This window comes from Adiantum capillus-veneris, chromosome 22 (assembly GCF_014529385.1).
Source record: "Adiantum capillus-veneris isolate H3 chromosome 22, ASM1452938v2, whole genome shotgun sequence".
Taxonomy (NCBI): domain Eukaryota; kingdom Viridiplantae; phylum Streptophyta; class Polypodiopsida; order Polypodiales; family Pteridaceae; genus Adiantum; species Adiantum capillus-veneris.
In genome coordinates this window covers 45,758,967-45,831,055 of record NC_140952.1, presented here as the reverse complement: position 1 = coordinate 45,831,055, position 72,089 = coordinate 45,758,967, and the positions used below count along the sequence as shown (strand labels likewise).

The 72,089-nt window shown below is 41.7% G+C and overlaps 1 protein-coding gene and 1 pseudogene across 1 annotated transcript; both read left to right on the top strand.

The window, feature by feature from the left end:
* The first annotated feature begins 42,113 nt into the window (after positions 1–42,113).
* Positions 42,114–42,362, top strand: LOC147429262 (uncharacterized). Its single transcript, XM_086494900.1, has one exon. The coding sequence runs from the start codon at positions 42,114–42,116 to the stop codon at positions 42,360–42,362; it is 249 nt and encodes an 82-aa protein (XP_086351026.1).
* A 10,397-nt stretch (positions 42,363–52,759) lies between these two features.
* On the top strand, positions 52,760–56,141 carry LOC147429261 (leucine--tRNA ligase, cytoplasmic pseudogene; annotated as a pseudogene).
* Positions 56,142–72,089: the final 15,948 nt, after the last annotated feature.

Sequence of the window (72,089 nt, the reverse complement as noted above, 5' to 3'; positions counted from 1 at the left end):
TTACCCTCACCTCCTCTGAACCTTGCTTCCCTTGCTTTGTTCAAGCTCGAGAGAGAAAGAGACTCCGTCGTCGAGAAAGGCGACGAGCCCGTGTGAGAGCTTCCCTTCCTCCTTCTTCTTTCTGTCTCTCTTTCTCCTTCTCCTTCTCCTTCTTCTTTTTCTTTTTCTTTTTCTTCCTTTCTTTTCTTCTCTTCTTTCTTCTTCTTGCTTACTTCAACAGGTTTCTCGTCTTGGTCGCTTCGGAAAAAACTTCAAGCTCCTTATTCCTCTTGCTTTCCTTACCCTCGTTATCTCTCTTGCTTAGCTCGATTGGAGATAGAGAGAGAGTAATAACTTCGCTTCTCGAGTATATGATGGAGAGGGAGAGACTTCGTTCTTACTTAAGCCGAGAGAGAGAAAGAGCTCGTCCTGTTTGAATTGGAGATCGAAAGAGAGCGAGAGAAACCTTGCCTTGCTTACCCTCACCTCCTCTGAATCTTGCTTCCCTTGCTTTGTTCAAACTCGAGAGAGAAAGAGACTCCTTCAAGAAAGGCGACAAACCCGTGTGAGAGCTCCCCTTCCTCCTCGTTCTTTCTTTCTCTCTTTCTCCTTCTCCTTCTTCTTTTTCTTCCTTTCTTTTCTTTTCTTCTTTCTTCTTCTTCTCCACGGCGCTTTCTTTTTCTTTCTTTCTTTCTTCTTCCTCTCCACAGCACCTCCTTTTCGCTCCTCTTCTTTTTCTCTCTCTTCCCAAAAAACCCGAATTGATCCCTCCTTTTGAAGAAGGCGCGTCGTTGCCCCTCTCTTTTTTTCTCCCTTTTCTTTTTCACACAATTTCTTGATTTGCTTTAATGGGTGGCCATTGGCCATGCCCTTTCAACCTTGGGCGATCATTTAATTCAAGAGCACCACATTTGGGCATACATGCCGACCGTGCAATGTAGTAGGCATCAAATTTGGCGTACATATCGATTAAAGCATCGCCAACTTCCAAGAACCACATCTTTCTTCAGCTACCCTCGACTGACAATATCGTCATGAATTTTATTGTCCATAACAGTATCTCGAATAATGCAAAAATTACCCAGCTCAGGTGTGCCGACAACTGACACCGGACTCTGCCTGCCAAGCCGTAAATCCCATTAGACTTCTTAAACTGCGTAAAATGCATAGAAACCTTGCCGAGGCTGTGAAATTCCCAGATGGCACTCCGCCCAAGCCGATCAGACTAGTACGAAATCGGCCCCCGGTAAATCTTTGACGGCCAATATCTTGGCGACCGGGACTCCAATCACTGATCTGGAAAGACCGACGCGCTCCACGAAGTGAGCACTTCAGGTCCGTGCATTCATTTCAATTCTGTCACCTCAGGTGCAGTTGCCCAATCCGATACGGATCTGCAATCGACTTGATCTTTAAACTGCCATAACTTCTTCACCGTGGCTCCAATTGACGAGCCGTAAAGATAGGCCGGTAGAGCACTTTAAGCACTACAATTCTAGATCATAAACTCCCATCTGTGCTCACTTCAAGCATAATCAATTTTGGCATCATTAAGGTATCTGTTGGCCCTTTTAAGCCGCATCTGGCATACATTAATCATTAAACTTGGCCTGTTAACAAGCCCTCATCACTAACCATTAATCAAGTAGGCTTTCAATAAGCTTGATCTGCATCTTCTTGGTATATTTCTTAGCATGGGAACGGAGCTGCACGACACCGTATGAGGAAAGATATGATGTTATGGTTTTTCCATCTCAGAGAAGAACTCATAAGCCAGTCATAGATTCTCAAGGATTGCAAAAATTAATGTCAACATCGGTGAGAAGTACACTATTGGTAGCTGAGCTGTTAAAAGTGAGACCTCATATGTGGAAAGATGTCGGTAGATGTCTTGAGAAAATGGGAATCAAAAATCCTGTTGAGACAATAGGTCAAGAAATGTAGGATTTGAGACAACCCAAAAAGGATGCAAAGCTAGTTCCTATAAACAAAGTTGGTGATTATTACGAAAGTGAAGAGAGGAACAACACATTGCCCATAGAGTACCAAGGATAGTGGAGCGGGGGTTACCATTGCCACCAAAGTGATTTGGGAGAAGTGCAAAAAACCTACCTTGAGATGAACACGGATGAAATTACAGTTAGCTGATGGCTATATTGCAAAGCCTATTGGAGTTTTGGAATAGGTGGTGACAACTTCTTGTAGAATTGAGTATGAGCATACATTTGTACTAGTAGATTTTGGTACTGCGAATAACTATGACGTTATTCTAAGAAGACCATTCATGCAACAGTTAAAAGTGGTTCAAGACTGGGGCTATGACTATGTCTTCCTACGCCACATGAAAACCACCACTGGCACCAATTTAAGAGACCATAGCTACAAAGATGTACAAAAGAAATCGGTAGAAGAATTTGATTTTGCTACAGTTGCAAAATCTAAAGTACCCACATGGTTTAACTCTAAAGCTTATGTATGAATGTGTGGAGCTTCCAGTCTTGTAAAAGACAAACGCAAGCGGGATAGACTATTCAAAGATCTCAACTATGTTCCTGAACCTTTCCCAAAAAAAAGAATGGAACCCCTAGAGTGGACTCCAATTTTGGCCACCTTAGATATTTGTGTCAGTGAGATCACTTCTACAAAATTTTGTGACAAGGATGGTTTGGAATTGATTCCATTATGCATGATAAATGGGATTGAAGAACGAGACAATCATGAAGGAAAAATGGATGATGATGTGACACAAGAGTTAGATACTCTTAAACAAAAGACAAAGAAATTGAATAAGCTAGGTATGGAACCATTTGTGATTCATCCTATATCACCAAGTGGGACCATAAAGCTTGCCACATTGAATGGACAAGAAATTGGACTAGTGGTTGTAGATTTAAAAAATATCACTTGCCATTAACTCAAAAAATGCTTACAAGGGCACATGCAGCTAATAACATGAACAACAAGCATGACAAATTCATTCAATAGGCACAACAAGAAGCCAAAGAACGAGCTACAAAGAGGAAAAAAATGATGGAGGACTTCAAAGAGAAAGAAGCTATTTGGATTTACCAATTAACGAGCATTGAGGAGGACGAAGATGGTTTAGATCCTTACATCTCAACAAAGCTAGCAGCCAACATGTTACCTACCATGTGTTAGTACATTTTGGTGCACATTTGAATACACTTAGTTGGAATCTCTATCAAAAAATACTAGAGTTGGTCCTACAACCATTGGAATGAAAGTTTACATGATTCAATAGGACTGTCCGTACTGCCCCAGGTTACGTGGAGATCATGCTACACATTAGAGGATTACCATGTCCCCATAACTTCTTCATAATACCTCTAAACTCCCCTAATAATCAGCTAATATTGGGAACACCATGGCAATGCAAATACAAGGTGTATATACATTGGTCAGAAAACCAGGTGTATTTTACAACATAACATTGTGTATGACATATCACAATTGCTTCCATGGAAGATACCAAGTATCTCTTTGAGGATGGTGACAAAGAAAAGAAGGAGTCAGAGGATATCTTTAATGCAATAGAAGCACAACAAAACATCACAATTTTCATGCCAAAAATGACACCTATAGAATCTATTGACAATCATAATGGTGCATCTGCAATTGATTCAATTCCAAGTCAGTACAAGTCATGGAGACAAAGCTACCTCTTCCAAATTCCATGTTAGTAATTGAAGACTAAGGGACATTAAAACCGCCCACTCAAGTCAACCATCCCAAACAAATTTGGGTACCAAAGAAAAGATAGGACAAGGTCACATCAAGACAGCACCAAACACCCTCGAGGCACCACATATGGGTACTGAAGGATAAACTAAGAATTGATGGAAACTTCATTTGGGTGCCAAAAGCACTACCGCAAAGTTTTTTTGAGCAAGCACAAAGTCAACCACGGTATTCACCCAAAGCTACAAAGGAAAGACGAGCATGATCCACCACCAGTCATCTATACTCCAAAGGTCAAGAAAACACACTAGTCAAATACAAACATGTATGGGTACCTAAGCAACTAGTTCTTGCTCAAAAGTCAACATATAGGTTGTGGATTCCAAAACAAAAAAGTCATATTCATCCCATGGCGACCACAATCCACATATACTTCAAAGACACCACAACACTTGCCAAACTTAGAACTTGCTATAATGGTGTGGCGTCCTAAATCTCCCACACAAATTCAAGCCAAGAAGAAATTTCAACTTTCATCAATTCAATAAAATGCTGCAGACTTACAACACTTGTTACAAGGTACGTGCTCATTAATGTAGGACCAAATCAACCTCATCGTCAAATGCCCTTAAGCAATTAGCTTAAGACCCACCTCTCACACAACATTAATTTTTCACACATTGACTGAGTATGCATACATAGGGCCACATTACAAAGCCTTCCATAAGGCACTGCTTTGACGCCCATGCACAACACAACTCTGATGGCTCACTATTGTTTAGGAGAACTCCAACTAGGAGGGGAGGAGGCATTCTCAATGCACACCCTATTGATCAAATGAGAAAAGGGCATTGTTTTATCGATTTTGGTGTTTTAATTTGAGGTTTTTTTTTCCTTTGATAAATTTTGTTGATTTTATGCCCTGAGAAGATGAGGTATATCAAGTGTAAGGGACAAATGTCATATATGAGTTCTAAGGTGTGGGTACCTATGTACATATTTTAAAGAAATTCACTTATTTTTTGCAATTTTTCTCTATTTTCTATTGTTTTTTTTAATTTTCTATTTTAAAAAAACCAAAAAAGATAGAAAAATTGCAAGAAAATCATGATAAAAGTACGAAGAGTCTATGATGTGACTAGTCAAGTCACTTGTTTCCTTGCATTGACATTTTAGTCTTAGGACCGTCTCTTTGTGAGATGTGACAAATGCTGTAAAACCCCCTCAAACAATGGATCCAATGGACAACAATAGAGGGGCAAGTGGGAAACTCTATTCAATTGATCTTTTGACCTCAAATGCACCCACAATTGTCTCATTAAAAAGGAGCTCTAATTGGATACTAGCACAAAGGGTGCAAAACAGCCAGCGCATCCACGGCCCAAGGCCTCGTGACTTCATGAAATCTTCAATGAACGACCATGTGATCCTGCAGAGGCATTATCTTGATTCAACTACAGTAGGATACCCTCTTGCTTAGTGAAAGAAAAATGTTTAATGTTGACCATTGCTGCCAAAATGTTATCATAAATTGACCTTCCCTTTATAAATCCATGTTGGTGAGGTGTGAGAACTTTGTCTAGGAGGGGCTAGAGCCTGAGGGCTATAGCTTTGGCATTAATTTTATACGCAACTAACATCATCATTATGGGGCATCAATGCTTCAGATGGGAGCAGCAACCTTGTTTGGGGATAGGCATAATGAGGCCTCTTTTAATGCTCAAGTCCAAGACTCCATCAACCAAGGCTTGGTTAGCCATTTGCATGATTGGGGACTTAAGATCGTCCCAAAATTCTCTGAAGGATTTAGTAGTCAATTTGTCCCAACCAAGGGACCTCTCTTTGCTTAATCTTGTAGCACGAGAGAGCATTCATCCTCAATGAATGCCTTCTCCAAAAGGTTGGCTTCAGAGAGGGATATTGTTCTTTTGACGCTCCCAAGAAGAGTAGATCTAGCATGGTCCACCTCAGGGGAGCGGTCCTTGGGCTAGCCTATAATCTGTCACAGGTGGTTAATCATTAATTGAGCCATTTCTTTTAGATCCTTAAAATCATTTATCCCCATTTGAGCGAGTGGACCGGGCCTCGATTTTTTTTTACTTTGAGGGCCCTAAAGAAGTGTGCATGGTTGGCCTCTTTTGAATGGGGATATGTTTCTTTGGATAGGATTCTAGGCTTCCTTACCTCCTCTAGTTGGTTGTCATTTAAGTCCATTTTAGCTTCTACCATCTTTTGTGCTCAACCTCAAAGGCAAACCCTTTTCGTTTTTTGGTGGGTAGAAGCTCCACATTGTAAGCGAGCTACTTAAGATGCCCCTCTTGGTATTTCTTCCTTTTAGGGCCCGTAGTTTTAATTGCTTTTTACATAATATTGGTGAAAATATCCCAGGCCCTAGGGTTTCTCGAATCCACATCTTTCCAATGCTTGCTCAAAGCTATGAGGGTTAAGCTTTTGAAGAGCAGATCCTTCAAGAGGTGAGCCCATGATGAAAGTAACTTCTTAGACCCTTGGGGCAATGATCTTCTCCTTTGGTTTTTTTATATTTATGGTTAATGGTAGGCGGTCCGTTAGATATTGTGAGACGGCCACCTTTAGCTCAAGCCATGCGGGCAATCAATTGACTTGATAAGAGCATCAAAAGCGGTCCAATCAAGAAGCCATACCAACATATTGAAGGCTGGTGTACACAAACCTAGGCATGTTGCCTACCTACCACATGCCCATTAACACCCATTTCTCATAGAGGCTTAGCCATTTGGATCTTTCAGATCCAACTAACATGTTTGATGCACCAGTTCTGTTTCTTCTCTTCTTCACCATATTGAAGTCTCCCACTAGAAGGTATTACCCTTCAACATGGATGCCCTTAAGATGCTCCCAAAGATTTGCTCTTTGCTTCGTCATGCAAGACCCATATATGTTGATGCTGGTGATATGCTGATATGCCCACTTTATCTTAACTCCTAGAGCTCTCTTGGAGGGATGATTGAACACCACTTCTGGCTCTAGATATCTATCCACAATCAAAAGGATGCCACTATACCCATTAGAACCTTCTTCGTAGAGGATGAGCTTGGCCCCCACATCTTGTCGTCTTTTTCTAGCAGCATCCAGGTGATTTCTTGGATAGCGCAATAGTTAATATCCTTGTATTTTATTACTTCCTCCAAGATTAGTGAGATCTTTTTCTAGGTTTTAAGTCCCTTCACATTCCATGAATGGAGTACGAGCTCTTCCATTACTGAGAGAGGGGTACAAACTACTCTACCTCTAGAAACTTTTCCTTCATGTCCTCTTTCCTATTGCTCTCCTCCATCAGATCAATATGAGTCCCCTCAATAACCTTGAGGTTTTCAGGGCTAGCATCTCGAAGAACGTCAAAGTTATTATCATAAAGGAAGGGGGTTTTGGGAATATATGACGGGGCTTCTTTCAATTGCCCTGTCGCCCACACCTAGGATTTAAAATGCTTGCATGAAATGTTGGATACTTGGTGCCATACTTCTTCTTTCTTTGTAGATGTGGAGACAAAATAATCTTCTGAACCATAGGAGATGACAATTTTTTTTGGGTAGTGGACATGAAATGATAACTGGGTGAAATTAGGCTTCCCATCTTCTTGTGCCTTCTCGATACCATTCTATGGTGTCTCCTCTTCAATATCCATATGTCTCATTGCATGCATGACTTTTTCACCAGCTACTAGGCCTGGAGTAGAGCAGTTGGACAAGATATAGTAAAATACCCAAAGTAGTTACACTTGAAACATGCCCCAAAGAAGGTGCCAAAGTTCAGTGGAATGACCTTAAGACCAACCCCTCCGTTCACTAAGAGATTCTTGGGGGTGGGATTTTTAATATCCCACCAGTTACACACCTTATTGGCAATAGTGTCTATTGCTTTGTTAGATGGTTCAAATAGAGGGGTACCTAGGCTACTGCTAGATCTTGTAAATTAGTTCTCAGCCACATTGGGAGGTCGACAAATTCCACCCATGATGGACACATGTCTTGGAATGCATCAAGGGATTCAAAGCACATGGATCCCAAGGGAGCACACATAATGACGATCGGTTTAGAAACAACGGGCTTTTGGCTAAGACTTTGGCCACGGTCGCCTTGTTGCTGAATTGCATAGAGAAGAAGCCTTTTGCCATGTATTGAGTGTTAGAGACACATTCTCCCTGATTCACGACACTGGGGCTATGGAGCCAATTGGTAAGTGCAACTCCGACAAGCACCCTACCCATGAAACCAAAGACCAACATGGATTTAGCAAGCTTGACAAGCTGTATCTTAATCAGAGCATGAGGAACTGCAATGGTGAGTGCATACTCCACTTCCACACTTTGCAGGAGCCTTTTTTAAAGGCTCGATAGGCCCTATCCCCCTTAATAGCATCTTGAGACCTCGTGGGTGACTCAACTTCTTACAACTTCCTTTTGTTCACGGGTAGCACGCTCATAATCTCAGCCAATTATTTCTCAATTTGAGCCTTGCACCCTTTTAACTCCTTTTTATTCAGCCTCAAGAAGCCGTTATGGCCACCCCATGTTACTTTTGGGTTACCACATCCCCCACCCTGGTCGCCCCTTGATACTCGCTCTTCTTCCGTTTTATTCAAATTTATGTAGATTCCTTCACACACATATCTCCCAATGGTCCATTGTTCTTTGTCTGCACAATAGCGAGAAAAATAACCAAGTTTAGTTTTGAACCTCAGCGCATCACGAAATGACAGTCTCAAACTGATGTGCTAACCATCCCAACTCGAATGATTTCATGCCTACAGTCGGCATTGCACCTTTTATAAAAAAACCTCTTGTCCTGGCATGCGCTCCTCAGCCCAACCCCACACTACATTCAATCGTGTTTCCTTGTGCTCAGTCTTGCCTTGTACTCAGTCGTCCCGGTGACCTCGTTGCATGCAGGCGCTCGTTCAATGAACGCTCTTTTTTTTTTACAGCTCCGCAATCACATCTGTTGAAGATTCTCATTGTACTTTCTTTTTTAAAATGTGTAAGACCTGCTTGTGGGCCTTTATCATTCCCATTGCGTGAGGGGACTACATCACTGCTTTTGCATATGAAGGCTTGTGTGCTTTATATACGGACTCTAGAGTTGTGGCCGACATGACATGGACTTAAAGCTTAGCACCACAAAGGGGATGCATAAGCTTAATGCTTTTTTTTTAAAATCCTTTGAGTAAAGCTTCTAACTATCAAGCAATGGATCACGATCCGTTATGGACTTCCCCTCAAGAGGCACCTGTCAACATTAGGGATTTCACTGACGTGATCATGATCGCGTGATCACGTTAATAACGCAAGTAATTACGCATAAAAAATAAGTGATCATGTTAATTATTAACGTGATCTTGATGGTGACCTACAAAAGCCAATAGAACCGGTAGGCCCACCTGGATTTTTCATTTTCCCGGCGCGGCCCTCCGGGCTATAGGGTTTTCCCGACGGGCAGCTCGGGTAAATGAAAAAGCCAGGTGGACCCGACTGTATATAGTAAACCTCTTCTTACTTTGGCATTTTAACTAGGAAAATCCCTGGGGAGTGTATCCCAGCGCCGGGTATAGTCATCTCCTTGTGAATTGACCTAAGGTTACACAGGTCCTTTTTTTGGGTCGAACGTAATTTTTAATCCGGTAACTACTTCTAAAAATATTTAAATCCTTCACCAAACATAAAGGTACGAAACCAAAACAATTGTGAATTTGGAGAGTCGTGCTCATTGTGACGAAGTCATTGGTCCATAAAAGGGCCAAAGTTGGTTTTAGAAGATGAGCATATTTAAATAACAAGTTGATAGTCAAGGTTTGGATGCCTTGTGCTAGTGTATTGGGTATATAAAGATCCTTGAAGTCTTGCATTTTTCACCATCATAGATTTGAATTGATATACATATGTCACTTCACAATTTGAGAGCTATAATCCTTAATTGGGTGAAATTAGCTTATTGGATGCATAAGGGGGTTACAATCCTTGATTGGATACAAGTAGTCCTCAATTGTGTAATTGTATTGAAGTTTTCATTGTGTTGTTTTATGAATTGGTTTATATAGAGAGTGCATTATGTATTATGAAATATTTTTAGTGCATGAGAAAGTCAATCATCGAAATTATTGCTTTCATGTGTGTTTTGCAAATAATTATCATCATTTCAATGTAAATGTTGATGATTCTTTGTAGCATGTGAAAATAGTTGTGTCTTATTGTTTTGAAATCGCAGAGGATGTATAACGAATCATTATATTTATAATTGCATTGAGAATCTCATATTATTCATGTATCCACCATAATTCCATGTAGAGAGTGCATTGCAATGTGCATGTTTGCTTAGAACATATGTGGTATATATGTGGAATTGACTAGATTGCATTGCAAATCTCATATTGTGTAGATTTGATTGATTTCTAAGTGATTGTTTTTTTAATATATATCGAAAAGAAAAAAATTATTTTTAAAATTGAACATCGAGTTCTTATGTCTTCAATATTAAATTGAAAGCAATGGAGCAAAATATCAGCACAAGTGATACGAAGTAGGCAAAGAATAAAAAAGCCCCTAGCAAACATGGGTTTTGAATCTCCAATCAAAAAAATTATATCCCAAATTTGGCATGACAGATAGACTTAGTATTGGAGTATAACTTGGCCTAAACAAGTTGAAGGTTTAGCTAAACAATTTCTACAGAAGCCTTACAAAGTTGTCATTGGTTCTTAAGCTTTAAAAGACAATCATTCAATTCTATAGATTATAGAAGTTGTTTTTGAAATGAGAAATACTGAAATTTGACAGATTTACTTAAGCGAATGATGGATGGAAGTAAAGTGATCATATTTACGGAAACAAAAAGAGGTTGTGATCAAGTTACGAATGGATGAATTTGCAGCTTTATCTATACATGATGATAAGAGTCAAGGTGAACGAGTTTGGCTTCTTTCTGAATTTAGATCTGGCAATAACTCTATAATGACAACAACAACAAATGTTGCAACTCGGGGTTTGGATGTGAAGGACATAAAGCACAAGAAACAAAAACGACAACAAAGATCGCACCAACACTGAAAATGAGGTCATGTCAGGGACAAAATGAATTTGGAGGGGGGGAGTGTTGACCCATGGGTCAACAGCACGACATAACTCAATTTCCATCCCAAAGTCTTATTTTTTAATAGTTATGAAATGATGAGGATTATGGTTAAAAACATCATTTATAAATAAGTAGTTATTCTACTTGTAGAAGCCAAGGTGCAATGGCACTTCCAGATTGTAAATACAAATACATTTGACCCCTTGAACTCCATTTTGATTTAACCTGTGGTAGCCTTAGTATATAAGTTACCTAGGTCATTATGTAAAGAGAACTTAATCGTAATCAAAGTTTTAAGTTATCATTGACAGTGTGTGAGAGAGAAAGAGAGAGTGTGTGAGCTTCATCTTGACGTTACTTCCTGCTCGCTCATCGCATTGGAGATTCAATTGCACCATCATGTTTGGGTTGGAGAGAGCTACATGACAATCCCAAGCATTCGTCGCAAACCAGAGCACGTGTGCTAACGCATCTACGAGCTATTTGTGGTTGTAAGTGTATCAAATGATGTCTGTTTTCTACGTGCAAGTAGTCATTATAATCATGGCGACACTAGGTAGCTCCTGCAACAAAGAAGTCGATGACCTCTCTCTCTCTCTCTCTCTCTCTCTCTCTCTCTCTCTCTCTCTCTCTCTCTCTCTCTCTCTGTGTGTGTGTGTGTGTGTGTGAACAAAAAACACCCAGCGGGCCCAATTAGGGCCCTCTATATATTATGATGCAGCCCATCAGGCTTTAGGGTTTTCCCAGCGGGCCCGCAAGGAAAATGAAAAAGCGCGACGGGCCCGTAGGGAAAACGCAAAAGCCCGGCGGGCTTTTTGTGGGTTTTCAGGTTGGTCTGTGGCTTGTTTGTGATTATGTAAATATATCAACAAGACCTTGTGATCGCACAAAGTTTTTGTGGTAATTACGTAAATATGAAATCCCCGGGACTCAACAAACGACTATGTTCCATCAGCGTGTGCACACACTCACACACTTTCAACATGATGTTTCACAAACCTTTGAGATGATGCTTAATATCGATCACGATCTATAAAACGAGGGCTATCAACTCAAGGCTGTTTGATCGATTGATCGCGATCCGTAATGAAAAGGAACAGTCTTCATGAAGAGTTTGACCGTGAGTTGTAGGCGAGATAGAAAAAAAGGCTTGCACTTATGTTTAAAAACATATTAAAGTGACTTACACTAAGAAGGTTTAAAAGGTTAAATATAGTTCTTGTGAAGGTGCAACACGTTCCTTTATTTCCTTTAAGAAGAGTTTAAGAGTAGTTCGAAACCCTCCATAGGATGGCCCTGTGAGTCGTGACTTGTGAGTCATTGAGTGATGATTCGTGAGTCTCGAGGTCGGTGTTCCAAAAAAATAATTTGCACAAACAAACACATGTCACTAATCCCTTTGCAAAAATTCGAGGAGGTTTAATGTGTTCCCCCCAAAAAATTTGGCTTGCACAAAAAAAAAAGGCTATAAAGATGACTTCTCTTTTTGGATGCTAAAAATAGGATTAATTTTTTGTTGAAACAAAAACATTTGATTGGTAGATAAAGTAGTGGGCACCCATTGTTGTTGAAGTTTGTCAAGAAAATGATGACACATCCTGGTTCACTTATTGGGACTCGCAGAGAAAAGAAAGTCTTTATGAGTTTGTGGACAAGTGCTAAATATATATATTAGGTCTAGGTGCTACATGAAAGGAAATTTGTCAAATAGATCTGTTTTTGGCCTGCCCAAAAAGCAATTACAAAGGCTCTCTGGCCAAAACGAGAAAAAAATTTGTGGGTTTCTTTTAGGGAAACTTATAAAACCCATGTCTTGCGATGATGAATTGGTGGAGCTCGCGCTGTTGGTTCATCAACCAAGAAGATAGGGTAGGTAGAATAGTTGTGGAGGGAATTAAGGAATTACAAAGACATATTTAAACTTTTTGGGGAAAATGCATAATTTTGGGACAATTCTTTGCAGTTATCACTTGACTTCTTGTTGTGCTATGTCAACACTTGATGAAAACAATGAAATTTTTGAAGGATTCTATAGTGTTTCATGAGAATGATAAAAAAGCTTGAGTTTGAGAAACTACATTACAAGAGCTTGCGTGAATAGAAGAAGAACACCATAACAAGATTATATAGTTTGAGAGAATCCATTACAACACTTTGCGTGGCTAAATTACAAGAAGAAACACTAGCTTGACATACACTTGCAAATGTGGTCGTGAGTTGAAAGGCAACCTTGACTTGGACACCGTAATAATCCCACTTCCTTAATCCGTCATGTCATGCTTGAGTTGAGCCACACATTGGCTCAAACTTGAGCTTGAACCCCTTTGCACTTCACATGGCTTGAACTTTGAGATTGAGCGCCTTTGCACTTCACATTGCTCAAATTTTGAAATCAAGTGCCTTTTCACTTCACATGGCAACTTGAACTCGAGATTGAATGTCTCTGCACTTCACCTGGAGGCTGGTAGCTCAAACTTAAGATTGAACTCCTTTGCACTTCAAGATTCATCTCATTTGCACTGCTGCTCAAAAAATGAAAAGACATGTCGAGAAAAAGACAAAAAACCACTTCAAACCTTGAAGGTATCAAACAATCAAGTTCAAAATTTAAACTTGATGGTGATTTTGAAACAGACACCGAGCTCTAAGTGCTGCTCTCATTTTTAACCAAAGGAACACTAACGATGGAGATGTAGAGAGGCTCACCATGGCTAGTCCTCAGTTTGGGCAGCGACTCTTGTCTCACCTCCATGACGTTTCTGCTTCTTGGGTTGTTGCACCTCTTCAACAACACAAAAATTCATGCTCATGCTGAGACTTGTGGCCTTGGCGCTGCAAATTCATAGCAGATTCTTTATGTGCATCTCTTCAAGCTAAGAAGATCCACATCTCCTACCACCGTCAATCCTTGTTGCACCTGCCATCTGCATGTTTTCTCACTAGCTAGATTACATTGTGTGCACCACTTGCCAATATCGATACTATGGAGCAGTGCCTCGCCAGTACTGTTGCATCATGAGGTGTAGTAGTTGGTACACCTAGTTCAGTTGTACATTAGACATACTAGTGTGGGAAAAACACAGTGGCAAACACCACACTCATGCACCAATTTACTAGATACACGAGCACTCATACTATGATTATTGGCTGTTGCACTTGCACGTGATCCTGCTACATGTACTTTGGATGTATTTCCTCCTCGAGCACCTGCATCAGATTCTAGGTCTTTGATGCTTGCAGTGAAGAGCATCTGCATGAGGATAAGAACCACATCTGATTCAATGCTCATGATAAACTAATCATCATCATCATCTAGTACTACTTTAGTAGCACTAGTAGTAGTACTACGCATGGAGCTTCAACAACATCACTAGTAGCAATACCTTATATAAGCTTCTAGTTGAGCTATGTACTCAGTATCAAGATGCTTACTACAGTTGGCTGGTGGACTCCATCATCTGGAGCTCTCTACATTGCTAAGTGATCCATCTCACTCTATCATCTATACACTCAATGCTATCCATCATTGTACTCGCAAATGGTGTTGCCAAGGGCCCAGCCAGTACAGCCCCTCATTGCTTTGCCTCAGCACCCAGTACCCTCAAATTTAGAGCTCCGACATCTGATCACCAAATCTATCTCAGTATAATAATTATAAACACACCTAGAAAATATGTAGACAAGGAGAAAGAGGGAGCTTGGACTACAGTTACCAACAGGGATTTAATATTTATGTAATTATGACAAATTTTGTCTGATCACAAGGTCTTATTGACACATTTATTGTTAAAGAATATGATGTTAAAGAATATGCCCATTGTGCTATGGGCGGCTGGACACTGACTATACTATGTTGTAAATATACTTTGGATAATAGTTCAGAAGAGAACAAGAGAAGAGCAGCTCGTTGAATGGCTGCTGCAGGGTAACGATTGTGTGTGTGTGTGTCTCGATATGTGTTGGTGTGTGTGTGTAGTCTTCTTTCCTACCTTCTCCATCACCTGCGCACTCTACAAAGTGGTATCAGAGCTCAATTTGAGGAGCTACAGTCAATACACAGGTTTCCGCAGCTCTGGAAAACAGCAAAAAAGAGAGGTTTTTTTGTCATAACTCCCTCACCCGAACTCGGAATACAGTGATCCAGGAGTCTATCTTTATGTTTTTGGGCATTCCGGACGCATTGGCATACTCAGATTTGCCAAAATCTGCAATTTTCTGCAGCAAACAGCCAGCTCACACAAGCATAGGAGATGTCCAGTTTTGCACTCGGCAGTAGATTTACAGGTTACAGGTGAAGAATTCAGCATTTACACAGGTTTTGGAGAGCGACATAGAGCTTTTGCATCATGATATTGTGTTATCTAAGATTATGTTTGGTTGTTGTGGGTCCGTTATGGACAGCCGCCTATGTAAGAAAGGTTCTGGGAAGAAGTTGAGGCGGTTATATTGTCACATTGAGTACTTTGTGGTTATGTATGGATATGCGGTCAATGTATTTTGGAAAACTGCAGCCTTTGTGAGGGTCGAGTGAGGTTTTTTGAAGCCTTGCCTTGGGAGCTTTGGTACCTTGGCAAGGTGGATTAGGTACTGGAGCGAACCCCCGACTAGCCCCGCGAAAGACCTCATATGTCGTTTACGACTATGGAAAGAAGGTGTATGTATGGATATGTGGTAAAGGACAGCGTATGGATTGCATTTGCATACAGGTCCATGTGGACATTGTTTAGAGTATTTATGCATAGTACTGAGTCAGTCTGTGGCAAAGTGAGTCAGTGGATTTTCCCTTGGCAGTGAGAGATTTTCTGTCAGTGTTTATGAGCACTTTGGTTGAGATTGTCACTTGAGATATTGTCCAAATACAAACGAAACTCTGCCGAAATTTTATCAAAATCCTTTGAAAGAAATTGAGAGAGTGAAGATGGCAGAAAGTTCAACTCAAGTCACACAGATTGTTGGAGAGAAGCTGACCAGAGAGAACTACAGCATATGGTCTTACAGGATGGAGAACTTTATCATGGGCAAAGGTTTATGGGATTATATTACAGGTGAACAAGAGTGTCCCGAGGTTGGTTTGGAACCAAATAGAGAGAATGTTGAAGCACATAAAACATGGCAAGCAGGAGTAGAAGCTTACAAGAAGTGGATCGAGAATTCAAGGAAAGTGATGCATTGGATTTCACTATGCATTAGTGACTTCTTTATACCACATGTGAAGAAGACTCAATCTCCAAAGGAAGCATGGGAGATATTAGCAAGAATGAACAGCTCCAATACAGAACCACGAAAAGTTCACTTGAAGCAAAGATTACATTGTGTATGGCGAGGAAATAGATCCATATCAGATTATGTGACAGAGATAAAGCAAATACAGGAAGATCTTGCGAGCATTAATGTTGAAGTTCCAGATGATGACTTAGTTTCAGTGACATTGAATGGTTTGGGACCGGAATACAAGTCATTGGATACATCTATATCTGTTCAAGGACACATGCCTGATTTTGAAGAGTTAGTAAACCTTTGTTTGCAAGAAGAGGTGAAGTTAGGCAAGTCAGGTCCTTCTACATCAAATAACAATTCCAGAGATCAGGTTTTTTATGCTAGAGGTCGTGGAAACAATAGAGGTGGAAGAGGAAACTATGGTCGTGGAAACAATGTTGGAAGAGGTCAATGGCAAAACCAACAAAGTCAAAGTTACAACGATTATAGCCAAAGAGGCAGGGGGAGAGCCCAAACTCGTGGACGTGGAGGTGGACGATTTTTACATCCTCAAAGAGATGGATATTGTAACAAATGTGGCATTTATGGTCACTTTGAAAGAGAATGTTACACAAGGCTAAATCGAAATCGTGATCGTGGTGGAAGAGGCCGAGGTTATGGCAGACATGGAGGAAACTTTGTTGGATACAATCCTCATGATCAAAATATATATGACAATAGGTCGAGTGGACATTTATTTCCTATGGAGCATGTTGTTGGAAGCATGGTGGAGCCACATCATACAGATGATTGGTATTTAAATAGTGGTGCCACAAATCATATGACATATCATGGTGAATGGTTTGACAGAAAAGAGAAGTTAGAAGAGGATGAGTTTGTCGCTACACGTGATGATACTATGCATCGGATTACACATGTTGGTTCAGTTCCATTGCTAGAAAAAGACGGGACATACAACACATTGGGAGATGTTCTATATGTGCCTTCAATCACAAAGAATTTAGCATCAGTTGGACAGATGACATATCAAGGGTTACAAGTCCGTTTTAATCGTTATGGCTACTTCATAGAGGAGTTTCACAACGGCAGACCAGGCAAGATATTGGCACGTGGAAGAAAGAAAGGTCGCTTGTTCTCATTGGAAGCTGGAGATCCATGTTTACACAGTGGTATGTATGCAAACAAATCATTCACTCAAGATGATTGGGCAAATTTATGGCATAAGAGAATTGGTCATGTCAATTTTAGAAGACTAAAGCATATGCAATCAAATCAAATTGTACGTGGATTACCAAAGTTTGGCAGATTGAATTTTGATCATGTTTGTGAAGCTTGTTAATTTGGAAAGCAATCTCTTTTACCATTTCCAAAGAGGGGGAGAATTAGCCAAAGTCCTTTGGAAATTGTTCATTCAGATATTTGGGGACCTTGTGATCATGCTACGCCAAATGGTTGTCGATATTTTATCACATTTACGGATGATTATAGCAGAATGACATGGGTTTACTTTCTAAAGGCAAAGTCAGAGGCATTTGAGGTGTTTTTGGAGTTCAAAGTTATGGTTGAGAAAGAGAATGGTTGTCAAATTAAATGCCTACGTACAGATGGAGGGGGAGAGTACATGTCACACAGTTTTGATGATTACTTACGTGAACAAGGCATAAGAAGACAAATTACTTGCAGATACACACCACAACAAAATGGAGTTGCTGAGAGAAAGAATAGAGTCATAGCAGAGATTGCAAGAGCCATGATGAATGAGATGAATATGCCATTAACATATTGGGCTGAAGCAGTTCATACAGCAGTACACATTATGAATCGAACACCAACAGCTGCCATTCATGAAATTTCACCTTATGAGAGACTTTATGGGATCAAGCCAACAGTTTCCTACATGAAAGTTTTTGGATGTGTTTGCTATGTTCATGTGCCAAATGAAGCAAGAAAGAAGATGGAGCCAAAGGCAGTGAAGTGTATATTCTTGGGCTACCCAGTTGAAAAGAAAGGTTACAAGTGCTATGATCCTACGACAAGAAAATTTTATGTCAGTAGAGATGTCAGATTTTGTGAGCATGAACCATGGTATAAACCAAAGCGAGTGATGATAGAAGATGAGTATGAAGAGCAAGAGAATGTGCATCATGTTGTTGATAAGCCAGGACCATCAACAAGAACTATTTCAGGACCACATATGGCAGAGGAGAGTACAAGAAGTGTCAACCCATGGAGCGATCGTTTGCGAGATAAGAAGAAAGACGAGAAAGGCAAGAAGAAAGCGGTTGAAGAGAGTTCTGGAGATGAAAGCCTCGATGAAGAGCATGGTTTACCACATTTGAGGACACCTGGCAGTAAGCATATTGAGAAATATGTACCCCCATATGCAAGAGTTGAAGAGAAGAGTGCACCACAGTTGAGAAGATCAGAGAGGGTGCGTTATCCAGTTGATAGATTGACATACAACGGTTACATGCGTACACATTATGCATACATGGTTTCACGTGTGCAATATAAAGAGCCTACATGTTTTCAAGAGGCAATTGGAAAATCAGAATGGGAGTCAGCTATGGATGATGAGATGGATGCTCTTGTGAAGAATGACACTTGGGATTTGGTTCGCTTGCCAAGTGGAAAGAAAGCAATTGGTTCAAAATGGGTATACAAAGTCAAGTGCAAGTCAGATGGTAGTGTGGAAAGATACAAAGCGAGGCTTGTTGCTAAAGGTTATGCACAAACAAAAGGTCTTGATTATGATGAGACATTTAGTCCAGTTGCAAAGATGACAACAGTCAGATTGGTGATAGCAATGGCAAGTATGTTCGGTTGGAAGTTACAGCAAATGGATGTGGATAATGCATTCTTGAATGGTGACTTAGAAGAAGAAGTTTATATGATACAGCCAAAGGGTTATCAACATCCAGAGTTTCCATATTATGTGTGTAAGTTGAAGAAAGCATTGTATGGTTTGAAGCAAGCATCTAGAGCTTGGTGTGAAAAGATAACCAGATTCTTGAAGAAGATTGGATTTAAACACTCTACTGCTGATCACTCATTATTTTTGAAGCATGTTGATGGAGAGATCGTCGTTATTGTTATCTATGTTGATGACTTGATTCTCACTGGAAGTCATGCTGAGCAAATTTTGCATGTCAAGAAGAGTTTGTTGAGAGAATTCAACATGAAGGACCTTGGTGAGTTGAGATATTTCTTGAGAATTGAAATTGTCAATACTTTATCAGGAATTTGGATGATACAAAGACAATATGCGTTGGATATGCTTGAGAAGTATGGAATGACAGCGTGCAAACCGGTTGATACACCTCTTGATCAAAATGTGAAGTTTTTTGATGATGGACATTACATTGAGGATGTCACTATGTATCGCAAGATGGTTGGAAGCCTTATTTACTTGACAATAACAAGGCCAGATTTGAGTTATGCAGTGGGTGTTGTGAGTCAATTCATGCAAAATCCATGTAAAATTCATCTTGATGCAGTGAGACGGATTATGAGATATGTGAAAGCCACTGTCAGTTATGGAATGTTTTATGAAAAGAATGGGAAGCTTTGTCTTTATGGTTACACAGATGCAGATTGGGCAGGAGATTTTATGGATCGAAGATCTACAAGTGGTTATGCATTTTCCATTGGCAATGGTATGATAAGTTGGAGTAGCAAGAAGCAATCAACTGTAGCATTATCAAGTACAGAAGAGAAAAAGTTTTGGCAAATGAGATTGATTTGGTGTATGTGAAGACAAATGATCAAGTTGCAGATATATTCACAAAAGCTCTTGGAAAGGAGAAGTTTTGCTACTTTCGTGAAGCATTGGGAATCCATCATATGCAAGCTCACTCTGAGCTTGAGGGGGAGTGTTAAAGAATATGATGTTAAAGAATATGCCCATTGTGCTATGGGCGGCTGGACACTGACTATACTATGTTGTAAATATACTTTGGATAATAGTTCAGAAGAGAACAAGAGAAGAGCAGCTCGTTGAATGGCTGCTGCAGGGTAACGATTGTGTGTGTGTGTCTCGATGTGTGTTGGTGTGTGTGTGTAGTCTTCTTTCCTACCTTCTCCATCACCTGCGCACTCTACATTTACATGATTACACTAAACATAATCACACAGAATCCGGTTAAGGGCGACCTATAGACCCACTAAATTTCCACCTGGCTTTTCAGTTTCCCCGGCGGGCCCGCGAGGATTTTTCATTTTCCCTGCGGGCCCGTTGAGAATACTAAAAATCCTGGCGGGCTCGCAGAATTATATATGCGGTCCTGATCGGGCCCGCTGGGTGTTATTTCTTGCTTTCATCTTCTGAGAGAGAGAGAGAGAGAGAGAGAGAGAGAGAGAGAGAGAGAGAGAGAGAGAGAGAGAGAGAGCTCATCGACCACCTTTGCAGGTACGTCGAGAGGAGAGAGGAGAGAGGGGGTCATATGGGAGCGTGCTCTGCGTCGCAGTGTGTGGCAGCAGCAGAGTGCCTGACCACACGATCCGGGTATGTGTTGTGTGTGTGTATGTGTTGTGTGGTAGCGTGCCTTTTGTCGTATTGCACGGCAGTAATTAGGTACCTTACCACACAATGGGAGTGTGTGTGTAAGCTGTTCTACAGAACAGTGCTTATCACGGGGGCATCACCTCGGTGACACGGGGAAGATGGTGTCCTTGTGGTAAGTATTGGCTTACTGTTTGGGTACTACGTCGGTAACGCGGCAAATCTAGTATCCTTATGGTAAGTCAACTTCCCTTCCCCTTACCCAAAAAAAATATGGACATCGATCGGTAACGCGGCTATATGATGTTCGTATGCAAATCTAGTATCCTTATGGTAAGTCAACTTCCCTTCCCCTTACCCAAAAAACATATGGGCATCGGTCGGTAACGCGGCTATATGATGTTTGTATGCAAGCCATTGTTTCTCCTTAGATTCAGGCGGCACTCGATCGGTAACGCCGCTAATAGAGTGTCGTTTGTTAGAAGCATCTGTTTTTGCATAAATGTGGCGTTCAAGTCGTTAACCCGGCCGTACGAACGTCATATAATTTGTATGTGCAATATGTGCAGTTAATTTTTTAAGTATTAAGAATATGAAATACTTGGTCGGTAACGCGGCTATGAAGAGTATTTCATATACAAAATGTACAAATTGTTTGCTTTTGTTGTTTTTAACTGTCCATTTGAAATTATATACAAGCTAATCATATTCAAAAGAATACTTTATTCATCAATCATCGCTATTTTAAATGCTCTATTTATATAAAATAAATGTAAAAAAGTATTTGCACACAAATTGCATGTTAAATATTCTTTTTTTATCTTTTTAAAGGACTCTCAAGCATTATCGCTATTTTTAATGCTTCATTTACATAAATTTTCCGTAAAAAACTTAAATGCACACAATTTGCATGTTAAATATTCTTTTGTATCTTTTTAAAGAGCATCAATTATCATCGCTTTTTTGATTGCTACATTTACATAAATTCTATGTAAAAAAGTGTGTGAACACAATTTGCTAGTCCAATTTGTATACTTACAATGTTTTAAATGTTTTTGAAGTTTTTAAGTCGGTGTGTGCTTTGTTTGAATTAGTATGTGCACACAGAGAAAAATATAAGTTAAAAATTCAATATATGTTGAAATGTGCCAGACTGTTAACATGTATTGTTTGATCTGAATCAAGTTCTTATAAGCCACTTGTTTGATCTGCATTTTACACGTGTAACAGATTTCAATTTTAAGTGAAGATTGTTTTTAATTTTTATCAATATTTCCTTGCACATTTCTTAAAGTCTTCAAGTGGTGGTTAAAGGTTTGCCTGAAATAGTGTGAGAGTGTTAGTGTCATTCGCAACCATGAATTTGTATTTGATATGCTGTTTTTTATTGTCCAGTGCAAATATGACGCCAGATCAAAAGAAAAATATTATGCGTGTCATTCATAAATAATGTATTTTGTCAATCTCATCATGTGCAGATGATCGCATACAACAAATTAGTGAAAATGATGTCTATATCAAAGACCTCACTAGCGCTATATAGGAGAACACAGAGCGCAGGTTGCGACTTGAAGGCCACTACGAGTTGTTGATTCCAGCAGGGATTCGAGAATTTGACCCCCACCACAAGGTTAGGGCAGTGTTGGGCAATATGAAAGTATGTTGCAGAGACTTAAAGGAAGATATCCCACCTGCCTGTGACATGTCAAAATTAGAGCTCTAGGATAAATTGTGGGAAGAACAGAAGGTAAAGATGAAGCGTGTGAAAGCGCAGGACCAAGCAGCCTTACCCAAGATCGAGATTGAAGATGGCCCAAGATGTGCAAGCAGCTTTGTCCTCCTCACCACATTGCTCGCCGATGAGCTTCCTCCCCTCTGTGCACAACAATTTTTCGTTTTTAACTGCACCTCGTTCCCTTTTTTAATAGCTCTGCACATCATTATTTTTAGTAAAAGAAACCTTAGAGTTATTTTTAACACAATGTTGGGCCCTGCTCACATGTCGGCCAAAGCAGTGTAGAGCTTAACCTTTAAGATGCAAACATAGGTAAATGCATTGTGGAAAGGCCTTCCCTTCGTCTCCAGCTTCCATGTTGCAACTATATTAATCAATGTGTTCCAAGGGTGTCACATCAATGGTGCAAGCACAAAAGTCATGTCAATTTCACCATCAATGGGGGTGTCCTCACTGTGAGGAAATCCAAAACGATCCAGTTTCTCTATCTTCACTTTGAGCTCTATTTCCCTCTTTACATCCACATTGTGGCTCTCTAGTAAACTCTGCAGTTCACTATCAGCATCATGTCTCATAGCAACCACAATTGGGCTAACCCTAGCATTACTTGGTTTCAAACCATCGTAGCTTTGAGCTCCTGTTTTGCATTGACGAAATGTTGTTTAGCATCGTGCAATTGTTTTGTGAGATGATCATCAGCAACCTTAATGTGCTGCAAATCCTCAAGGCCAAAATATGACAGGCTTTCTACCCCTTGATGAGTGTTGTGGTGAGAGAGGGGTGTCACCTTGATAGCTTTGGCAATATTCATGGCTACTCCACCCAAGTAGTCCTCCTTCATTTTTGTAGACCTCTCCTTGGTGTTTTGACATGAACAAATTACTCATCCTCTACTTTTCGACATGGGACTCGTAGTATCCTTTTTCTCGAAAGTCTTGCAAATTCTAGAAAATAATATGTATCTCACATTTCATGCATATAGGAGGTGGCCAACCACAGAGAAACAATCGACACCTTATAGAGATTATTTAAGAAACCCCACTAGAAAAGAACTCTTGAGTAATTTGTGCACAAGATTGAGCCATAACTGCTCAACTCACACACACACACACACACACACACACACACACACACACACACACACACACACACACACACACACACACACACACACACACACACACATGCACGCACACACGCACGCATGCATGGTGTAATGTGAGATGTAGTTGGCATCATTCGGTGGCAGAGAGAGAGAGAGAGAGAGAGAGAGAGAGAGAGAGAGAGAGAGAGAGAGAGAGAGAGAGAGAGAGAGAGAGTAAGTTAGTCATTCTTCCCCTTCTCTGCATGCATGTTCTTTGGTATTGGAAATCCTTGGAATTCAGACAGCTTCACCCTTTTGCAGGCCGAAGAAAAAGCAGCAGAATCTTTTGTCCTCGACTTCATTCTTCGTGGAGTGGCAAGAGAGTCGATGTCAGAGGTGGTTGTCTGCTGTGCCAAGATATTCTCTACCTGGGTAGCCTGTTGAGCTACAACTGAGGGATAGCTTCCAGCTCGCAATCACCTCCCCCCCTCTCTCTTGCATGTGGCCCCTGCGCCCTGCTTCCCTCCATGCATCATGACTCCACCACTACTTCGAAGTAATGTCTTAGCGTAAGTTTTCAAGCTCATGTAAACTTCATGATGGAGGCGCACACACTTGAAGGACATCACTCTCCTTATGATTACAAGATATGCTTGTTGGCACATGCTAACTAGCACAAAAAGCATGACACGTTAACGTGCTTCCACCCACCAACCAAGCACACTTTTTGAGAGCTCTAAAGATCAAAACAAGAAGGGACTCGATAACATCAATTGGGGATAATCCTAGACCAAAATGATATTTCCATTTTGTTAAAGAGATAGAGAAGGAGAGAGCTTCAGCTCTTGCAAGCACGCCGTGTGCGCGTGCGCGTGCACACACACACACACACACACACACACACACACATAGAGAGAGAGAGAGAGAGAGAGAGAGAGAGAGAGAGAGAGAGAGAGAGAGAGAGAGAGAGAGAGAGAGAGAGAGAGAAGCAAACCTTCTACTTCTTCTTCTTCACTAACTCAATATAAGAAGTCTACAAAGCATAAAGGGGAAAATACAACATAAAGGAAAACTAGTACAATGGTTTAGTGTGAAACGTTAGTGAGAGTTGGAATAAGTGTGCCATCACTCCGGTATGTAAGAGACGATGAACTATCACATGCTCTTCTCCATCCAACCATGCCATGTATAGTCCCTTGGCCTACTAAATAAAGGGCCCTTGTATCACATGTGCATCTTGGCCCTTCGCCTAGACCTCGGCTTTGCCCAATTCTACCTTAGGCTTGACATTAATCCCCAATGTTTTTCTTAGTGGCATCCCTCATGGATCTAGCTATCCATTTGACCGATACATGGGTCAGTAAGAGGTTCAATGAAACCAAGAAAAACATCTTGATTTTTCACATTGTTGTCCCTTCGCAATTGTTTGTGTAGCTGGCTTATATCTCAAATAGTGTGTAGAATCTTTTTGTAACTTGCTTGAGTATTCTAAATGCGTTACCACAATCAAGAGTAGTCTAAATGAATGACTAGGGTTTAGAATTTTGAAGGTGTTGGAACATGTAAAAATACCTCTTCTCAACTTTCCATAAAATCTCATCAGCAAAAATTAAGTTCTTGACTTGTTTCATTTCTCATCAGTAGGTAACTCCACCATAGTTGGTGATCAAGGTTGAAAACTTGACATAATCATGCATGGACTAAACATAGTCGCCACATGCTTTGCATCGTCATAAGCAACTCCAAATTAGAGAGGCCATCTTTCCAATTGGATTGCTTCTCACAAGCGTACGCTCTAGCATATCCTCTAGCACTATATTAGTACTTTCAAGCTGCCCATCCATCTTTGGATGAGTGGTAGTACTGATATTGAGTTATTTCTCCCCAATCATTTACAAATAGTCCTCCAAAAATGGCTTATAAACTTGGGTCACAACTACTCCCAATATAGTTGAGTAATATATATGATCAATACGGATTATAAACAACCAACTTGGTTAACTTTAGAGATTGAATAGTGGACTGAATAAACTTGAAAAAGTTTAGTCAACCTATCTACAAGCACCCAAACCAAGCCATGACCTCTTATGGGGATTGGTAGACCCACAATAAATCTCATAGAGATACTATACCTATAGTGTGAAATGCTTCATAAGCTATCAATTTCATGAATTTGCATGCCGCTCTAAATCTTACTTTGCTAAACACTAGGGCCCATAACATTTAGTGTGTATGCATCTAGCAAAAACTGATCAAAACCTACATTTTCATGACTATAGTTACCAATGCTTATGGAAAATTTTATGGTCATAGAACACATGGAACAAGAGGGTAAAGAGCTCTATGAAAGAAACTAAATGACTCACACTGAAATCACTTGAAATCCTTGCTAAAACATTTTGACCATAATAGAATGTGAAAAATAAATCACAGCTAGATACAAACAATGAAACATTTTCCTTAACAACACATTGCCTTTCTATATGCATGGGAAACCATCTGTTAATGTTGGTTTACAATACTTGTAACCATAAGAAGTCTTACTCAGTATCCAACAATTTTTGGCCACTAAAATTATTTCTGATACGACGTGCTCAAAATGGTCTAATAAACGGATTTGATCAGCACCTAGGGACTCTATCATGACACATAATTAGAGAAATAGGTGGCAGTCTTTGGTCTCCACATGTGGAATATGTCTCATATAATTATGTCTAGAAATATGACACCCATCAAGTACAAGTTGTACTTGTGTGTGGAGGTAAATGTAAACACTCAATAACATGAGTGAGAGCGACCCTTATAAACCTTGCTCCACACTGGCTAAACTGAACTCCATGAGTTCCTAGACCATGTTGCATGCCTTGTGACTAACAACATGTGCCAAACATCACCTTACCATGTATGCCTATAACTGCAAGGTGCAAAAATGTACCTAGACACTACTTTCTTTAAAATGCTTTGCTCTTACATGAACTTGTCATGTGCCTGAATGGATGAAATCAGTCCAATATATTCATCCCACTTAGAGACTCAATCAAAGCATAATAAAAAATGAAACAAAACCAAATCATATGCTTGCTAGGAAGTGGAAAATATCTTACACTTACCCACAGGCTAAGTGCACCTTTCAAACTTGAAAGATACATTACCCAAAGTTCAACCTCAAAAGGTCTAGTATTTCTTTGACCTGAGATTAGTGAAAATAAACCACTATTTAATTGATAACCCTGAGTGTTTCCTTAGCAATACAAACCCCTTTGTTAGATTTTGCAAATTCAAATCCCTTGGGTAATTTTGCATAGAAACTACTTAAACTATTACTTAAATGTGACTAGAATAGTCTATTGTGTCATTAATAGTGACTTTCATTAAATGTGACTAGCATAGTCTACCGTGTCATTAATAGTGATTGTTGAGAAACTTGGTAAGGTGAAATTATCTACAATCCCTTGGAAGATTGAGGACTTCTATTGTCATAAAATCTAATATCTAATCAACCCAAATGATTTTCTCATATTAAACTGATAATTTAATGTGGGAGAATAAACAGGAACAAGGGTTGAGATATAGACATGTGCTTATAGATCTACCTCAACACGGGGCCAATGGTGAAGGGGCCCAAATGAGAGATGGTCTATCAAAGAGCAAGGTTAACCAATGGATCATAAGACCTTAGGGTTAGCTTCATTGAAGACCTCCAATAGTTAGTGTAAAAGTCCTTTGACCTTAGGTAAGCTAGGGTTGAGCTTGCGGTGGGAACCCGGCCTAAGCTTAAGGTGCTTGAGGTGCCTGATGACTGAGATGCTTGAGATGCTTGAGGTTCTTGATGATTGAGATGCTTGAGGTGCTTGTCATGCTTGAGATGCTAGGGCTGTACTTGAGGTGAGAACCCTACCCAAGCTTGAAGTGCTTAAGGTCCAATCTTGTGGTGGGAAATGGGCCTAATCTTGAGGGGCTTGAGGTGTCAAAAAGTCAACAAGGAGGGGGCGAGCCCTACATGAGGGGGGATGAGAGAGCACGCGTGCACACACACACACACACACACACACACACACACACACACACACACACACACACACACACACACACACACACACACACACACACACACAAGGCATGCCTAGTACAAAGAAAGCATAAGGGACACTTGTCAAGTTCCTCCTCATGTTGCCCTCATGGTGTGCCTGAAGCCTATTGATTAGCCACCCAAGGGGTCCAATGATAATTTAGGAGATTTAATTAATTTATTTAGCATTTATCAAGTCCTCTCTCTCACAGGGTAAAGGGGGAAACTTGTCCCAAGGCTACCCTTGTTGCTTGTAATGCCTCCTGCTTGTGATTGGGCCTGGATGGGTCCAATGAGCTTCACGCAGGAGCTACAAGGAGGGGGGGTTGACCAAAGAAAGCTAAGGGGTTGCTTGAGGGGCATACTCTCCCACGTACACTCTCATTGTGCATTGTGCAAAGTGCAAGAACTCCCTCTCCTTCTCCAAGCAAGTAGAGGTTGAGAGCCTACACCAACACTCTTGGCTATGGAGTGCAAATCTAACCAAGAGCCATGCTTCAATGATTAAGCTTGCCATCTTCTCCATCTCCATTACTATGCTAATATGTATGCTAGAAAGAAGAGTGATGATAAGTGAGGAACTAATTCTTTCTCCTATGAAATGTTTCTTCTTCCTATTCCCTACCCTCATTCCTTGCTAGCTCTCTCCACCTTCGAAGGTGTTTGAGGTCTTGGGACTGAGGCTTGGGATAGTTAATGCTTTCCTCAAAGTTTATGTTATGCTCATGATGCATGAAGCTTTCCATCTTCATTGAATCACTAGGTCACAAGGAACACAGAGATTGTCTGTAACAAGTTTCTCTTAATGGGAGAAATCATAATACAAATGCCTATTGAAGGGGGAACCGGATCCACATAAATCTGGTCGTCAACTGTTGTCATGTTCTCTAAATTCTCTCTCTTGCAAAAGTATTGTTCATGCCAAGTTAACTAATTGCTATGTTTATGTTGCTATCTTCAATTATGTTCACCCGCTATGCTAACAAAGTAATTTCTCAAAAGTACTCTCATTAATTTCCACTACCCTCAAGTTAATAGGCCAATTCCATTACATTGGTATCAGAGCATTTGGTTTCTCTTTGCTTGCTTAAGAAGAGAGGTCCTTAAGTAGCCTATAATGGTTTTATATTAGGGCAAGTGGAACTGGGATCTATTATTGGTTTTGTTGAGCCCACTATGTGGGATATGGTGCACACCTCAGGAAATTTGGACTTAATAATGGAGTCTTTTTAGACTTGCCTACGGCTTTACCATTATTGAGCCATAAGAATTCCTAAAGGAGCTAGCGCTTGGCAAATCTGCTATGTTAGACCTACTCCAATACTCTCTATAATTAACCATTTCGAGCCGTGGGTGTAGATACTTAAGAGCCAATTTTCAAAGGCTAAGAGGAGTGGCAACTAAGGTTTTGAATTGCCAAAGCATACACCAAGTACATACATAAATTTTGTTAACATGGCTGACAATAATCAAGAGAGTAGAATGAACATTGATAGCTTTGATTTTGCACATGAAGGTGCTAATGATGATGCCTCCATGTTTATGAATTATCTCGTAACTAGGTTGCAGCAAGCTATGGGCAACCCTGCTTTGCAAGCAGAGGTTACCCAACAACTTCGCGCTTATGGAATTTCCCTTCCTCTCCAAGAGGATAAAGAGCTTAGGAGGCCTCTTGAAGAGACCCCCAAAAGAAGACTCTCTCCCGTACGAGAGGAGGAATCCAAAGAACAAGAAAGCAATGAAACTTTAAGTTCCTCTAAAGATGTGGCTCCATGAAGATGGTGGTCTATTCAATTGCCCACTCCGAAAAGATCAACACACAGTCCTTCTCCTGGTCATTCCGAAAGGGAAGAGAGTAAACAAAGGAAGAAAAGGGATAGAAAGAGGTCACCCTCTTCTCCTTCTTCTTCACCTTCCTCTTCTTCGGATGAAAGCTATGTCTATTCTCCTAGAGAATACAAGAGGGGAGGACATCACAAGTCATACCCTGCATGGTGAAGGTCAAAAAAGCTAAAGAAGTTCAAGGAGGGAGGCAAGAGTATCTCTTTTCTCACCTATGATGGCACCTTTGGTGCTACCGACAAAGTGTTGGCCTTCATCCAACAATTTGATGCGGCCTTTGGAGACGAGGGCTTCATAAAGTCCTCCAAGCTACACCACGTATCTATGCACTTCCAAAAATCAGCTCGTCAATGGTGGGCTAGCCTTCGTGGCGACAACAAAACCCCAAAGACATGGAAAAATCTACGAGTTTCCAGCATGAAGCAATTCCTTGCAAGCGATGCAAAGGACAGCTAGAGTTTAGGTTAGTATGTTAGTAAGAGTTAGAATTAGAGTTGCTGTTAGTATGGGTTTATACAATAGATAAGACAAGGGAGGATTTACAAATAGTGAAATTGGTGAGATGAGAAAGTAGCCCAATTTGAAAGATTCTTCGTGGTGTTGTTGAATTGCCACCTCCATTTTCCCATGTCATGATTGATTCCATTAGATGGAGTGGGTATTCCGTTAAATTTTCCTTTGTTTACCACTTTGTGTGGATGAAATTCATAAGAAATTAGAGAGTTGGTGCTAGGGTATTAGAGATAGAGTAAGGAAAAATAGGTGGATTATGCTTGGAAAATAATGAAATATATAGATATACATAGAAGCCATAGCCAAATCTGTGAAGCTTCTTCTTCATGCTACTGAAAATGGTGTGTGTGTGTGTGTGTGTGTGTGTGTGTGTGTGTAATAAAAGGAGAATGTGTAAAATGCATATGAAAAATAGAGAAAAAAAAATTGAGCTATTTGTTTCATGGATAAAAGCATTTTAGAGCCCTAGAGAGGCCCGAACAAGCCCTTGGGATCTCCTCAAGAGACCCTCCCCGTGTCTGCACAACTCTAGCAAAAACAACTCGAGGTATCTATGATCCTCATATCACAAGACTCTAGCCACCAATATAAATCCCTCTCTGAATAGACAATAAAAGCGGCTTCATATCTCATAGTATACTATACAATGACAAAATGTGATGTAACTCTATCTCTTGCTCTATACGATACAACTGGCAAATCTTGGCCTCTATTGGTACTCTCTTAAAATCTATCGTCTCAATCTGCAATGTTGCATTCTTCACAAACAACTCCTCATTAGAACTTAGCTGCTTGACGGTAGCCAGTGTGTGCGGACATTAGAGACAATTACAGTCTCCACAACATCCTCCTCCACTAAAGACTGGTCATGAATTTGCTGAACAAGAAGACGTTGAGCAACAACATTCCACATTTACTACTTTGCTTCTATACTAAAACCTTCAATCCTACTCTTGAAATCTCTCACAATCCCGGAGGAGATTTTCTTTTTCTCTTCATTGTCGATGGCATGATTTCCTTCCTCCGCTTTCATCTGTTTGTGCTCTCATTGTTTACTCTTTCTTTTGGTGTCATATTTTCTCGATAACTGAAAGAGCCAGATCTTGGGAATTGTAATTCATTGCCTGTAATGGCTCCCTTCTTCTTTCTTTTGAGGACTATAAACGTGCATAATACATTAGCTAGTCAAAATCACTTAAATGAATAGCAGTCAACAATTGATGTTGTAATTCCAAACATGTAATGATTAAAATCACTTAAATGAATAGATGTCAACAATTGACGTTATAATTCCAAACATGCAATGATGTGACCAACTAAACGAGTGGGCTATCCACAATATCTGCTTACCATCATATTACAACGCACCTCCATTTCCAACATTGGAGCTTGGCAATAATTTTGTATGATGGTTCTCCATATCTGTAGGTCTTTGCCGGAGCGAGGGAGAGAGCTCAACTTTGACAACTCAACTCTGAGGCAGGATGCCCAGTGCAAGTAATGAAAGAGAGAGAGAGAGAGAGAGAGAGAGAGAGAGAGAGAGAGAGAGAGAGAGAGGGACGGAGGGAGGGAGTCTTCGATGCTCTGAGAGAGTGAGAGGGAGTCTGCATTGCGCACACAATCTTTTGAATGCGTGTCCATAACATTTTTATTACTATCAACATTTGTTGACTTCTAATTGTTGATGCTTGCGAGGTTTAAATGATTCATAACTTGTATACACGCTCTCTAGGATCAAATTTTGACACAAAATACATTTAAATTTTTTCCCTATCATTGGAGCATATTTAGTAGTGATTTAATTTATGCATGTGACTTTAATTGCACCATGAACTACGAAGTAATCATGGCACACTAGTTGGATTTGAATAGGTTTTAGATAAAGGGATTCACAATGCTAAAAAATACCTAGGTTTAGTGTAATCCCACTTACAAATTTTAAGTTTTACCTCTAAATTTTAAAGTTGGTGAAAAATCTACAAAATTAGGTGTAACCTAGTGTAAAGCCCTTCATATTTAGTCAATTTACCTCTACAATTTATCATATGTACTATGTAGGTTTTCTAAGTTTTTGGAAAAAAGTTGTTTTATTAGATAGTGGATACCCATTGAATTAAAAGGTATTCCTAATGGCTTCAAAAAATTAAAAGGTCAAAAACTCAAAGATTCAAAATAAATTTTAAAAAACCTAGGTTTAGTGTATTCCACCTACAAATGGTGGGATTATACTAAACCTACATAGCAAAGTCCTACTAATATGATTTCACAACCTCAAATAGCGCAAGGGAATTCTACCTACATATGCGAAATGATAAAAGAAAGCTATTGGAGAAGAAATGCACTCAACCACTTCTTTTATATGGAGATGAAAAGTCTTTCCGTTTCAATGGGCTTTTCATTTCCTATGACTTTTTCATTTTCATGGGGCTTTTCGTTTTCTATACTTACCCTTCACTTAGAGATACATCCTACTAGGGACATGCAGCGCTTGATTGTGTTCCACGTACCACATGGTTTTAGTTCCACAAAAGGGAAGGGGGACATGCAACAATTTACAATTACACTATAAGAATTATAAAAATTCAATCTACCCTCTTTTTTCTACAGCGCGCCTGTTGTAGCCGGCACATCCACCTATTGCACCCATTTTTCACCAAATTACACGACCCACCCTCGCCTGTTTAGTCTCAAGCTCACAAAGTTTCGCCATAACCTTTGGTGTTTGGCATCAAACATGTTTGACAAATCATTTGTGAAAAATTGCCTTGCAAATTACCCGTAGTTGTTTCGAGCCTTTGTTTCTTCACGAATTTTTTCCATAACCTCTGGTGTTTGACCACTTTGTGTGTTTGGTGTAGAAAAGGTTTGGCATGGAATTTAAACCTATGCTTTTCTTCCCTACAAAGCTCTTCAGCTTCAAGTCTCCCATTGTTGTTTTTTTCCTGCAAAGCCCTTCAACTTCATGTAGAAGCTCCCTTTGCTTTTTATTTCCTGTAAAGCCCTTCAGCTTGATGTCCCTTGCAATTCATGTGAAATGGCACAAACAACTTGACTCTGCACTTGGATACTAGCTGTGAGGAGGGATGTCCTTCTTACAATTCTTCTCCTTTCCAACCAGAACAACAAATTTGTTCAATGGTACAACATTACCTACAACAATCAAATTGCACGCAATAGTATCCATGGCTTTGAAAGCCATGGATATCCCGCACCCTTCATTCCATCTCCTCCAAGAGGCCTTGGCGACATGGACCTTAACCAATCCCAGTTTGAGGAAACTGTGTTTGACTCTCAATTCTCCTAGCATGATTGTTATGATCACCTTCAAATAATACACATTGACGCCACTCTCACTTCTAACGAATCAATGATGGAATCGCATGCGGAGTCAGCTACCCATCAGCTAACATGTCAACCTTTGAACTAAAGGGCTAAGAATATGGGCAACAAGAGAAGATGTGAGGCTTCATCTAATGGTGGCATGCAAGTGAAGAGTGCAGCTGGGAGGTTTGATTGGGACCCTAGAAGCACTTTGATCTTGCTTCAGGCGAAGCACTCTCATGATGAATCAAGGTTTCATGGAGGTGCTGGAGGCAAGGCCAAAACATTGGAAGAGGAATGGGTTGACATAGCTTTGTCAATGGCAGGTAAGGGTGCCTTCGTGGAGTGGCGGGTGGCAAATGACAAGTGGAAATGCTTATCATAAATTCACAAGGAGATAACGGATTAGGAGAGAAACATACCGTCAGGAAAGAGTAGCTACTGGCAAATGAGACCTCGTTAGACAAAGGAGGAGAGCAAGTTCGGCCATCTCAACCTCAAGCGAGACATCTTTGACACAATGGAGCATCACTTTGGGATAGACCTTGTCATAAACCCACCTCCTTCACTGATTGACACCACAAATGGTATGCCTATGCACTGATGACCTCTCTTATTGCTTGATTTTGAATTTGTTGAAGCTAGTTGATAAAGTGCAAACTTGTAGCATCCAATTTTTGCCAATATCCAAGGGGCTCTCCAACACTACTATCAGCTTCCGTAGCATCGAAAATAAGGGAAAAGAGAAAAAATAATGAGCAAACTCCTCATAACTTCTACTTGCAAAAGAAGATGTGCAAGCGAACACACATGTACGATGTGGGCTTGAAGGAGGCAACCAAGGACATTGAGGCGACATTAGGGGCTGCAGAAGACTCAAGGAATCACCGCCACTAAGAGGTATTGAGACTTAACAAGGAAGCCGTTGAATGCAACAAGGACATGGTGAGGATAGAGAGCCATAAAGTCGAAATGGGATTCCATTTTGCTGTTGGGATAAGAAGCTTGTCAAAGTCCCTTAAGGAGATTGCGGACGGTCTTAGCAAGCAATAGAATTGCATTGATTGGGACGATTTGATGCATCAGCCCATATGCTTTTTATTTCAGCTTTGATTGTGTATAGCCCATATGTGCCTTTATGCAAAGGCAAATGCTATGTTGTAAAGGCATTTCCAGATGAACAGGTATTACTTTTCTTTGGTGGGCAGATATAGAATATCTATTTGCATTTTTAATCATATATCTGTAAGAGATCCTTTGTTGACAGGCATATCAGAGTACCAATTTAGTAGTTAGTCGAAAGTGCTTCATCGGATATAGTTAGTCGGATCATAGTTAGTCGGATGTTGTTTAAATCAGATATTTAACAGTTATGATATATCAAGACTGAGGTTGTTATTACCAGTCTGTTTTGTATGATGGTTATAAGTCGGTTCTGGGAGTTGTGATGGCGCAGTTGTATTCAGAGATGTTGTAGCTCTTCTTGATCAATGAAGCACTCTTGTTATCTTAATTCTGAGTTATCAATTCCTTCTATCTCTTACCTTCAGTATGATGTTAGTACTTCTGTGTATTATTTCCGAGTTATGAGATGCTGAAAGAATTGTGATGCACTATGCATTTCCTGTGTTGATGAACCACAACACATTTGGCGATCCTGCGGGTTCAGTTCTCGTAGTTGAGGACGTATGCAGTTATCAGGTATTATTCTTCGGTTCATGAATCTCATTCTGGTGATAATGCATGTCCGAGCGAAGTAGAAGACACTCTCGTATATATTACACACGGGCTCAAGCCAGAGCAGGCAATATAGATCCATTCCACTATGAGGATGTGATTGTAGATGAAGAAATTGATCTACCACCTCAAGAACGGCTAGTAAATTCTGGGGAGGAGGGTTCTGGAGCAGCAGAGGACAGGGCAGTGAGGCAACTTGTGGGGGCACTACTCTTGACAGGAGGACCTGTACGAAGTAGAAGGCGACTCCAATTTGACCCATTGAGAGGATCTAGTAGGCAAAGACCTGTAAGAATCCCAAATCCCATCCCCATGGCTCAACCACCTCCTAATCCGCAGATCAAATCCGCCAAATTCAGAGGGAAGCCCAAAGAGGATGCAGATTGTCATGTAGCAAAATTTGAAACCCGCTGGCAAGCAAGTGGATACCAGGTGATGTTTCCAGATCCTATAAAATTGCAGCAATTTGCAGCTACCTTGGAAGGCAAGGCCATGAGCTGGTTCAGCCAATATGGTACGGCTCACTTTCCTACTTATGCTGCACTTAGTTTGGCTTTTCTACAAAGATTCCGGAAGGAGAAAACTCCCACAGATATTTTAAGCAAGTTACGACGCATCAAACAGGGGACAATGTTGGTAGAAGATTTGGCTTAGAGATTTAGAATATTTGTTGAGAGATTGCAAGGAAATGAAAGGCCAACTAATGAAATGTGGGCTGGCTACTTTCTCAAAGGATTGAGGAGTGGTATTAAAAATGCAGTGGCCAGCATTGACATTGGAGGAGGTTTTGATAATTTGGTACAGGCTGCTTCTAGAGTTGAGAAGAGGCTGGGAATGACAAAGTCTAGTAAGAGAGGAGACAAGGAATCTGAAACAGGTTCAGAGTCAGAGACATCTTCTTCTAAAGAATCGGATACTGGTAGCTCATCTGATGAGGAGGAAACGAAGAAAAAGAAGAGTCCTAAGAAGAAGAAGAAGGACAAAACAGGGGGTGAAGTTGATATAGTACAGCAATTAAAGAATATTGTCTATTCCGTCATAGCACCTAAAGAGAAAAGGTACTGTGAGATTTGTGAAAGAGATGGACATACCACTGCTCAATTCTGGTACAACCCTAAGCAAAGGGGTAAAACAGGTACAGGTGTTGGGCGGGGTACTGCTTGAGCAGAGGCAAATCAGGTGGCTCAACTCAGAGGAAGACCTCCAGGACAGGGATTTCAGACGGGACCTGGAAGAAACCAGGATAATAACCAAAGAAGGCCCCAAGGGGTTATGCCTTGTGTATATTGTGGTGACCCTACACATTGGGTTGGCCTTCGTTGTGCCTTATGGGTAAAACATCGTGAGGAGAGAGGTGTTCCTGTTGTTCCATTCAATCAGGAGAACCAGCAAGCAGGTCCTCCACAACCACCTCCAAATCAACCATAGGCACAAGCAAATGTGATCATTATGGACATTCTGATTTATCAGGATACCCCTAATGAAATAGCAACAGTGCTTCTGACTAAAGAGTATGACAATGTGGAGAATGATTGTCGATATCCAGATAATATGGAAGATGAAATTGATGTGCTGGCTGTGACAAGATCCAAGGCTAAAGGTCCTATTGATTGGGAACAGCAAAAAGGGGTTAGAGATCAGGTGCAGAAACAGGTTCAGAAGGAGCAGCAAGGTCAACACTTGGAGGATCATGCAGAATCTTCTGATGCACCAGTACAACATAAAAAGCAAGTTGAGGTACCTGAACCAGATTGGTTTGAGGTATTAATTAACTCTCCTTTACACTTGTCTTTAGACCAAATGCTTTCTATAGTTCCATCATTTAAAGAGAGATTGCTACATAAGTTACTAGGAAAGCACTATGAAAGTTCCATGCAGCAGAAAGAGGAGCCTGGGGTGAATAGCATTCATCCTTCTGATGTGGATTTCATGGTTCCAGTTATCAAGGTGACTTTACAGGACAGGATATTTGAGGAAGTATTGCTGGATGGAGGACCTGGTGTCAATATCTTACCTGAGTCAGTTTATCTCACAATGGGCTTAGGGAGATTGGAACCAACACCTTTCCAAGTTAAAATGGCTGATCTCAGCCAATTGGAATTTTAAGGAACTCTTCTATTCAGATTGCAGGGATGCAATTTCAAGTTAATTTTGTTGTTCTCAGAATGAAGGAACGTGATGCTTCCTATGAGATGTTGTTGGGAAGACTTTGGTTTAGGTTAGCCAAGGTGAAACAGGATTGGGGTGAGAATCAGATGGTGCTTACCAAAGGGAAACAGATAATTAGCATACCTATGTTGGGAAGAAAGCACATTCCTGGAAAAGAAAGACCCTTGTTTTCTCAATCAATCAGTCTTGCTGAGGAAGTAGAGGATGAGGAGGAGGAAGCCTTTTTGCGGGCTAATCCGAATGTCATACCTGTTTTTGAAGTTGATATTGAGGGAATTTTGCAGAAGGTATTGATCCATTACTGCATCAACATCACATTAATCTGAGAGAAGATTCCATTCGGATTGTCCAGCAGAGATATAAGATGAATCCCAACTTTGCACAGCAGGTTAAGCAGGAAATTGATAACTTACTGGTAGTTGGTTTCATCAAGCCTATTCATGAAGTCACTTGGTTATCTCCAATCATTGTGGTACCAAAGAAGAATGGGAAGATTAGGGTTTGTGTGGATTACAGGAAGTTAAATGCTGCAACTATTACAAATCCTTTCCCAATGCCCTTTTGTGATGCTATCTTAGATGCAGTAGCAGGGAAAGAGATGTATAGTTTCCTTGATGGTTTCTCATGGTATAATCAGATTAGGTTGCAGAGGAGGACCAACATAAAACAACCTTTATTACAGATTGGGGAGCCTTTGCATCTACTGTTATGAACTTTGGCCTTAAAAATGGACCACCATCCTTTAATTTTACAGCTTATAAGACATTTGAACCTTATTTGCAAGATTTCATGAGAGTGTTTGTAGATGACTTTTCAGTTTTTGGTCAAAGGGATTTACACCTTGAGCATCTGAAATTATGTTTTGAAAGATGTAGGATGTTCAGATTGTCCCTTAATCCCTACAAAAGTGTGATGGCTGTCAGGAGTCGTGTGCTATTGGGTCATGTGGTCTCTCAGGAAGGTATGTCAATAGATGTGAAGAAGATTGAGGTAATACAATCAGCACAAGCATCTGGCAATATCAAGGAATTGAGCAGGTTTGTGGGACAAGTTAAGTGGCACAACAGGTACATCAGATATCTGGCTAATGTATGTATGCCTCTTACCCATTTAACCAAGAAGCATGTAGAGTTTGTTTGGTCTGAGCCACAGGAAAAATCATTTCAGATTCTCAAGAAAATGCTCTCAGTTGCTCCCATATTACAACCTCCAGATTGGGTATTGCCATTTCATGTGTTTGTTGATGCCTCGGATATAGCTATTGGAGCTGTTTTAATGCAGGAGAAGACCCAAGGGTGGTTTAGACCTGTGTACTATGCTAATAGGGTGCTTACATCTGCTGAGAAAAACTATGCAGTGACTGAGAGGGAGGCATTAGGGATGGTTTATGTTTTAAACAAATTCATACATTACCTCTTGTGCAATAGGGTCATATTCCATGCGGATCATCAAGCATTGCTTTATCTTATTAAAAAGCCTTTACTTACAGGTAGATTGGCAAGGTGGATGCTATTGTTGCAAGAATTTGACTTCCTTATTGTTCATACACCTGGCAAGGAACATGCAATAGCTGATTACCTAAGTCGGATTGAGACAGGGGAACAACCGACAAGGATTTCGGATCAGTTTCCAGCTGCAGATTTATTTGAAGTACAAAGTTCCATTTCTGATTCATGGTATGAACAAATGCTGGTGTTCCTGACTGATGGTGTTATGCCAACAGGGTTTCCAAAGGAGGAAATTTGCCCTAACAAGCAGACCCTTTTTAGTGATTGCTGGAGCATTATACAGAAAAGGGATTAACCGGGTCATTAGAAGGTGTGTACCAGATTTTGAACAATCAGCTGTGTTGCAAGAAGCCCATTATGGAGCAGCAAGAGGACATTTCTCAGGGGACATTACAGGAAAAAAGATACTCCAAGCTGGTTTGTGGTGGCCAACTGTGTTGAAGGATGCTCATTCCTATGCAAAAAGTTGTGTGGTGTGTCAACAATTTGGTCAACCTGATTCTAGAGATAGAATGACAGATCATCCTATACTGCCATTAGAGCCATTTCAAAAATGGGGTATGGATTTTGTAGGACCAGTCAAGCCTACAACAAGTAAGGGATGCAAGTACATTCTAGTAGCTACTGACTACTGTACAAAGTGGGTGGAAGCTATGGCATTGAAAGATAACAAAGCTCAGAGTGTGGCAAAGTTCTTGTATCACAACATTATGACTAGGTTTGGATGTCCAGTAGAGTTGGTCAGTGATAGAGGAACACATTTTTTGAATGAGGTTATTTCTGAGTTAACAAAAACCCACATGATAATGCATAAGAAATCTACAGCTTACCATCCCCAAGCTAATGGATAGGCTGAGAGTACCAATAAGACTCTTATAAAGATTCTGAAAAATATTGTACAAGATAATAAGAGGGATTGGGATGTAAAGCTGGATTCTGCTCTGTGGTCATTCAGAACAGATTTCAAGGTGACAACAGGTATGACCCCATTCTGATTGGTGTATGGCTTGGAAGCTGTAGTACCAATGGAGTTTGTGGTACCTAGTCTGAGGATTACTGTTGAAAAGATGACTCCAAAGCTCTCAGTTCAGCATAGAAGCTAGTATTTAATGCAGCTGGAAGAAGACAGGTTGATCAGCTCCTATATATCAGAAGTCATTCAGAGAAGAAGGAAAGTTTGGGTCAGTATGAATGTCAAGTTTAAGGTTTTCCAGGTAGGTGACTGGGTAATGCTTTACAACTCAACGTTAGGTCCACATCCTGGGAAGCTCAATTTAAGGTACAAGGGGCCATATCAGATTATAACAGACCTAGGTCAAGGAACTTTTATTGTAGTAGATGTTTTTGGCACAAGGGTAGAGAAACTTGTTAATGGTTTCAGGTTAAAAAAATTTCAAGGCAAGCCACCCCATTTGGATTGGCTCAAACCTATTATACCAGAGGTTGCATTCTGTGGAATGGTGGAGTTAATGATAAACCAAGTCACTGATGATTTATCATCAGAGTGCATAGGCTTTGCATTCAGGTCAAGGATCGGATTGTATTACATCGGAGTTTGTTGGCTTGGAGTTTACTGGGTCGGAGTTCGCGTGATCCGATTACTTAAACAATATTTAAATTTCAAATTTTGCGTCGAAAAGGGTGCAAAGTTCCTTCCACTTAACTACATCATACGAGTAAGGGACGACATCATTTCCTCACACACTTTTAGAGGCCTTGGCACTTGTGCGATTCACGTAAGTAGCAAGCGCATGCATACTCCACAACTTGCTAAGCTTTCTCCTACTTCTGCTTCAGCTATGCCTAAGCCTAAACCTGTTTCTGTCATGAGACCATCGCCAGAAGATGAGCAAGGAGAAGTTGGTAAGCTGCGCCCTCACAGAAAAGGAGTAGTGCTCAGAGTTGATGTATCTGACCCAGAAGATGAGGTCGACGTGCTACCTGAGGAAGAATCAGCACCAATGTCATCAAGCAAGATGTTGCAAAGCTTAATGGAGCCTTTCACTGATTTCAGGGTGGAAATTGACTGTCAGGCAGAACGGAATGAGAAGTGGTTGAAGGCAACAGGTTTATATGAATTTGATACTCTACCCTGGGGCCAGTGGAAAGGGAACATTTATGCAAAAACGCAAATGGAGCTGTTACAAAAATCCAAAGGTGCCATTTCTGAGAAGGTACATCTTAGTCCAGGTGTGGTACCTCAGGTATTTCAGCTTCCCTTTACCTCTGTTACTGCAGTACCAAAATGTTCATATGAAGATCTGAAAAAAGAATTTGGACCAAGAGAAGGAGGCAGGCATTACTTTATGTTGAAGAATGTAGAGTATTGGAGGAGATAACAACTGAAATGGTTTTTGGAAAGAGTTTGTTTTCTAGCTAAATATGACTACATGTCTAAGGAAAATTGGGCACCACTATATTTTGCTAAAAATGGGGGGAAGGTCAGTTGTGCACATTGGGTGTATGATAGGATTCATGCAGAAGTCTTTACCTCGGATATAAGAAAGACCCAGCTGAGTAGCAGGTTAGCAGCATTTCTGTCTGCTTTGTTTGCTTTTGCTCAGAAAGCTGATGTAGGGGAGGTCCACACTTTCTCTCATTACTCCTATCAATGTGGTCAGTCCTGGGCCGGAACAGGGGAGAATATCTGACAAAGCAGAGTTTAGTAAAAGCGTGGATAAAAAGCTGAGGACCATACAGGATTTTATTGAAGTAGGATACATTGAGGATGAGGCCAAGATGGCATTGGCTAGTCATGAGCAAAAACTGCTTATGGGCAATTTGCTCAAGAGTTTGGATGTTGAGACACAAACTCCTAGTAGGGTTATAGGCAAAACTTTTAACATGCCCAAAAAGAGGAAGCTAGATAGTGCTTTGCATGAGGTGGCCAAATCATTAGATTTCTCTCCAGCTGGTCCTAGTACTTCTGATAAATCTGATTTGCTTATTACTGATGTACCAACAGCTTTGAAGATGTTGCAGGAATTACAGGGATTTGTAAGGTATCAGTAGCACAATATGGAGGAACAGTTACAAAATATAGCTGAATCTGGTCTATCTAAAGCAATGCTGCAACAACAGTTGGAGTTGGTGGAATCCTTGAAGCAGGAATTGGTAGAGCAGAAGGAGAAACATCAACAAGAGATGCAGGATCAGCTGCAACTACATCAACAAGAGATAGCAAAGGTTAAGCTCTCCTTGGGAATGTTTCAAGAATGGACTAAGGAATTGGAAGGCAAAGTCAATTCTGAGCTGGATCAGGTGTCTAGTAGAAATACAGAGTTACAGGTGGAGAATGAAATGTTACAACAAAGGTTGAAACCTTTGGAAGCTTTGGAAAAGCAAGTATTAGCTCAAGAAGATATCAATGTTTTTGGAGTGCTCATGGATGAAGGGGATCTCAATCTGGTAAGGCAACAGTTGGTTGAGGGGATGCAGGATGTTTGGAAAGCAATGAGAGAAAGGCTGACATCAGTTATCAAGTATCCCTATGAGGCTGTGAGATCAGGCTTCATTAGTTCTCATGAAGCTGCCTTATTAGAGACAGTTGAATCTCTGAAGAAAGAAAGAGATGTTTATCAGGAGCAGCTTCAGGAGTTCAAGGATAAACAGTTGCAGGTGGATGAAGAATTCATGGTACAAGGTGGTTTTGCACTTAAAAAACTAGTGCATGTTTCTGTTCAAACACTGCAAGCTGCTGAGGAAATTCAGAAGTCAAGTGGAGAAGCTTTTCCAATGGAGGTTGAATATCAGAAGGAGATTACAGATGCTGCAAATATTGAAGTTCCAGAACTCAGTGCAGCAAAGAATGAGGAGACTGTGGTGACTACAATACAAGAAGCTGCTACTGAAACAGTTCTCAAAGATATGTTTGAAGTTTAGGATGGTCAGGAATTCTTTTGTCTATCTCTTGCTGATCAAGGGATATGTGGATTCGAGTCAGATTTCAGAGAAATCCACCACCGGGCTGTGGCATGTGTTGACAGGCATATCAGAGTACCAATTTAGTAGTTAGTCGGAAGTGCTTCATCGGATATAGTTAGTCGGATGTTGTTTAAATCGGATATTTAACAGTTATGATATATCAAGACTGAGGTTGTTATTACCAGTCTGTTTTGTATGATGGTTATAAGTCGGTTCTGGGAGTTGTCATGGCGCAGTTGTATTCAGAGATGTTGTAGCTCTTCTTGATCAATGAAGCACTCTTGTTATCTTAATTCTGAGTTATCAATTCCTTCTATCTCTTACCTTCAGTATGATGTTAGTACTTCTGTGTATTATTTCCGAGTTATGAGATGCTAAAAGAATTGTGATGCACTATGCATTTCCTGTGTTGATGAACCACAACATCCTTCATCACTATGTCATGCATTGGTTACAAACTGATTGGATCTGCCAAATGCCATTTTATTTTTGTTAGCAACACCAATTTTGAGTACAATTCCCAATAGAAAATGGAATATTGTATTACCTTGAGTAGGCTAGGCATTTCTGTATACACATACGACAATCTACTAGAGCACCTTGTACCATTGGTATAACCTACGAGCCACCCACAAAAGGATGCATTCAAATCTAGAGGGTGATGGGTGATACACACACACACATATGCAGGTAAAAGAAGGAAATTAACCTCTTTGGTGCATAATTTTAGCAATAATATTGATCTTCTACACAGAATAGAACTCTACAGAGGTACCTACACTCTTTCAATGCTACTTCTGGATAGTATTAGACTCTTCTGTAATATACAATACAATACACCCGATGTTGGGGTGTAGGCCAGGTGGCCGTGGTAAACCACCCTTGTACACTTAAGTTCACCTATTCAATATAGGGAGAGAAAGAGGAAGTGTTGACGTCACTCTTTCTTCTCCACTAACCCACACAGGCTGCCTGTGTATCTCCCCCTTCCCCATTTCTCTTCTTCCCTTCTCTTGCACACACTCCGTACACGCATACGTGCACTCATCAATTGGTATCAGAGCTACGACAACGAACCGTACGCGCGACCGCTCTCTGAAAATCGACTCGGAAGTGACAGAGCTCGCTGGCTATGGCGGAGCTCGGAGCTCAAGCTTGAGCTTGGCAGTGTGCAGCAGATCCGAAATTGCGAGCTTGGCTTGGAGAAGCAAGGAAATCGAAGGCTTTGAAGCCGAGCAAAGGACAGCAAGGAGTGAGAGCTTTGGGAAGCCTTGTAGCTTCTGCAGGCAAATCAGAGCCATAAATGGTATCCAGGCACCCCGATCCCGAGCCCCGACTACCCCATGTGTGTAGCTCTCCTTGTTGAGAGGAATCTTTGGATGCTTGGAAAGATCTGCATAGCAGGAAATCGACATCAGAGGTAGTCTGTTGAGAATTGTGCAGATCTTGGAGAGCAATCGGGTGCAGCTTAGGAAAGCATAGCAGGAATCGGCAGCTTCAAATCGAAGCATAATCGGGCCAGCTCGTCGATTTGGCAGGGCTCACACACAGGGCAACACCGAGAGGCCAAAGCACTGACAAGCTTGACATTGCGCCAATTAGGCAGCGGGCATTCTCAGCACTGGGCATAACTGGGCAGCAGTAGGTGGAATCGAGCCGTGAGCCGGGCAGCCGGGCTATGAGCCGTGAGCCGTGAGCCGGGCATTCTCAGCACTGGGCAGAACCGGGCAGCATGGCCATGAGCAGACTCTTATACACACACACACTTAATGCATTCAGGCAGCGTTGGTAGAGTGCAGCGAGCTGGCTTGAAGCAAGCAAACACACACACACACACACACACACAAACGAAGTCTGCATTTCTCTGCAACAGGCAGTCTGCTTGTTTGTTTGACACACTATAGTGTGTGCAAACACTTGTTCCCACAAGTAGTGGCGAGCCACAAATCAAAGAACATTCACATGCTGCATGTGAATGTGTGTGGTAGTGTATACACACACACACTCTCAGGAGTTGGAGTTGCAGCGAGTCCATTTGCCTAGGAATCTAGCACAAAGCTGAATTGGTGAGCATTTAGCTTGCAGAATTGAGGAAAAGTAGGGGTTTGGTAAGTCGATCATTACAGATCTTGCTCTTGACGAGCGACGTGCACCGACATCGGCGTACAGCCATTCTCCGACTTCGTCATCGACTTCTTCGACATCGTCACCCAACTTCGACGTCTGCACACCGAATCCGACAAGCTTGAGAGCGATCTTGACAGATCAAGTGAGATCAGCGATCGATACCGATCCGCCTCGGTATTGATTGCTCGAGCATTGGCGTTTTACGGCTATTTGGCTAGCCACTTCCGCCCGGCGGCGGAAGGCGACATCGACATCGACACCGCTCAAGCGCAACGGCTCGACACTCCTCATTGCGACGGATTTCCGACATCCGACCCACACCGGGCGCTTCCCCACACGAGCGAGTTCCCGCGATCGACGACCGTGCTTGCGACATGCGCGGGTGAGGTACCTCTATCATAGAGGAGTGACACCCAGCATCGGCACCGAGCGCATCGATCGCCCTGTACGACACAGTTTACGGATAGGACACCTTTGGCGGCTATTCGACTAGCATATTTCTGCCCGGCGGCAGAAATCGGCACATAGCGACGCCGACACGCAGGTTACAGGTTACAGAGGGGGTTTTTCAGCCCATTCACTCCCAGATTCTCCAGGTTACCAGACGCTGCGCTTTCATAGGCGATTTCGCAGTCATTTCGACAGCAGATTCTCTGTGGACACATGCGTTGACAGATGCATTTTGTCATGAGCACACCTAGTGCTACTGAGCTCTTTTGAGAGCAAATATCCTCGCAGGGATCACTTTCACTGCATGCAGCAGTTCTTGGCGCCTGTTTGAGCACGATTTTACTCATGTATGTTGAGTTGCGGACACTGCCCACTGTACTACGTGTGGAGCCATTTTTTGGCTATTTTGAAAGTTTTTCCCGGCCGTTTCTGAGACTCGGACCGGAAGAGCCCTTTCTGAGACTGTGGCTAGTCCATTTGTGTCTGCATTAGCCTTTGGAGGGTCGATAGCGTGAGGTTTTCTTTGAGCTGGGGTGTGCTCGAATGTTGAGACACTTTCGGTGATACAGGTAGCTGGAGTTCCCCTTTACGGTACCCTCGCCATAGGATATGTATCTGGACGGTTATTTATGCTTTTGACGCCGAGTTAGCACTCACATAGCAGTGGTTTTGTGCAGCAGATGCCCAGTTAATGCAGTTGGCACATTTATATGCATTTTGAGTTGAGTTTTGACTCCTCATACAAAGGAAACTCTGTCGGATTTACTTCCCGCAAGTTGTGACTTCCATTGTTGGCATTTTCGAGTCTATTTCGGTTGAGATTTTACTCCCGATACAAAGGTTACTCTGCCCAAATTTCTACAGCTTCTCGCCATAGTTTGGCACCTCTCAAACCCTCTTATCAGCGATGGCTTCTTCTTCAGAAAAGGAGGAGTATTTCATTCGGAAGTTCGATGGCAGCAACTTCACCATGTGGAAAGAGCGCATGAAAGATGTTTTGATAAACAAAGGCCTCTCAGAACCGTTGAAAGAGCGCACAGAGGATGATGATTATACACAAGCTCAATGGGAGCTTTTGGATGCAAAAGCCATGGCTACGATACGTCTACATCTAGCCGAGTCAGTCTTCTTCACTATCATAGGGAAGAAAACAACCAAGGAACTTTGGGATTGCTTATGTTCAGCATGGGAAAGCAAAAGTGCATCCAACAAAGTTTTTCTCATGAAAAAGCTTATGAAGCTCAACATGAAAGAAGGTAGCACAGTTTCCAGTCATTTAAATGAGTTCAACTCCTTGTTCAGTCAGCTGACATCTCAGGGCTTTAAGGAGTTTGACGATGAACTCAAGTCTATCTTCTTAGCACAGTTTCCAGTCATTTAAATGAGTTCAACTCCTTGTTCAGTCAGCTGACATCTCAGGGCTTTAAGGAGTTTGACGATGAACTCAAGTCTATCTTCTTATTATGCTCTCGACCCAGTTCATGGGATATCTTTTGCACAGCCATTAGCAATTCGGCTCCGAATGGCAAGTTAGAATTCAATGCTGTCACAGATGCGTTGCTCACTGAAGAGATTCGTCGTAAATCTCTCGATAATGCTAGTCATGGAGATGCATATATGGCTGGCAGTTCAACAAAGCCAAGAGGCCGTGACAGGCACAAATTCAAAAGCAAAAGTAGAGAGTGGAATCCTCGTAGTCCTAGCAGCACAGAAACCAAAGTAGAGACCGCACTACCAAAAATGTCGAGTGTTACTATTGCCACAAGAAGGGTCATTACAAAAAGGATTGTCGCAGTTTCCTACGAGATCAGAAAAACATGCAAAAGGATAATTCTGGCAAAGGCAAAAGTACAGTAAAGATTGAGGAGCTCAATATTGTTGAGTCTCCCATGCCTACCACTGCAGTAGAGGATGCTCCTCCTCCAGTGATGCTCATTATGCCCACAGAGATTCATGCTGAGGTGACAGCAGATGCCTCCGATGTTCTCATTTTCACTTCCGATCTCACTCCAGATGCTTTGGTTGCACAGGATGAGGGTTATGCACAGAATTGGATCCTTGATTCTGGTGCAAGTTTTCATGTCACACCGCATAGAGAGTGGTTTTCCTCTTATGCATCCATGCATGGAATAGTCAAGCTTGGTGATTCCTATGAGCTTGACATTATTGGCATTGGTGATGTAAAACTTCAGATGCATAATGGCACTACTTTTGTGCTACAGAATGTCATACATGTGCCCAAGCTTACGAAAAGCTTGCTTTCTATAGGGCAATTGGATGACATTGGCTACACTACAATTTTTGGTAATCGTTCTTGGATGATCCGCAAGAACAACCTTATCATGATGAAAGGCAATAAAAACGGATCCCTGTACTCTTTGTTTGTTTCGAGTGTCGACGAACACTCTATCTATGTTGCCGAGCTGCCGTCTCCTGAGTTGTGGCATAGCCGGCTAGGGCATATTAGCCAAAAGGGCATGAAAACAATTCAGCGTTTTGGCTACTTACCTGTGTTAGATTACACAGACTTTCCATTGTGTGAGCATTGTCTGTATGGAAAACAGACTAGATTGACATCTTCGCCATTGAATAAGAAATTAGGCGAACCTCTAGACTTGGTGCACAGTGATTTGTGTGGTCCAATGCCACATAAAACTCTAGGGGGGGCGCACTACTTTCCCACATTCATAGATGATTCTACCAGAAAGGTGTGGGTGTATCTCCTTAAGCGTAAGGAAGAACTCTTTTCGACATTCCAAAAATTCCTCGCCATGGTTGAGAACCAATCAAGAACAAAGCTCAAAGCTTTTCGCACGGACAATGGTGGAGAATACGTCTCCACAGAGTTCAAGGATTTTTGCAATAGAAGAGGCATTCGGCGGCAGTTTACTGCTCCATACACACCTGCACAAAATGGGATAGCTGAAAGAATGAATCGTACAATTCAAGAGCGAGTTGTCTCTATGATGTCTATGGCGAAGCTTACTCCAGAATTTTGGGGGGAAGCTGTTCTCATAGCAGTGCACATCATCAACAGGTCACCTAGTTCTCCTTTGAATTTCAAAATTCCAGAGGAATTGTGGAATGGCAAAAGGCCCATCTATGAGCATCTACGTGTATTTGGATGTGAGGCATATGCACATGTGCCCAAAGAACTTCGTCGGAAGTTAGATCCCAGATTACACAAATGCATCTTTATTGGCTATGGTGCAAACGGAGAGATGGGATATCGTCTTTGGCAACCAGAATCAAACAAAGTCATTCATAGCTCACATGTGATTTTCAATGAATCAAAAATGCACAAGAAGCCCATCAAAGATGTTGAGTACAGACGTGTTCGTTTTGAGGATGTAGCCTCCGAACCAACTCAGTTCAGTAGTTATGCACCCACTCCTCAAGTGCAAGATACTACTATTGCTCCGGAGAGAGCGGAGTCCAGCAGTCAGGCACTGAGACGCTCTGAGAGAGTATCACGTGCGCCCGAGCGGTTTGAGTCGGGTATACACCACATTTTGGTCACTGACAGTGGAGAGCCAACCTGCTACAAAGAAGCTATACAAATGGAGGATAGCGTTAAGTGGGAGCAGGCTATGCAATCAGAATACAATTCGATTGTGGCTAATGAGACATGGGATTTGGTTGAATTACCAAAAGGCAAAAATGCTTTACCTTGCAAGTGGGTATACAAGAAGAAGTATACAACGGAAGATCCCGAGCCTAGATACAAGGCTCGTCTAGTTGCCAAGGGTTTCAAGCAACAAAAAGGTGTGGATTTTGATGAGATTTTCTCTCCAGTAGTCAAGATGACTACACTTCGCACCATGCTTGGCTTGGTTGCTATCCAAAACATGGAACTTGTCCAAATGGATGTGAACACAGCATTTCTTCACGGGGATCTAGATGAAGATGTCTACATGAAACAACCAGAGGGATTCGTATGTGAAACCCAAAAACCAACGAGGTCAAAATTGGTTTGTAGACTGCAAAAGGCACTCTATGGCCTCAAGCAAGGTTCAAGGCAATGGTATCAAAAATTCGACAAATTCATGCAGTCTCAGGGTTACATTAGAAGTCAAGAGGATCACTGCTTATACACAAAAAGGTTGAACGATGGTTCTTTAATCATCTTGATCTTGTATGTAGATGATATGCTTATTGCAGGCAAATCAATTGATGAAATCAATCAGCTGAAAAAGATGCTAAGCACTTAGTTTTCCATGAAGGATTTGGGAGATGCCAATCACTTTCTTGGTATGCACATCAAGAGAGACAGGCAACGTGGAATTCTTGAATTAACTCAAGAAAAGTACATTCACAGAGTCTTGCAACGTTTTAGTATGCAGGGGGGGAAGTCATTGAGTACCCCAATGCAAGCATACTCCAAACTTAGCAAGGAAGACTCTCCCAAGACAGTGGCTGAGAAAGAGGAAATGGCGAAAGTACATATTCTTCAACAGTTGGCAGTTTGATGTACGCTATGGTAGCCACAAGACCAGACATTGCACATGCGGTGGGAGTAATTAGTAGGTACATGGCAAACCCTGGCAAGAAGCATTGGGAAGCAGTGAAGAAAATCCTCAGATATTTGAAAGGTACAGCTAGCAAGTGTTTACGCTTCGGAAACAGTGATGCATCTATTGTAGGTTACACGGATGCGGATTATGCGGGTTGCGTGGATCGTAGAAGATCCACATCTGGCTATGTGTTCATGTTTGCTGGAGCAGCTATCTCTTGGAGATCGTGTCTCCAAGATTGCACGTCTTCATCTACCACTGAGGAAGAATATGTTGTTGCATCTGACGTCAGCAAGGAAGCCATATGGTTGGCTCGTCTAGTGGGAGATTTGGGCATTCACGAGGTTCCAGTACTACATTGTGATAGTCAGAGTGCCATTGCTTTGGCAAAGAATCCAGTGTTTCACTCAAAGTCGAAACACATAGAGGTCAGATACCATGTTATACGAGATGCATTGGCTGGCAAGCGTATCGAGCTTGTCAAGGTTCACACTGATGACAACCCCGCAGATGCTCTCACAAAGAGCCTAGCCTCGGAGCGATTTACACATTGTATAAAACTTATGGGTGTAGGATGAAGCCTCGGCAATGCTTCATCAATTTTGTATAGACTAACTATACTAATGCCACTATTGGCCACCATGACCTTCAAGTGGGAGGTTGTTGGGGTGTAGGCCAGGTGGCCGTGGGAAACCACCCTTGTACACTTAAGTTCACCTATTCAATATAGGGAGAGAAAGAGGAAGTGTTGACTTCACTCTTTCTTCTCCACTAACCCACACAGGCTGCCTGTGTATCTCCCCCTTCCCCATTTCTCTTCTTCCCTTCTCTTGCACACACTCCGTACACGCATACGCGCACTCATCACCCGACATCTAGATTCTTCCTGAGAGACTCCAAAATGATCGACTCAATAGGATGCTGTTGTAATTACATTGCAATAGGAATGAGAAAGAAAACTTACATACAACTCACTCACAAATAGAATAATTAATCGACCCATTGATATGCAATGCATACCCAAATTAAATACCTCCAATCCTTCCATCCTTCCCTGAAGCTGCATATCCACATCACTTTATGCATGCAATCCATGGCTTCAACTAGACTCTTTTTACAGCAACATCGCAAATGCTTGAAGGAAAAAAACGATTTTGATAAGGAAAAACGTGGACGGGTGAGCTATTAGCTCCAAAGGAGGAAAAAAACATCATTACTTTTATTCATATATGTTGAGCAGCAAGATGTGTCCCTCAGAAGCTTACATCATGCGAAGCCATTCAGTGTGAAACATTTCTCATAGATGTACAATCAACGAGCCTGTGGAGTGGGAGGTCGCAAGTTCAAGGGCCTGAGGCGATGTAGGGAGCCCTATCCCCCCCCATTCAAATGGATCAATCGCTGATTAGACCCAGCCGTCGATCCCTTGTCTCCCTCAATGGCTTTTTTAGACGAGCCCCCCCTCCCCCCCCCCCCCCCCCCCCTCCCCCTCGTTTATAAGTGACACGGGGTGTGAGTGGAGGGATCGATGGTGGCAGGGGTGCACGATCGGCGTCGTGTGGCTTTTAGGCCGTCGGATCTCCGCACCAAGGGCGGGGGGGGGGGCATGATTTTTATAGTCATGGAGTCCTTCCCTACAATAGTGGTCCACGATAGATAGGCAGGTTGGATAAGGTTGTGGAGTGCGTGCGGGGAGGTCTGGGGTTCAAGGCGCGACGATTGGCTGGGAACCCTAAATTTTTATGCTCGTTGATGATAAATCAATGGTGGATTAAAGCGGGGCTGTTGATCCCTTCACTTGACCCCATGGCCTTTATAAACGAGGCCCCTCCTCCCCCCTTTTCTTCCGAGCGTTGTCACATACTGAAATCCTATTAATCAATGGGATTCGAGCGCATATTCTCCCCCCCCCCCCCCCCCCCCTCGTTAGCATCCAGTCGAGGGGGGGGGGGGGGGAGAGAGAGAGAGAGAGAGAGAGAGAGAGAGAGAGAGAGAGAGAGTTCCCATAGAATCCCTCTGTCTGCACATGTCATGAGAGAGACACCAAGCTCTCTCCTTCCACAACTCGCCCCTCAACTGATGCTGCTCTCGGGCAGCCCCCATCTCAAAATCTCACGCACGCAGTTCACCCACTCTCCTCACCTCCTCCGACCACACAAACAATTGTTGCAGTCGCCTGCAACACTACATGAGCATGAGAGAGAGAGAGAGAGAGAGAGAGAGAGAGAGAGAGAGAGAGAGAGAGAGAGAGAGAGAGAGAGCAATCCCCCCATACCGTCGACCTTCCTCTTCCCGTTCCCCCTCATCACACAGGCTGAGAGCAAGTAAGTACGAAGAGAGCTGCACACACACACACATAAATCTTTCGCAACGGGACCTCTTGCCACTACATGTGCATCCATGCAGCAGTCCGTGTGTGTGACTCGCGACGATTGCGCACCACGGACAGAGAGACAGGGAGAGGGAGAGACATGTAGACGCACATGTGTGTGTGTGTGTGTGTGTGTGTGTGTGTGTGTGTGTGTGTGTGTGTGTGTGTGTGAGAGAGAGAGAGAGAGAGAGAGAGAGAGAGAGAGACTGCACAATTGGCTACGTGGCTCGTTGGAAGACATGAGAGAAGCCAACGGGATCTCCAAAAATTCTACTCAACTTGCCTTTTTTTTTAAATCAACCAGACATACTAAAACCCCACCTGCACAGCCTCAAGACTAAGTGGCACGAGGTCTTGAATGAAGACCTCGCCATGGGATCCACGGACAAAAACTGCACGCACAAAAGTAGAGGCACACCCGGCTGTCGGATGCTTAAAAAGTAAACTCAGACATATTTTGTAAACTCAGGACATCCGAGGTGTAAACTTAGACAAGCATAAGTCCACGTGAACACACATCCATTTCACTGTATTGAACACGTGCGCCCGGCTAGCTCACCAACTTGCCACAACACCCGTTTGAGTTCGAAACCCCGGGGGTGACCCGCCACCGTTTCTTTTTTGGCCGTCCGATCGCCTGGAGATTCCCCCTGTCCGCCGTTGATCCCATGGTGGGGTCTTCCTGTGCCATTTAGTCACGAGGCCCCGCAGAGAATCTGAGGTAGATTCTTAATTTTTCCACCATTTGACAGACATACGTACTATATTTTTAAGTGCGTTGAAGTCGTTGACTTGGAAGCCAAGTCAGCCTTTTCAAATTTAACCTAGAAATCACGACACACTGCGACAGGTTGGCCACCTGCTAAGTGCTTCATGCGAGCTTCGAAGAAACAATGGCGCCCACCAACAGCTCTCCCTTACAGGAAAAGAAGAAGAAAAAGGAGGACAAGTTCATCTCCTACTCAAGAAGAGCCAGCCATCTGCAGATCGAGGCGGAGGTACAGACCCGATGGCACGCAGCTCGCATCTTTGAGGTCAATGCTCCTCCCTCTTCTTCAAACCGCCAGAAATTCTTTGGTAATTTCACTTACCCTTACATGAACGGTGCCCTCCACATCGGCCATGCCTTCTCCTTTTCCAAGCTTATGTTTGCCTCTGCTTATTACCGATTGCGTGGCTGCAATGTCATGGTTCCTTTTGGATTCCACTGCAGCGGCATGTCCATCAAGGCTTGTGCAGACAAGCTGAAGCGCGAGATTGAGCACTTTGGTAATCCTCCTCAGTTTCCCCCTGATCAGGAAACGGCAGATGTAGCAGATCAACAGCCAGCCAACTGTAGCATGGCCCCCATGTACAGAAGTAGCAAAGGAAGCCTCACACACAGAAGCTGAGGTGGGGCATCATCTTCCCAGGTCAAGTAAGAAGAAAGAGTACAAACGCAAGAAATCCAAAGCAGAGGCAAAATCTGGTGGTGAGGCCTATCAATGGAGGATTATGACATCTCTTGGCATCCCGCCAGATGAAATCCCAAGGTTCACTCACCCAGAATATTGGCTGACTTACTTTCCTGACAATGCCATTGAAGATCTCAAGTCTCTTGGTGCCGGTGTTGATTGGCGTCGATCATTCATCACCACAGACATGAATCCTTACTACGACTCTTATGTCAAATGGCAGTTCAGAGCTTTGAAGAAGCAGGGAAAAGTGGTCAAGGAATTGCGGTATGCCATATACTCCCCTCGTGATGGGCAGCCTTGTACCGACCACGATAGAGCCTCTGGTGAAGGCGTCGAGCCAAAAGAGTACACAATTATCAAGCTGCATGTTCAACCTCCTCTTTCAGGCAAGTTGCAAGCCTTGAACGATAAGCAAGTTTTTCTGGCAGCTGCAACCACACGACCAGAGGCCATGTATGGGCAAACCAATGCATGGGTGTTGCCCGAGGGAGAGTATGGTGCTTTTGAGATAAATGAGACTGATGTGTTTATCATGACTAGTAGAGCTGCACGCAATTTGGCGTTTCAACGATTGTCGAGGGTGCTGGAGAGACCCACATGCTTGCTGCAGGTGACTGGCCATGACTTGATTGGTTTATGGCTCACCGCTCCATTATGTAGCTACAAGACTGTGTACGCTCTGCCGATGTCAACTATTTCCATTGACAAGGGAACTGGCATAGTGGTAAGTGTTCCTAGCAACTCACCACACGATTACATAGCGCTTTTCGAGCTAAAGAGCAAACCAAATGTTACAGCAATGCTGGGGATTCATGACGAGTGGGTTCTACCTTATAACCCCATACCATATGCCGACATGTTTGGCATTGGCACTAAACCTGCAGAATCTGTTTGTATTGACTTGAGAATCAAGAGCCCAAAGGATAAAATTTTACTTGGGCGGGCCAAAGAGATATTAGACAGCACAGATAGTATCATGATTGTCAATACAAGGGGCAGAAGGTGGATGATGCGAAACCTCTTGTTGAAAGGCTGCTGCTTGAGAGTGGGCTGGCTGTGAAATACAACGAGCCACAAGAAAAGGTAATGTCAAGGTCAGGAGATGAATGTGTTGTCGCATTGACGGATCAGTGGTATATCGTTTATGATGAGGCAGAGTGGAAATCTATGGCTCAAGAGTGCTTATCAATGATGGAGCTTTACAATAACGAGACTAGACATGATTTTGAGCACACACTTGGGTGGCTTAAGAGATGGCCATGTTCCCGGTCTTTTGGGCTTGGAACTCGGATTCCTTGGGATGAGCAATTTCTTATAGAGTCGCTCTCGGATTCGACAGTCTACATGGCTTTCTACACAATAGCGCATTTGCTGCAAGGAGGTGACATCTATGGGCTAAAGGGTAATGGCATCGGGGCCGAGCAACTGACAGATGAAGTGTGGGATTACATTCTATGTGATGGACCATTTCCCTCATCAGACATTCTGGAGAATCACCTGATACAAATGAAGCAAGAGTTTGACTATTGGTATCCTTTTGATCTTCGTGTTTCAGGAAAAGATCTGATAAGAAACCATTTGACCTTCTGTGTGTATAACCATACGGCTCTGTTTGCAAAGGAGAAGTGGCCCAAAGCTTTTAGGTGTAATGGTATTTTGATGCTCAACTCAAAGAAAATGGGCAAACAGGTGGGAAATTTCAAAACTTTGAGGCAAGCCATAGCGGAATATTCAGCCGACGGGACAAGATTAGCATTGGCGGACGCTGGTGATCATTTGGATGATGCAAATTTCTCCACAGTGACAGCCAGCAAAGGGATTAAGCGTCTGATGCAAGAACTGACGTGGATGAGAGAAGTGCAGGCCTCCACTTGTTGGAGAGAAGGTCCCATATCTTTATTTGCAGACAGAGTCTTTGAGAATGAGATTAATACAGCCATTCATACAACAGAGAGAAATTATGAATCCTTGTTGTTTAGAGAGGCACTCAAAACGGGTTTCTAGAATCTTCAAATAGCACGGGACAAGTACCGAGTGTCTTGTAGTGAAATAGGTATGAAGAGAGATCTTGTCTATAGATACATTAGTGTGGAAACACAGCTGCTGACCCCGATATGCCCCCACTTTGCGGAGCATGTCTGGTCTTCAATTTTGGATAGGGAAGGCTTTGCAGTTCTTGCTAAGTGGCCGCAAGCAGCCTCGGCAGATCTGACTCTGCAGCAAGCAAATAATTACCTTCAAGACACCATTGCCCATTTCAGAAAGCTGTTGCAAAAGCAGGTGTATTCAAAGAAAGCTGTCGTTTTTGTTGCTGAGAAGTATGATGGGTGGAAAGAAGAGTGCTTGAAAGTTTTGCAGACAATGTTCGACACTCGCACGAAAAGCTTTGCACCGTATGATGAGATGATGGATGCTATTGAAGGAGTCCTGTGGGAGGATTGGGTGATATCAAAGAGATAAAGCGGATGTGCTCCTCGTTTGTCAAGTTTAAAAGGGATGAAGCTCTTGCAATGGGGTTGCAGGCTTTGGATGTCAAATTGCCTTTTGATGAGATGTATGTTCTTCAAGAGAACATAGACCTCATGAAGAAGCAATTGGGCTTGGAAGAGTTGAGTGTTTGTTCTTACAATGATGACGACGTGGTTCAGAGTGTGGGATCTCTAGTTTCGGTCTTGCATCAGTCTCCACCCTCTCCAGGAAGCCCTGTTGCTGTCTTCTTCTCATCTGCTTAAGTAAGCTCACACCAAGTCTCCTTTATTCTTTGTAAACATACCTTCACAATTTCAGTGCAGAAGTCTCAACAAAGAGGCAAATCTATTTTGAGCATCTAATTTTGTTTTAGTAAGGTTTAAATACTACCTTGACGACTAAGTAGTATAGAAGATGTAATACAAAACAAATATACATATGAATGTGCACCTGAAAGGAGTATTGAAACATAGGAGTATTGAAACATCCTCTCTAACGAGAGGACATTCTCTGATGTGGAGTATTGAAACATCCTCTAGTCTAACGAGAGGACATCAACAAGCATAGATCATTTGAGAGAGAGAGAGAGAGAGAGAGTAGGAGAGAGCACCTCCTTTCTTAAAACTATTTCTTAACACTTTTCAATGGCATTGTTACTTTTTCATTTTCTCCGATTAGGTACTTTTGGGCAGCATTGAGAGACACTTTTTGAACATTGAGCTATGCCACCCTTTTGGAAGACAACAACGAGCCGTTCATAAGACTAGTATATTAACCCGTCTTCCAGACGGGATAGAAGAAGGAATATAATTTTTTAAATAAGAGAGAAAGAGCTCTTTTAATGCTTTTATAATGGCATGTTTGTCCAGCTAGACATCCATGAGTGTGTATAAGAATTTTCATTTTTCCCTGTAATTACATATGTTGTTCTAATGTACATGAAGTTTGTTCATGCTTGGCCACATACAATTTAATTGCTAATAAAGGTATCCATGGACATGAATCTGAAGCACTTGATGCCACTATATGGATATTCATATTGGTGATAGGTCATGTGAGATGAAAAATGTTTCTAAATAAACGCATATGAGATTTGTCATTAAAGCAGGGAGTAGCTAGGTGCAATTTCATGATTGGTTTAGTGTAGAAGCATACATTGAGCAAAAGATGTAAAACTCATGCAAAATATAATAAAGCCCCATCCAATTCATCTACCACCATTTTTCAAGGAGCATACTGTAAGAGTTGGTGTAAGTGTAGGGGATCTTCTTTAAACGCATCCTGCACATATGTGGCCTATAATATGCAAATGACATGATGTAGCACATTCCCTTGGAAGTCTATTTTAGAACTCCAATACATGAGTTGGTTTAAGTATAGGGGGTCTTTTTAAATTGCATATTGTACATGGTGTGGCCTACATTATGAAAAAGACATAATCTAGCACATTCCCTTGAAATTCTATTTTAGAACTCCAATACATGACTATTATGTGGCCATTTGGGACTCCATGATGAGCTTTCTCGTTTCCATGTGGCCATACTACAAATACTCTTCATTTATACAAAAAATACAACATGCTTATGATGTCTTTTGTTAATGATGTGCTTCCTCCAAACTACATCTTTAATAATGGTCTCTTTAGTACTTATGGCTCTTGCATGTTTAGTGTTGAGCATCAAAGATGACCCACCATTGTAGCCCAAAGATTGTGCACTACTTGACTGATCTTGAGTTGCTAACTTGTTGATTGTTGCACCCAGATCTACTACTTATGAAACCATAGTTTCTCAAGTCAAAATATCTACTCCTCCAAGAGATGATTCATTCCAATTTTTTCCAACTAATTTATAATTGATACAAATTGAAGTTCTTGATTGTTTATCTGCAAAGGAGAGAAAAACCTTTTTAAGAATAAGGAATATCTTGGATAAATAGTTAATCGATCCTCTTTGTAGTGTTAAACAATGTAATTATAAACCATCCCATAGTTTAGTGGTATGGCGGCGCATAAAAAAGACATGTCTTCCAAAAACATGAAAGTATATAGTAATGACACATCATCCCTAATCACATCTCTCAAGAAATGCCAAAAGCTTGTATTTAGGAATGATATATCTAATATACTTACTGAGGGAAAGATGTACTTGATCTAGTTTTCTCAAATCACGGCCAATCCAAATACACTATAAGGCCAATTTTCAAACGCACTACCCCACTCTGCTTCCAATGTCTCGCTTGTAACCACCTAGCTACCCACTGTAATCTCTATCCATACCACATCCAATCTACCAGCACAACCCATATCCTTAGTCAATGGAGCCCTAACCTTGTCAACCAATTCACTAATGCTCTTGTGTCAAGGATTTGGTAGCCTAATCCTCACACAATACTTGTGCTCATCAATTTTACCTCAATGAATGGATCAATTCAGCACAAATCTACATCACATGGCCTCACTTGAGCAATATCTACATTCCACAACAGGCATAAGAACTTTAATCAATGGCCTCACTTGAGCACATATCTACATTCCACAACAGGCATAAGAACTTTAATCAATGGCCTCACTTGAGCACAATGTTATACTTACATCCCACATTAGGTGTTCATTTGCCAAAAGAAATATTTCCCTAGACTCTTGTACTTTGAGAGTGTTATGCTATGTAGACACCTTTTTATTAGGTCTTAATGTGTATTCAGGCCCCATCGTCCACTTTGCACATACATTGCCTACATTGTTGTTGGACAAAAACATAGGTTATTGTAATTCTACTTATAAACTTCTACTAATTTTTAAATTTGAAAGTGAGAGAATGTATCAAATGTAGAAAAGTTTGATGTTTAAAAACCTTCAAATATACTCAATCTACCGCTAACATTCTTTGTTTGTATGATTTTCAAGTTTCATATTGAACAGTGGTAGAAGCCCAAGCTACCAAACGCCAAGCTATCAATCATAGGGACCTTTCCTGACATGCCATGTTGCATTGATTGGCTATCCTAGTACCTTGAGTGCCCATTCATCTACACGTTCCCATTCCTCCTTCTCTGCTTGTCTCACAATCAAAGACTGTCATGGTTTATTGTTGTTTCTTACTCAATGTGCATGAGTAGTAATGCACCCCTCAATATCTGCATCGACCAACTAAGCACATATATATTTGAAGTCACAAAAGTGCAAGTCATTGTGCCACATCTATTAATATTTTTGTAATTTGCACATGCTAGAAATTCATTGGATCTGCCCCGGGTCTACCCATTCAATTCATGGCATTGAGTCTTAACATTCCGTACAAAACGTGACTTAACACTCTTGAGATTGCTCAAAAACTGGCCATGATCACCCATATCACAACTCCTCTGGATGGGTGATCCAAATGAAGCACCGATGACAACTTCACATGAATGTCTGAAATTCAATCAACTGCCAAAATCCATTTGTCAAGGCTGCCAACTCCACCAATAGCATAATCTTCATTACTAAAAGTCTTTGGAAATCGTAAAATTTGAAACAACATGTACACCCTCCTTTTGGCCAAACAAAATAGATTTTTAAAAACCCAATTCACCATTAATAAATATTTGCAACAAAAACATGAAATTGCATTTTTCAAGCCACCAACTTTGCAGTCTTTCTTGCCAAATAGAAAAAGGGCTCACTAACGACACCCCCACATGCATCCACATCAAACCGTGCTTCACTTGGGCATATAGAAAGTCAAGCCCCAAAATTTTCACTCCATTGAATGGAAAGTGCCTCTCAAAATCCATTTTGTTGAGAGAACTCGATTGGGTGTCGTGGCCTCTCCTCAACTTCTACTTCCCCATAGCCACATATTAGCTATTGAGACCAAGCAATCGTGACTAAGATATGATCGTAACTGAATTTGGCTAACTGGCCCCAAGCTTTCTAGGAGAAACTTTATAAGCTAACTCTCTTGTAGTGCAAAAAAATTTCGTTGAAAGTAGCCCAATCCTTTGTGGCACACATTGAACTTTTGTCTTTTGGAATCTTTTCATTATGCACTCCGACATTTATCTATTGACATATCCCATATCTGCAAATGACCTATACACTCATTCTTGCCTTGTCTCATGGCCCAACAATTATGTCGAACATAGTAAGCTTTAATTTCAGAATGAAATAATCTATAAGGGCCTACACAAAGGCCTCTCAACTATCATACTCACCCTTCTCTTCCATCAAATACCAATTTGAACCTTTTGAACTCAAGAATTGTGTGACCAAATTAATCAATTTGTCTTTAGCAACCTCAAACTAATTTTCAAATGCTCATGAACATATTGAATCCAATACACTAACACCCATGTATTTTGCATACCATAATGGGGGATATGGGCTTCACGTGAACATACATGTTTAAGTCATTGTATGCCGAGTCTGATTGTAGATTACTCCTTCTAGAGGTTAATCCTCTTCACCTCTGGTTCTACTCACGCCCCATGATATCCAGACTTTGCTACATCTAGAACCACATTTGTTGATAAGCCTATTAAGTTGTTTCATATATCATTCCAACAATACAACTTGGTCTCTGCGTATGGTATCCACCAACCCCCTCATTGAGTTTTCACCCTCCTCACTTTCCCTATCTGAAGCACATCATGTTCTGCTCTTCCACTCCTCCCTTCTCCCAATATTTTTGACATACATACTCATCAATGTGTTCCCTATGCACTTGCCATACGTACCAATGGAAGTAAACCACACATGGGATACATGATGGACAACATGTTCCCTGTGTATGTGTCCTTCTCAAGTAGCATGTATCCTATTGCAAGCTTCACACACAATTCTTGGACACAAAATAAAGAGAAAGAATGAGAAAAGTCACATACATCTTTCCCAGATCCAGATGAAGAATAAAGCGTACAGATAGTGAACATCGCTAGTGATAGCCGTTTTTTGGCTCTCCGTAATTGCCATAGTAAGTTACTCCACCCTACCAAATTCACCCAAACGCTATGGCTATCCCTACCATTTCACTGTACATAGGCGTGTGTGAGTTAGGGGGCTTTTCTCATATCTTCTTAAAACCCTCAATTAGCTAGTCACTGGGCTAGTTGAGCCTAAAATTATATTATGGCCTCTTTGTGTGTAAATATTTCATTGTATATATGGCCTAAATATAGGGATTTTTTATAATTATTTTGGTATTTTATTTAAGTATTTCTACTTAGGTGTGTGTTTTATTAAACCTATGTACACCTTCTTTCATCCTCTTACACCATAATTATATTTTTTGCAAATATGTACATACTCTAACCTCATATTTTTCCTTTATACAAATCACTCCCATATTTTCACCCTCACTCTCGTGAAAACAAAAAATTGATTTCTACTCATTGGTTACGTTTATTATATTATTTACTTGCATACCTTTTCCTCTTTCACCCAAAATAATTCAAAGAGGGACCATATCATATGATTCCAATATCTTTCCATATCCATAACTCCTCCATACTTTTATTATTATTTTTACTCATTATTCTAACACCATGTGCTCATTGAGCTAAAGTCCATGAATAGTCCATACACTAGTCCCACCATGTATATATTTCTTTATTCACCAATAATCCTCCTCCATGCATGTGTCAAGGGAAACTTGGATGCTTTGTATTATGATATGACAAAGGAGGGGCTCACTCTTGGATGCATTGTACAAATTCAACAAAGGAGGGGGCCACTAAAAGACTTTTGCAGGCATAAAAAACAGGCTTTTTTGTGAGAATTTTGGCACCTATCTCCACTCCGAATTTGGAGCGGTGGTCAAAAGAGAAAATGTAGCCCACGCTTTGAATAATCACCTCAAATTTTTTCATGATTTTTGGAGTAACCACTGGTGAGATATGATTTTTTGAGTGGACCCCAGTCTGCCCACTTTTCTCACAAGTAGCCCTTAGTCTTCTCTCACCCTTCCACACACCTACTCACTCTTACACATCCCTCCCTCTCCTTCCCTCACTCAAACCTGAAATTTCCATGGCTTCTCCCACCCTCTTCACCATTACCCTTCTCTCTCATCCCTATAGTTCTTTTATGAACCTCTACATACATACACTCTCTCCATGTCTCTCTCTATTGCTTCTATGTTACAATTTCATTTACCTCTCCTAAAAATATCTAAAATTCAGCATCTTAACCATGATAACTTCTGTAAATTGAGGATTTTTCATCAACAAATCCTCTTTTTATCGTGGTGGTCAACCGTGGCGGCGGCGTAAAGAAGCGAAGAAGAAGAAGAAGACCAGCGGTCATTTTTTCCACAATCTACACAAGGGTGAGTTCAAGCTTCTTCAAAGCTTCACCATCTCAATGATTCTCTTTTAATTCACCCCTCTTCCTTCATCAAATCAACTCACTCTACCCATTGTAAATGTAACATTAACTTTCTAGTGATTACTAACGACTAACATACTAACACAAAATAGCATTGACCTAACCATAAAAGACACCTCACCTCAAGACATGTGTATAGTAACACTCTCTCTCTCTCTCTCTCTCTCTCTCTCTCTCTCTCTCTCTCTCTCTCTCTCTCTCTCCCCTTACTTACTTTCACCTTATCTACCATCAATAATGCTCTCTTTTGAGCCCACACCCATGACTCAAGCAGACAAAGAAGGCCCGCAATGTTTTGATATTCAAAAAAATCATAATCCTGATTTGTTAGCTTGTAAATTAGGATTTCCAATAATCTTTATGAGGGGTCTCCAACCTATAAATAGACCCCTCTCCTTCTTGTAAAACAACCTCCAACATCTCACATAGCACCCCAACACTCTATGCGTGAAGAGAGACTTAGGTGTAGCAACCACTTGTGAGCTTCACTCTTGGTGTGAGAGAAGCCTTCAAGCTACACATTGCAAGTGAGAGAGCGTGAGTTCCACAAATCTCAAAACCACTATTGTACATGCTCCTTCATCATCAATAAATTGAGGTTTGGTGCATCAAAGGCGTGATTCGACGTTCAAATCTTCGTCCTTCCATTTGTGCAATACGGTTTGGTGAATTCAAGGTGACTTGTGTATTTTGAGTTTTTATCGGTTGATCTTGATTTTAAAAAGTGTTTTAGTGTGTTTTTCATTGCCAGTTTTGTGTCCATTGTAAGAGGGTATTGTGGTGAGAGGTCTCCCACACCCTAAGACAGTGTGTGTGTGTGTGTTTTGGCAATGATTAGCAATCACTAAGCATTGAGTGAATTTTGTACAAGTTCTACGATAGCATCATAACGAACAATCTCCATTTGCAAGTCACAAATAAGGTATTACGCAAGATCCTTTCCTCTCTCTCTCTTCCCTTTGCTCTAGCTCTCTCTGGTCCATTTCATGTGTGTCTTGGTGTGAGGTTGCTTGTGTGTGTTGTGTGGTGCATCTTCTTGGTTGTGCCAAAATCTCTCTTGCGTCCTAGTTCGCATACCATAACTAGGTGGTGCCCCTATCTTGTTTGGGTTTGGCTGTGGGTTTATTGTTGTGTTGTGCTTGTGGTTGCCCCAGCCCCAATTGAGCAGCACGGGAGCCTTGAGGGGTGTTTAGAGGTCGCCTCTCTTGTTGCCCGCCCCGGACCGCCCCACTAGCACCTTTGGTTGCATGGCTCTAGAGTCAATAGAATTAGGCATCGTAAGCAAAGATTGTAAAATTCATAGCCTTGGTTTCATTGCCATCGATCTCACCACCAGCCACCAAATATCCATCAACTTCCTCCACCGTCTCTTGCGTCTTCATGCTAGAATTGTGAATGAATACTCTTGGTCAAAATGTTGGTTCAAAAATCTATCATGAACACTAAACCTCTCCTCTAGTTATCTTCTAACTCCAAAAGAGGGAAACAGGGAATAAGGTGTATATTCTATCCGACATAGAGTGGGAAAAATAGGTTTCTAGCAATACTCCTTTTGGATTGGAGATGCAGCTCCATGACATGTTTTATATAGCAGGGATATGTGTTCGATAGGCATTTGCTATATCCATTTTTATTAGTTGATCAAGTCTACAATTTGTGCAAGAAGTTTTGAGTTTAGGGTTGCGATACAAAATGATATTGACAACAATACAAATTCATATGGACAGAAACAAAGCTTTTTTGTATCAAGATACTGTTGAAATTGTTGGTCTAAATAAACAAATCAGAGGCTCTTTCAATTTTTTAAAGCAATAACCGTCACTACAAACTTAGAAGTGTGACAGTTAGATACCCAACAAATAATTTCATAATTTAAACCTAAAAAACCAATGAAATTGGTTGTATTTCATAGCTTGAAAACTCATTGTGAAAGATTTTAGGAACCATAGTCACAACCCTCATTTTACATATTAATGGAATATGAGCATTGTCTATGTATTAATTGAAGTGGGAAGATCAAGAGAGGAGTGCAAAAGATCGTTAGTTGGTGAGTGGGTATATTTTCTCTCTATAGTCTATTAACAATAAAATGGAGGCATTTGCTCCTCATTCATATTGTGGAGTGCCCACTAATTCGGCTGCCATGGCGACTAATGAATTCATTAATCTTCATTGCCCCCTGAGTTCTGCTTGTGCGGCCTCGCCCCCTGAGTCGGTCCTGCATAGTGGCTATCTCTTCACCAAAGTGCATGGGCCACACAATTATTAGCTTGCTCTCTCATCCTTCCAAGCTCATGTGAGAAATATCCTCAAGGAGAAATGAGGCAGTGCTTTTTGATATGCAGAGCTACTAATGAAGAGAGAGAAATTGAGTCTCTGAGAGAAGAATAGCGTCTCTACCCGCATGATGCAATAACACTCGCATCTCCCCAAGCAGAATCTCCTATATATAGAAGAGTATGTTCCCTTGCCTTGTTCTTCTAGATAGGGGATAGCCTTTTGTGTATAGTTACCATCCTATAGGTTCCCATTTTTAGCCCAATATGAGTCACTCAAGGGTACAACCATTGTAGGAGCACTAATTAATAAATTTGCTTTTCATGATTTAATTACCATGCTAAAGGTTCCCATTTCTGGCCCATTATGAGGCACTCAAGGGTACAACCCATTGTATAAGCATTGAAGTCTCCTGGGATTGTTCTTCCTACATTGCATTAAATACACTTCTTCTCTTCTCTTCTCTCTCTCTCTCTCTCTCTCTCTCTCTCTCTCTCTCTCTCTCTCTCTCTCTCTCTCTATATATATATATATATATATATATATATATATATATATATATATATATATATATATATATATCTAAAATTTGCATCACATGGGCAAGTTTGTCAATTAGACGCATGGTCATGCATCCCCATGACTACATTTTCAAACATGTTGTGGATTGACCAGTTGTCAAAATGTATGCACACTCTTGAACGATGTCAAAAGTCACTTGAATGCATTTCAAAAGTGAAGTTAAACAAAGGCAAAATAATATGGTCACCTTGGTCCATGGAGAGATGAATAAGCAGAGAGCATAGGCAAGCCTCCTTCTCGTGGCCTCCCCTCTCCAGCATTTGCACGTACTCCTCGCTCACCACATGGCATGCACTCGGCATCCACTCAACATCCACTGGCAAGCCGTTCGGTACCCGATCACATCCTTCTTAGCCTCATCCTGTTCTTGCCTGCAACAACCATGCTCGATGGTGACAAAGGTGACCATCATCACTTGGCTCGCTAACCACTTAGCTTGACCATCTCCATCATGAGGTTTTCGGGGCCCTATGCATTTGAAAATGGTAATACCACCAAATTTGGTGTCCCTAAAAACTCAACCACCTTGCTACTGACACCACTTCCATCAGGATCGAAGAGTAATGTGATGTGATGGCTATGGCATGGAGACGATGGAGTAGGAGCAAGCACACTGCATATTAACGTCTTGCCTAGAGAGAGAGAGAGAGAGAGAGAGAGAGAGGATTTTGGCCCTGGTCTATGTCTACGAATCTGTTGCCAGATCATCCCCTCCTCCTTCTTAGCCTGATCTGCTTAGGCTTGCCTCAGCCATGCCATCGCATGATCGATGGTGATGAAGGTGACCATCACCTTGCAAGTACTTCTCACTCACCACACAATTCTTGACGTCAATTGGTAGGACTTCAAGAACCCCGATCAGCCTGATCATCCCCTCCTCCTTCTCCACCTGTTGCCTGCAGAGAAATCACACCACCGCATTCTCAAATATGGTGATGAAGGCGACCATCGTGCACCCGGTCCACCAATCGCTTGGCCAAATCCATCATGGGGTTCATGTGTCCCTGCACATTCGATAATGGTAATACCACCAATGCATGTGGCATCAGTGACACCTCCTCCACCCTCATTGCTATTGGCGCCGTTGTCATCAGGATCGAAGAGGGATCGAATAGTGATGTGATGTGACGGAAGTAAATTGAATGCACCTTTGTCTAGTCGTTCTCTTTCGGGTTCTTTCCATGCATCTTATGCATCAGATGGTTATGCTTTGGCTGTATCTAGCCTACATGATGTTGAGGAACCTCTATCCTTTGATGAAGCACAAAATTGTTATGCATCAAATTGTTATGCTTTGGTTGTATCTAGCCTACATGATGTTGAGGAACCTTTGTCTTTTGATGAAGCACAAAATTCAAAAGATTGGATGGCTGCCATGCAATCAAAATATGATGCACTTATAGGAAATGACACATGGACTTTATGTGATTTGCCTCCTGGCAAAAAGGCCATTGGTACAAAATGGGTTTACAAGCTGAAACGCAAACCAGATGGTGAGGTTGATCGCCATAAGGCTCGACTTGTCGCAAAAGGCTATGCGCAGCAAAAAGGCATAGATTATGAAGAAGCTTTTGCTCCCACTTGTATGACTACTATGCGTTTTCTATGTGCATCGGTAGCAAATTTTGGTTGGGATGTACATCAATTAGACATTGTTATTGCTTTCTTGAATGGTGACATATTTGAGGAAGTTTATGTAATGCATCCTCGCAGTTTGTCAAGAAAGGACAAGAGGATAAGGTGTGCAAGTGTAACAAAGCTTTGTATCCTCGTGCTTGGTATGAGAAGGCTGACACTCATTTGGTCAAATGAGGCTTTTGTAACGGTCCACAACAGAAATCACATTGTATGTAAAGCGTGAGGGTGATGTACTTCTCATTGTGGTTCTTTATCTAGATGATTTGTTGATCACTGGACCAAATGAGAGACATATTGATGAATTTAAGGCTGATTTGTCTGCTACTTCCAAGATGAAAGATTTGGGTTTGTTGCATCATTACTTGGGGATACACCTTAAGTAGTGTGATGGTGGTATTGCCTTGTGTCAAAAAAGTTACATAGAGACATTGCTATTGAAGTTTGGACTTGAGGATTGCAAAGCTATTGCCACTCCCATGGAAACAGGTTTGAAATTGAGTCTTCATGATGCTGGTGATCCTGTAGATGTCACTCTTTACCAAACTGCTATTGGATGCCTCATTTATGTATGCAAAATGATGCCTAATATTCAGTTTGCAGTCTCCCAAGTCAGCAGATTTATGCATAGCCCAGGGTCTAAGCATTGGCAGGCTGTCAAGAGCATTTTCCACTACGTTAGTGGCACTTTACAACTTGTCTTGTTTTATCCCAAGGGGGGTCATTGCCGCCAGACTTACATGCTTTTTTGAACTCAGATTGGGCTGGTTGTTTTGACACGCGAGTGTCCACAAGTGGTTTTTGTTTCATGCTTGGCAGTTCATGTATATCATGGTTGAGCAAGAAGCAACCTAGTGTGGCCACTTCTAGTTGTGAGGCTGAGTACAGGGCAGTCTTCACAGCTACGGTTGAGTGTGTATGGCTCAGACGCCTTATGGTTGATTTGGGTATTGGACAGGACATTGCCAACACTATCTACGTTGACAGTCAGAGCGCATTGGCAGTTGCGAGGAACCCAGTTTTTCATGCTCGCACAAATCACATTGATGTGCATTACCACTATGTCAGGGAGAGGCTCTCAGCAGGAGAGATCAGCTTGGCTTATGTGCCAACACAGGAAAACCTTGCAGATCTTTCACAAAGGCATTGTCTCATGAGAAGTGAGACTCTTTTTGCAAAGCTTTGGGCTTAGTCCCCTTTGTGGATTGATCATGTCCTCAAGGCATGGCACTTCCCTTTCCTCATGTGTCAGCTCTCATTCACCGTATCACTCAAGGGGGGATTTGTTACCATATACATGTGGTAGTGATGTGTGTGTACACACTAGGACCGCCGGGGCATTTTTTTCCTAAGTTTAGGAGGTTTTTTCTCCCGTGCATTGTATATATGCCCATCACTCTAGGGCTATCTATCTTTCCATTGCAACTAAATAACACACTCTCTGTAGTGTGCCTTGAGCTTCCTTTGTCTTCTCCAAGCTGTGTACGTTTCCCTGCAACCCTAATTCCAACATCTCTCTAGCTGAAGCTAGTGGCAACACTGATCTCCATGTGACTAGAAGGTGGGAGTCCGTGCCAGTGTATTCACTACCACACCAGCATCCTCTTTGATGTCCTTCCTTAAGTGACTATCACTGCTTTTCTCATGTTGCTTGATTTTACCTTTGTTCTTTGTAGAATCTTTGTCTTTGCCTTTGGATTTGCAATCCTTGGCCAAATGACCACGCTTCCCACAATTGTACCAACGGTACTGCGTCCTCTTTTTGGAATCCGCAAGGGCTTCCCCATGTTTCCCTGCCAAATGCATGTGCATTGAACTCCAACCTATGGGTCCAAACATCAATAACTTGAACTCCAACACAAGGGTCGAAATTAATTATACGGAGAACTGTTTGCCCCTCTCTGCCACTCATAAACCTCTCTCTGGCTAAAGCTAGTGGTGACACTGATCTCTATGTGACTAGAAGGCGGGAGTTCATGCCAGTGTAGTCATTACCACACCAACAACCTCTTTGTTGTTCATACTTGAGTCACTACTACTGCTTTCCTCCTATTGCTTGCTTTTAACTTTGTTCCTTGTAGAATCTTTGTCTTTTCCTTTGGATTTGGCATCCTTGACCAAATGACCATGCTTTTCACAATTGTAACAACAACACCTCATCCTTTTTCTAGAATCTGAAGCAGCAAGGGCTTCTACTTGTGCTTCCCCATATGTCTCAGAAATTTTCATTGTGCCTTGAGTTATTAACACGGCTTCCTCCTCAATGAGAAAAGAATTGAGATCATCAAATTCCAATTTTTCCTTCGTGACTTGTAGCCAAAGTGTCTTGGAGACCGTTTCATACTCGTCAGTACACTTTTCATAGCCGATAGTGGATCATGAATAACTTTAACCTTCATAAGAAATGATTGCATGGAACTTCCTTGTGGAAACTGGATGGCAATAGATTTCCTAGAAAGGTGACTGCTTGCATTCTAGAATACCAATCAAACATTTTGATGAGCTTCAACCACATATCTTTGGCAATCGTTAACGTCTGAATAGCTAGAGAAAGGTCCTTTGTAAGAGATTTCACAATGGCTGATATTGCCTTTGTATTAGCCGCATCCCAATCGACAAATGATTTGAGATATTTGTCATCTTGAAGGCACTGTTGTTTGCAAGAATCCCTCACGAGACGGAGTTCCGAGCCATTGACAACATCCTAGAAGCCTTTTTGTGAGAACCATAGTTGCATAATCAAATTCCAATGAGCATAGTTATTTCCATTCAATTTGTCACTAGCGCTCAAGCAAGGGGGGGCCATGTTAACCCTCACGGCACACGGACACCCTATGATCTATAAACGTTGTATTATTTAGAGTCAGGTACCGGGCTTGTCGGTCCAATAGGGAAAGGTAGAGTGATCGCCGATGAGAGGCGCACTTTAACTTGGACATTCAAGGGATTAGTTGGCTAAGCATGGGCGCCCAAGTGTGAATGGGGTGAGCTCCTATAAAAGCCAACTAAACCTAATTTTTACTCATTCTCTCATTTGTGCAATTGAAGAGTGCTCTTGCTCCATCTCCATCTTCTTCTTCTTCACCTCCTTGTGTGTGTGTGTGTGTGAGAGAGAGAGAGAGGGAGAGTGTGTGTGCGATCGAGCATTACGAAGGCACGACGGCGGCGAAGCGGTTGAGCGCGGCACGACTGCAGCTTCTTCTTCATCGCGGCGAGGAATCCACCACGAAGGCGAGCGTAGAGCGGTGAGTGACACACCCTTTGTTTCCTTGAGCTTGCTAGTTTAGGCTTGTTGTGTGCTTGGAGCCGTTTGTGGCTCGCACACGGTGTATTGGCAAGTCCCTTGCTTCGACAGTGCGGCAAGGAGCGCACATTTTTGGCGCCGCTGCCGGGTATATGCCCTACACTAAGCTCGGTTAGCACTTTACGCTTCCTTGTGGTGCAATTTCTATCATAGGAAAGGCAGGGAAGGAGTGTGTGGAGATTTCTGTTTTTTGCGTTTTCTGCATTTGCTGTCAAGTTTCAATTTCTGCTATTGTCTGCGTTTTTTCAATTTCCGCAATTTCTGCATTTTCAAGTTCGGCGTTTTCAATTTCTGCAATTTTTTGCATTTCTGCGGTTTTTTTAATTTTCTGCATTTTCTGCAATTTCTGCGTTTTTTTCTGCAATTTCTGCAATTTTCTGCAATTTCTGCATTTCTGCGTTTTTCAATTTTCTGCATATCTGCGTTTGTTCAATATCTGCGTTTTCTGAAATTTTTGCATATCTGCGTTTCTGCATTTTCTGCATATCTGCGTTTTCAATTTCTGTATTTTCTGCACCAAAAAGGAAAAAGAAAAAAAATTCTGGGAAAAAAATATTTTCAAAAAAAAAAAACGGAAATTAAAAACGTGAGCGGGCGGCTAAATTTTTCGAAAATAAAAAACGTGACTCTTTAAACGGACGGGTTGGTTTGTATAAAAGATAGATCGGGATCGGGATCATTTTCCCAAGCCCAAGCCCAAGCCCAAGCCCAAGCCCAGGCCCAGGCCTAGGCCTCAGTTCTCAGTCTTATGATATATACTAGACTCACTCTTATATATATACCCTACTCCCTCAAGAGAGAATGAGAGCATGTGGGACAAGTCCTCCACTCTCCTCCTTTCTCTTCCCACTTGCACCCTTAGACTTTCTAGTTTGGGCATAGTTCCCTACTGGAAAATAAAAAACGTGACTCTTAAAACGGACGGGTTGGTTTGTATAAAAGATAGATCGGGATCGGGATCATTTTCCCAAGCCCAAGCCCAAGCCCAAGCCCAGGCCTCAGTCCTCTGATATATACTAGACTCACTCTTATATATATACCCTACTCCCTCAAGAGAGAATGAGAGCATGTGGGACAAGTCTTCCACTCTCCTCCTTTCTCTTCCCACTTGCACCCTTAGACTTTCTAGTTTGGGCCTAGTTCCCTACTGGAAATTGACAGTTTTAGGGATTCCGAGGGCATAGAGTGACCAAACGGAGGGCTGTAAAGCACGGCACGACCCTCTGACCGATACGCTCGTTTCGAGCTATCACACGGCCCATTCCACGACACGCTCTAAAAAATCTAGCAAAAAAACAAACAAAAAACACGTTAAAAACTAGTCACAAGGCCTCCTAGAGCAGCTTTTTGACACCTTAGGGTATCAAAAGCACATGCACTTACGCTCTGGGCGGGTGCTAGAACACGAGCATATTGAGGGTGCCTCTGTTCATACGGACACCCATTACCCATCCACGATAGGATCTAGACCCTCAGCGGGGACACAAGGTAGCACCACCCAAGACCCTAAAATAGCCGCTAGTGATTCCTCCTCCGACTCAGAAATCATGGAAGCATACCCTACCCAAAACACTGAGAGAGAAGGACATGCACCTCCCGAAGCTCCACAGCCTAGTACTAGTATGTTTAGCCGTTTCATGGAAACATTAGGTAGAGCTACTCGCTCGGAACCTGATGCAAATGAAGCACACGAAGGGGGTGGGGAAGTGGAATCTCCTTTCACATCGCACGTGGACCCCACACCCCCAAAGAGTGTCCATGTGGATATCCTGCCAACTTCTTACCAAGAAGGCCCTCTTGAGCTGCCTCCTTCAGAAGTTCCCTCTAGAGTACCGTTGGTGACAAGTAAAACCACGGGGAGCAACATTGCTTCTACCTCACAAGAAACCATTAACACGTTGACTCTAGAAGGATTGTTCATTAATGATCATTGGACATACGACCTCCACACTGAGGTGTTGACGGATCTACACTCTGGCCACGCCTACCATGTAGGATGGATAGAGATTGTACAATCCACCTCTAGTGCCACGAGCATCGAAGATCAACAGAAAATGATCTGTAATGTTATCCATGGCATTATTCAATCAGAAAGGCAAAACCGAGGGGTAAATATACTCTCAACTGGCCCCATG

Coding starts and splice junctions, on each gene's coding strand:
- LOC147429262 (XM_086494900.1), top strand. CDS start 42,114: ATGGTACAAGGTGGTTTTGCACTTAAAAAACTAGTGCATGTTTCTGTT.